This window comes from Dermacentor silvarum, chromosome 1, assembly GCF_013339745.2.
Source record: "Dermacentor silvarum isolate Dsil-2018 chromosome 1, BIME_Dsil_1.4, whole genome shotgun sequence".
NCBI classification, from domain to species: domain Eukaryota; kingdom Metazoa; phylum Arthropoda; class Arachnida; order Ixodida; family Ixodidae; genus Dermacentor; species Dermacentor silvarum.
In genome coordinates, this window is record NC_051154.1 from 383,333,906 (window position 1) to 383,405,994 (window position 72,089).

Sequence of the window (72,089 nt, forward strand, 5' to 3'; positions counted from 1 at the left end):
AAGTTTTCTTGAACTTGGTCTCAAGTTTGTCGTAGCACCAAGGTTGAGCGCGCCGGAACTTCTGAGCCTTGTTCGACGGATTTGAAAGTGCGCCGAAGAAGGTAAAGCGAACCGATGTGCCTCTGAAGGCGTCGATGTGATCTAGCGCAGCAAACCATTGTTTCACGTGTACCGGTTACACGCGCTATTTTGTTCTTGAAGCATAACCGACTGTGTGTTATGCCAGCAGACAAAAAAGGTGATTTTAACAAGAAATCCTGCTTTGCAATTGCCTCTGTCTTCAACCAGTGTCGTGTTGTAAATCTTGGGAAGATTAAGCTGGAAACAAAGCATGTTTGCTAGAAGGTAGGCCTTAGTCAGCTGCTTCGAGAAATTGGCAACGCGAAGTGGGGTTGCCTTCAAATCATGTTTAGTACGAACACGCACAAACCCGAGTTCCTGTTAAGGGTAATAGTTTCAAAAACCGGGTCGTGGAAAAAAATGTTCAGAAGAAATCGTGGATTTCCTGAATGAAAATTCTGACCCAATCTTATTAGCTTGCTCTTTTGACATAAAGAACTTGCATTACTCCTTGCCTCAAAATAAAGTAATAGCATGCGTCGAAGGCTGCATCGACGAGTATGGTGCGGTCGCATTTCAAAACTCAGGTGGATTATCCGTTCAAGCCTTTTTATATATGCTTCACGGTTATCTTCACTCGACCTATGCAGGATGGAATGAGGAGGAAGAAGATGCGGTCACTGACCAAGTCAAAGTAATACACAGAGACGTTTCGGGACCCGTACGGGTTCCTTGTTCACACTAAGCAGGCAAGAGCCGTAAGTCGCTTTTTATACTAAAATGTGACGTAATGAGCGGGTGTAGCTGGCAGGGAGATTGCCATCTCCCTGCCAGCTACACCAACGAAACGCTCGCAGAGCGCACACCTTTGGAGGTACAGGACTGTCTGCGAGCTGCTAGAATTTTGCCTAAGCAACACGTATTTCACCTACCGCAAGCAGTGTTATAAGCAGATCCACGGAACTGCCATGGGGGCTTCCATCTCCGCTACTACGGCCAATTTGGTCATGGAGCTAGTTGAACAGAAGGCCCTTGCCGACTTCGCTCCCGCGCCCAAGATATTCGTCCGCTACGTGGACGACTGCTTCTGCATCCTAAATAAGAATGATGCCCCATGGCTCCTGCGTGTTCTCAACTCGATAGAGGCAGCAATACAGTTTACCGCAGAATACGAGTGCGAGAGCAGCCTTCCCTTCCTCGACGTCCAGGTGGGCCGAACCGGAAATAAGCTCTCGTTTGCTGCGCACAGGAAAGCGACGCATACCGGACACTACCTAAATTTTAATTCGTGCCACCCAGCTTGTCACAAGCAATCCGTTGTTTCTTCTCTGGTGACGCGGGCAACACGCATCTGTTCAAGTGACGACGAAATCAGGAAAGAACTTCAGACAATCCATCGCGAATTAATGACGAACGGGTACCCAAAGAAATTTATTAAGACTAATGAAGATCGTGTCCTCCATCCCAGGCCATCCCAGGGCAAGTCGTTCCGAAGACGCGCCGGCGTTCCATATGTTCCTGGGGTCAGCGAAGCTCTAAGCCGTATCTTTTCAAGGTATGACCTTCGCGTTGCGCACATGCCCTCCAACAAACTGAGAAATCAGCTTGTTAACGTGAAAGATCGATTAGACAGCAAGAGCTACCCTGGTGTTGTCTACAAGATACCATGCGCAGACTGCAGCTGCAGTTACATCGGCGAAACTGGCAACTTCACCAGAAGATTAAAGGAACATCGGAGGGACGTCTGCAACAACAAGAAAGCGTCGAACGCACTGGCAGAGCACGCCGATAACCACGGTCACTGCATCAATTGGGATAACGCCACTATAATAGCCAAGGAGAAGAATCCGGCCACAAGACTACTATTAGAATCAGTGTTTATTCAGACCACGGAGGACACTATCAACAGGACAGATGGCAATCTCCCTGCCAGCTACACCCGCTCATTACGTCACATTTTAGTATAAAAAGCGACTTACGGCTCTTGCCTGCTTAGTGTGAACAAGGAACCCGTACGGGTCCCTGAAACGTCTCTGTGTATTACTTTGACTTGGTCAGTGACCGCATCTTCTTCCTCATCATGTTACCTGACCAGACGAACTTTCGTCGAATTCTTGACTACATATCATACAGAAATAACTACGGACAAGACGTCGTAACGAAGATTCGCCAGTTTGTGTCGCTTACGTCGAGAATAGCCGCCTTCAAGTGCCATTTGTCCTTCAACCGGACCTGCAAAGTGGAAGGCCTTGTTCCAAAAAGTCTACGCTTGAAGACACCGGTAGCGTCAGCGTGGGGCCACAAGATAATCCGACAAGCCGAGAAGAAATTAGTGTCAGCACGCACTCAAGAATGCCGACAGAAAATCAAGAAATTGGAAACCGAGACTTTTTTCGCAAGGCGTCAGCTCGAACACGTCATTGCTACGGACTTCCCCGACGTACAGCTTCACGCCAATTTCATGGCGACGCTAAGGGAACGCAATTGCAGACAGTCGCAAGAAAGCAAATTGGACGCACTCAGGACCGCAGCAGCCCGCCCAAACTAAAGCTGCCGTTCTCAACTTGTCCTCGTACAAGCTTACTGCTTCTGAAGCTGCCGTTCTACGCAAGGGATTGAACTTCAATTCTGGTGCCTCACCCAACCCGACGAGAATGGTCTGCGCCGTGGAGCGAGCCGTCGCACAGCTTCCTTCCGAAGTAAGAGACGAAGCTCGTACCCGCGCTATCGGTGTTCTGTCCAAGTGGCGGACACGCGACCCTCAAGCCCGGCCTTCACCGGCTGAGAAAGACGTCGTCAAGGGCCTCCGAAACAACCTCTCCATTGCCATACTTCCTGCGGACAAGGGAAATGCCGTCGTAATACTCAACAGAAGTGAGTACGATCAGAAGATGACGGATTTGCTTTTGGACGGGGATACGTACGTAACCATACAAAAAGATCCCACGGCAAGCCTTCAAACGAAACTGCAGAAGCTACTCTCCAATATTTTTAAGTTCGTGCCGCCACAGCACAAGCACCTTTACTATCGCCTCCTGTGTACCAATGGGTCTGCACCTGCAATTTACGGCCTGCCCAAAGTACACAAGCCAGGCGTTCCGCTACGGCCCATCGTCGACTTCACAAGGTCGCCGCTGCACCGACTTTCGGGTTACCTACACCAAGTGTTGGGCCCACTCGCCGGAAAAACAGCAACGCACATTGCCAATTCGTCAGCTTTCGTGGAAAAAGTGCGCGACATTTCCCTGGATGAAGAAGACGTGATGGTATCCTTCGACGTCAGAGCGCTCTTCACTTCCGTGCCTGTCGACTTGGCCGTAGCGGCGTGCACGAAGGTCCTGCTGGCGGACGAAACGCTCGCAGAGGGCACACCTTTGGAGGTACAGGACGTCTGCGAGCTGCTAGAATTTTGCCTAAGCAACACGTATTTCACCTACCGCAAGCAGTGTTATAAGCAGATCCACGGAACTGCCATAGGGGCTTCCATCTCCGTTACTACGGCCAATTTGGTCATGGAGCTAGTTGAACAGAAGGCCCTTGCCGACTTCGCTCCCGCGCCCAAGATATTCGTCCGCTACGTGGACGCCTGCTTCTGCATCCTAAATAAGAATGATGCCCCACGGCTCCTGGGTGTTCTCAACTCGATAGAGGCAGCAATACAGTTTACCGCAGAATACGAGTGCGAGAGCAGCCTTCCCTTCCTCGACGTCCAGGTGGGCCGAACCGGAAATAAGCTCTCGTTTGCTGTGCACAGGAAAGCGACGCATACCGGACACTACCTAAATTTTAATTCGTGCCACCCAGCTTGTCACAAGCAATCCGTTGTTTCTTCTCTGGTGACGCGGGCAACACGCATCTGTTCAAGTGACGACGAAATCAGGAAAGAACTTCAGACAATCCATCGCGAATTAATGACGAACGGGTACCCAAAGAAATTTATTAAGACTAATGAAGATCGTGTCCTCCATCCCAGGCCATCCCAGGGCAAGTCGTTCCGAAGACGTGCCGGCGTTCCATATGTTCCTGGGGTCAGCGAAGCTCTAAGCCGTATCTTTTCAAGGTATGACCTTCGCGTTGCGCACATGCCCTCCAAAAACTGAGAAATCAGCTTGTTAACGTGAAAGATCGATTAGACAGCCAAGAACTACCCTGGTGTTGTCTACAAGATACCATGCGCAGACTGCAGCTGCAGTTACATCGGCGAAACTGGCAACTTCACCAGAAGATTAAAGGAACATCGGAGGGACGTCTGCAACAACAAGAAAGCGTCGAACGCACTGGCAGAGCACGCCGATAACCACGGTCACTGCATCAATTGGGATAACGCCACTATAATAGCCAAGGAGAAGAATCCGGCCACAAGACTACTATTAGAATCAGTGTTTATTCAGACCACGGAGGACACTATCAACAGGACAGATGGCAATCTCCCTGCCAGCTACACCCGCTCATTACGTCACATTTTAGTATAAAAAGCGACTTACGGCTCTTGCCTGCTTAGTGTTAACAAGGAACCCGTACGGGTCCCGAAACGTCTCTGTGTATTACTTTGACTTGGTCAGTGACCGCATCTTCTTCCTCATCATGTTACCTGACCAGACGAACTTTCGTCGAATTCTTGACTACAGGATGGAATGAGGAAATATGCATTCAAAAGCAGGGTGTCTGCATCGGTTCATGTTTGGCGCCTATAATAAGTGACATTTTTGTAACCCACCATAACAAAAACCTGTCGCGTGCCTTATTGGAGCAGAGAGTGGTTAAAGTTGTCAGGTACGTTGATGACTATGTAGTCCTTTTCGAACCAGACGCACATTCAACAGTATAGATAAGCTCTTGAAAGTTTTTTTCTGCAGGCCTTAGCCCACTTACTCTCAGGCTTGAAAAGAAGCCGTCTGGTAACGTGCGGCGCATCTTAGATATTCAGCTCGAGTTCACTGAACGGCACACGTGTTCGGAGTATAAACCCAAGTAATAAGCCCCTGTTGCCGTATAAGTCCGCTCACTCGAAACTCGTCAAGAGGAGCATTGCCAGCTTGTCTTTTGGAAATGCATTAAAGAAACCCGGCCGCCATAACATCTTAGCAGTCTTATGAATTAATTGGGAAGGTTATCAACAGCAGGGCTTCCGGAGTCAGTGCAGGGTTTGGTCGTAGAGGGGCTGCTAAAGAGATGCCGTTTAGACAGTAAAACTGGGGACGTGGCCAATCAGCGGATGGAAAACAGGAGGAAAGTAGCGGTAGTGCCCTACCTGCATAAAACGATAGACATGCAGATAGTGGTCTTTTCAGCACCAGAAAAACTCAGGAAAATATGTCGGTTGACGGACCCGCACCGTAAACAAGCTGTCGGATCCTCTAAGAATCATCGCAACACTCCTGTGGGTTTCGTAGAAAGAGTGGTATACGAGCTTCCGCTGTCCTGTGGGAAGAGATTCCCGGAAGGGCAATCTGTTCGCTGTAGATTAGCTTCAAGCAGCTTTGGCAGCATGCAAGCGTTCTTCATCACCTGGACCTGTTAGTGTCACCTACATGGCCCTGTGTAACCTCGGTCAAACAGCTTGTTGTGCCCTTCTAACCGTATACGACTCGTGGTGTAACGGATTGGTTCCTCCTTCGTGGAAGTCCAGCCACCCCGTTCCTCTGTTCAAATCAGGTAAATCTCCCCTGGACCTGGCCTCCTATCGCCCCATCGCACTTGCTAGCTGTTTTGGAAAGGTTATGGACAGGATGGTACTTTCTCGCCGAGAGTGGTACCTGGAGCATTCCGAGATATACCCTGATGTTACGACCGGCTTTCGGCGTGGATGGTTCTCTATACATAACCTGATTGACTTGGTATCATCGGTACAGCAACAAAAAAGCCTAAGGATATTATCTGCGGCGATGTTCTTGGACGTGAAAGGCGCAGACGACAATGTATCGCATGAAGCTATTTTGATGCCTTTGGAAACATTGAATTTGGAGGCCGTGTCTACCAATATGTTTACAATTATTTGATGAGCAGAACCATCTTTCTACAGACAGAAGATAGTACAACAATGCACCATTGTACTTGTATCGGTGTGCCTGAAGGTGGAGTACTGAGCCCCACTCTCTTTAACCTTTAGCTCATCGGCCTTGTTGATGTACATCCGCTGTCCGTGCATCTGTCAATATACGGAGACGACATCTGCATCTGGGCATCAGGGGTGACGAGTCTACACGTATGTGCCAGGATTCAGAGAGCGGCTACACTGACGTCAAACTACCTTCAAGGACGGGGACTAGAGCTGTCATCTGAGAAGTGCTCGCAGGTTGTATTCACACGCAAGGCGTTGTCATAAAATACGTCAATAAAATCAAATAACAAGTTATTATTTTAGATAAGACCCACCGCTTTGTGGGAGTAATAATAGATCGCCACCTGTCCTGGAGCCCTCATATTGGCTGCATGAAAAAGAAACTCACCATGATCACCTACGTGGTAAGATTTCTTGCGGGAAAATCGTGGGGTGCATGTGTACGAGCGATGCTTCAACTTTATACTGCACTTTTCCTCGGGTTCATGCTCTACAGCCTATCTGTGCTGGGCAGGACCCGAAGAACAAACGTACTCGTACACGTCCTCCAGTCGATTTAAGCTCAAGCACTGAAAGTATGCCTTGGCCTTAAGAAATGTGCATCTTCAGCTGCGAATGTCGTCATCGCGCGTGATCACCCAATCACAACCTATATTCGCGTCGATTCCTTAAGAATGCAGATCAGGCATTTCGCCAGGATTTCATCGCACCACCTCGTCTCACTTCCTACTTCTAGGTCACACTCTGCGTTCAGCGATATTATTGCTTTGCATGCAGTGCTTCCCTCGAACTTCACGCCTGCAGCAAGACCACCATTACCGTTGTGGCGCCTACATCTCCTCGAAGCCCTCGTAACCATTCCTGGAATCCAAGAGAATACACCAATAGTCGCATTTAGCCCTACAACAAGCCACACTACTTTTCCTGCATGAGAAACACACCGGACGCCTTTACATTTACACAGATGGTTGTTTCTTCTGCAAGCTCAACAGGAGCACTGGTTCCCGCGAAGTCCGTCACCATAAAATTCAAGATTTCCGCATTTAATATATAGTTGCAGAAATGTATTAAATTTTGAAACCAGCTGATAACGAGCAAGACTTCGAAATGCGACTTGCGTGTTCCATGACTATGCAATGAAACTCGAAGGTGAGAAAACAAAGAACACCTCTCGCACTCCATACTTCACGTTGAGATTTTAGCTCGCGGCGTAACCGCGCCCTTAATGCACTCTAGCCCCAGAACTGCGATTACTAAGTGAAACGTACCAGTATCGTTTTTTTATTATATGGTTTAGCGTACCTGAACTGAGCAGTGGGTTAGAGGGAGCCGCAGTGGGGGACCCCGGAATAATTTTGATCACCTGGGGTTCTTTGATGCCCACCCACAGCACAATACATGACTGCTCTTGCCTTCCGCCCCCATCGGAATGCAGGCGCCTCGGTGAGGAATCGAACCAGTGACCTCGTCACCAGTGTCTTGTATAGTGGGAAATGTGGGTAGGAACAGTGCGGTTCAGTTGACGCAGAAAGCTACAATAATTCGTTGATTGACTTGTGTGTCAAATTATTCACGCTAAAGACGGACACGGAGCACACTGGACATCTAGTGGTTCATACATAATAGGAAGTGCTCAATATAGAGCGGGAACAGCGCTGGGAGCAACAATGACACCAATCCCAACTACTCATGGGGCATGCTGATCGCATATCCTTGGATGAGGTAGTCAATTTGATTTTTTAATAGGCAGAGAAAGTGGTGGTTGATTAATAAGCTGCCTTTTAAGTACGGGTTTGGCGCGCTGCCTACAGTCGTTTTGTCGCATCTTACTTGGGCACTAGTCACATAGAACAAAGCTGCCGCGCATATATCAGTACCATTTGAAACGACTGTAAACACCCGAAAGCAGAGCCGAGGGAAGGCTATAAAGAGAGTCAGAGGCAAAAGAAAGCAAAAAAAAGTATTCAGAGAAAGCAGCAGGAGACAGATAGAGCTGCGGAGTTTACGGATATACATGGATAGAACAGGCCTTCATAAATATTTCGGCCGACGAACATGGAATGATACGCAACGATACGAATAATTGCGCAATGCTGCGCAATGACAGCCGCTCAGGTGTCGCATGAGAAGCTGTGACTTTCTTGTATAGCATTTTTTTTTCAGCTCTAGAGCCACTGTCGAGATGAAAGAATGCGTAACATAAATGAATTTCAAGGTAACGTCACATCCATAATGTGTAGTGCGCATTTTTATACTAAATAAAACTGGTTAGTAAGATCAACTTTTGTTAAAAAATGGACGGGACTGGAGAGCAACGATATTAATCGGCATAAAGTGTAAGCCAGAAAAAATGTTGATGGAATAGTAAAATTTTGCATCTAGGCACAAAAAAATACTCGTGTCATAGTGAGAACTGATGTTGCCCGATGAGTGCCACACAATTCATGTTGCAAGCCGGAAATTGAGCTTGAAATCTGGTAAGTATTATGAGCGCTTGTGGGTTTATTTCACTTGACATTAAACATTTAATTCCAAACATTTCTTTATTTGGCCCGAAAAATTGCACGACGGCATTGCAACCACACGGGCGTCCTGAAATGAAGAGAGCAAGCACCATCCGTGCAGAAAAGTTTATCGGCAATTGGGCAGCACTGCCTCATGCTGCCAGAATATGCACCTGTGCGATGAACCATGAGGCTATTACTGAGGTTACTGAGGCTTCAAGACTTATATAGCCTAAACCATGTGGCCTTTTTTTATTTATGAAGTTAATGGCTCGAACTTGCATAGTTACTTTTCTAATCCCTACATCGAGTCCATTTAATATGTAGGCCTCCTTGATAGAAGCAGTTCTAAGGCAGTCAATTAATCACTGTATACTCCTCATTTTTGAGGAGCATCGAACACGATTTCTGAAACACCCTGTATGACATAACAGCTGGGCGTAAATCAAGGTGATTGCCAGGGTCTTCCTTTGCCTGTGTTCAGCGCTGTAGTTATCTCAGAAATCTCCCCATAAAAACAGGGAAACACAAGCAAGGGCAGAATGAGCGTGAGTTCTTGATTGGTGTTCAGCCTTTTGAATCTGTGAAGGAGTACTCAAGGCACAGTTGTGTATGCATGTATATATATATATATATATATATATATATATATATATACAGGGTGTCCCACGTGACTTTAGCCAAACTTTAAAAATATGCAAACAGCATTGCCTTGGTTCTTTCCAGTAGCTGGGCGAACCAAGGTAATGCTGTTTGCTGTCGCTTGGAGATACTCAGATTATTTTTTGCATTCCACATAATTACATAATAAGTCTTAATCAACTTCTCAATTATTATAATTAGATGAAAAGTGTCAATGAGAAAATTGTAGAGCACTATTGAAAACTCCCGATACAGCTTTCTGTTGCTCAATGCGTGCAACATAAAAGTGTTTTTCCGAGGGTGAAAGAAGCCCGTGAATGCACGCAAAATTGCCGGGCGACTGGCCGCTCGAATCACTTTGCGTGTATTCGCGGGCTTCCCCTTATTTTCAGATAATCTGAAAATAAAGGGGAAGCGGAATGCAGCAATAATGAAACACAGAGCACTGTGGGGCCACAATAAGTATGAGGCGGTGCGTGGAATCTAGAAAGGAGTAATGGTGCCAGCGCTAACAATCGGAAATGCCATTATATGCTTAAAATCGGATATCTTGTCGGTTTGGAAGTTAACCAAAGATCAGTAGGCCGGTTGGCTTTGGGAGCCCACGGTAATACCACAAATGAGGCAGTGCAGGGTGACATGGGTTGGGCCTCTTTTGAAGTCAGAGGACCACAGAGCAAAATTAGTTTTGAAGAAAGGCTCAGGAACATGGATGAAAATAAATGGGCGGCTAAAGTGCACAAGTATCTCTACATGAAAAGCGTGGACACAGAATGGAGGAAGAGGTCAAGGAAGTTGGCAACCAAGTACAGGATAATCGAAACTGTAAATAGACAACCAGGAGTCATCAGAAAGAGAAATAGAGACCGTGAATTGGATGCAAAGAATGGAAACAAAAAGGACAATGGAGATTTACACAGAATGAGAAGAAAGAAATTGGAAGGGAAAATCTGTGCCATAACCTTGCTATTTGAGGCTCGAGCCGGTTGCATAAGGACCAAAACAAACCGGATCAAATATTCGGAACTAGATGAGGCTTCTGTATGCTGCAGTAAAGATCCAGAGACCACTCAGCACATCCTAATGGAATTCGAAGGGATCCACCCATCGAGAACCGTAGGTAACGTGCAACTCCCAGAAGCGCTTGGGTTTAAAGTGGAAGGAAACATCAACAGATCAGCCGTAGAGATCAGCAAGAGACGATTAGAGCACTGGTGGGAAAAAAATCAGGGAAAAGATGGATACGACCTGATCTCCTAAAATCGTAGGTAGCGGTACAAGGTAAATTTTTGAAAAATAAAAATAATGAGAGGTATACAAAAATGGTAGATAAAGGACATGTATAGTATACCTGATTAAATCAAGCAGGCTAGGTGACTTTTTGTCGCCGCCCCGTTTCAAAGGGGATGCCAATAAATCATAATCATCATCATCAGGCATCTTTCACGCTCGGAAAAACAGTTTTATGTTGCAGGCATTGAGCAACAGAAAGCTGTATCGGGAGTTTTTCATAGTGCTCTACAATTTTCTCATTGACACTTATTATCTAATTATAATAATTGAGAAGTTGATTAATTAATTATGACTAATTATCTAATGAGACGGATGCAAAAAATAATCTGAGTATCTCTAAGCGACCGCAAACAGCATTACCTTGGTTCTGTTGAGCTAGGTGGCATTTGCATATGTTTAAAGGTTGGCTAAAGTTACGTTGCACACCCTGTATATATATATATAGTATTAACTGGATTTTTCAATGGGCCAAGCGTATTTGGGAAAATCAGAAGCACAACTTCGCGGTTATATATATATATATATATATATATATATATAATGAAGTGTTAAAATAACTAGCCAGGAAAATATTCCATGCATAGATACATGCTTTTTTGTGAGCCTTTGATTCACTGCATAATCGTGGCTCATTGATTTTGTCGATTTATTTGCAGAACATATGAATTCATGAAACAATATATCTTACACTGCATAATTGTTTGAAATGGGCTGAAATGAAATCGACGCTGTGGAGCAAGTGGCGTTTCCAAAACAATTCCTTGTCATTGCCAGAACTTTAGATACGTAGTAGCTGCATTAATAGTTACCACTTACCGGGATTGCTGAGAAATGCAGTCAAGATAAGGGTTAGAATTGCACACCAGTTCAATACGCCGACTATTTTCAAGGCCTGTTTCTTGAAGGAGGAGCAAGTCACGAGGTCGCTAGAGAATGGATGTGTTCTGTGTACTAGATGACGTTGTCGTGTATTTTTGTCACTGATCTCGGGGGCGTGTGGGTGTTAAAAGAGATGAGGTTGGAAAACGCATGGCAACACAGCAAGCAGATTTTAATTTCACACAAACTAAAAGCTCACTCAAACTAGCACACACTCAACAAATAAATGTTAACTAATATATAACCTAATCGTTAACAAACAATGAACACGATCTTAAACCCTCCTGCGGTAGTTCTTGGCGTTTCTCGCACGAAAATCAGGCAACTCTGGCCTACGATTATCGCGCCGCTTACGTGGAATGTCCTCACGTTTCTTGACGATGACTCATGGGGCTGTCTTCGTCCCAGTCGCGTCGCGTCTCTTTCGGAGTCGTTGCTCCCGGCGATGTTGACGATTTTGTCGCCTCGGGGGACGCCTATAACCCGATCGCTAATGCTGACGTGGCAGAGAGGCCTGACGGACTAGGCCTAACTACGTTCTCGGCCGTTGCTTCCGTCCAGCTCCTTTCTCAAATGCCGACGTGGCGTTCCGGGGATCATTGAACGCGCTGGTCTGCCAGTGAAGGGGGATCCTCTCTGGAGTGCCCGGCCTGCCGTGTGATGCTGCGGCTGATCCAAGGAGCCTCGCTCGAACATCTCCGAGGTCGACGGCTGCACCTCAGACTGCCCGCGTCATGGACTCGGCCAGACCTCCAAGTCTCCCGTCACCGTGCGTAGCTGACGATGCGACCTTCTCAGCCCAGAGCCACGTCGATAATGCTCGAACAGTGCCGTTTCTCCCTCGATTACGGCTAGGTTCACGCGCCTCGAGGTCTCGTGCCGTTCGGAACGCTCGCTTCACTTCGTTCTTCTCTTCGTTTCTTTCGCCGCAGGGCTCTTACTCATGACAGACGTCAATTTTTCATTACAACATTGTTGCTTCCAAGCCTAATTAGCGAAAATTATTTAATTACGTGCTTGATCAATGGAACTCTTCGCACACGTAATGCCCACCCGAGAGCATACAACAAGAAGCCATCGCATAACTTACATAGACATGTTTATGTCCGTGGCGTGCTTTCCATCACTGATTAATGTACATAATCGAACGGTTACATCGTGAGCCGTTAACGTCGCCTATTCGATAGAGAAGCAATAATGTTGAGACACCCGTATATCATTCACGTTTATTCGGAATCACAGCCGAGTTTCCAGCCAAGCTGGTTCTTTCAAGCAGCTGCATTACGAATTTCAGTTTCTTGTAATTAAAGCACACACTTTCAAATGTTGCCCACATATGGCTTGCCCATTTACACTGTTTCCAATCTATAACGCTTTCAGCACTCAATTGCGTTTAGTTTCTTCCCTTTGCGTTGCGTTCGTCTATAGACCTGTTTCATTATGTGACTGCCCCAACTCGTCCAACTGCTTTTTTTTTTGGCTTGAGGAATATTTTGCCAAGGCTGTACTTCAGCCAAGCCCTTCAAATTTTCCTTGCACATCAGCCATAATGTTCCCACATTTTTACCAAATTTGATCTATGCGGCTTGTCGTTGTCCCATGACAGTGTAACAAATTGTACGCTGTAATTGAAGGACTCTCAAATTCCCAACACAAAATCCATAACGTACTAACGTACATAACGTACATAACGTACTCATTCTATCTCTACAGAATATAAACGAAGTCACTAGTTTAGATCATCCAGGACACCACAGCCGTCTCACATTACACATCAAAATAGGAAGCAAACGACGGTTCTGTGGTTATTTGCCAATTTCGTTATTAATACAGAAACGTTAACGTTTCGTAACACGTTGCCCATAACACGACCCCAATTTTCACCAAATCTAAACATAGGGTGAAGTACAGTTCTCTCCGGACATTGAGAAACTTAGCGCATTTAACACGCAAATAAAATGCATTTGAGCAGTTGATGAATAATTTTTGTTTCGCAACGGCAGCAATTTATGCATACACATTTAACTCCGTATGCCAATTGACTATAATGTCTATTCCCCCTCCCCTTTCAGCAAATTTTGTTTTGGTGGCAGTTATAACTCTACCCGGACGACGGATTAAATTCTTTGCCCTTTATAAATCACTTATAACGCTCTGAAGCGCTTGCATACGTATTTAACTAAAAAGGCCGCCACTCTGAACCTAGCCTACACAGTACGCATACTTTCACTCTTAGTTTCGCCAAATACAGAACACGTTCCTCGCTCAGTTCTTCGTGGACATCAAAAATCGTGCGTGCTTCGTGAAACACATGAAAATAAGCAGAATACAAGTATTTAAAATACGTTTTTTTTTCGAAATAAGATAAGCTTTTCATTGCGATACCAATTACATAGACGGTGGATGCACAAAAATGCGCTCGGCACCACCCTTGTCGTGCTGACCCGCTCAAAGGCGGCTGCACGGCTCGCGCGCCGAGGGGTGGGGGCTCCATAGACGCGTAGTGCGTTTGGCTGCATCAAAGACGAAGCGAAGTCGGCGCACGGTCAACGCTACACTCAGTACGCCTCGGTGGTGGAGCCACGGCCGCGTTCTACCTTCCGCTTCTGACACAAACACTGTACGCACGCCCCTGCGCACTAGCTTTTCTGCTGAGATTCTGCGTTTATGCACTGTCATTAGTGCCAGGATGGGTAAACGTCAAGCTAAAGTTATCTCGCATTTCACTTGGCACTCGCTAACGCCGACGGTTTCCCGCCGCCCTCATATCGTGCACCATCGAGGTGCGACATCTGTCACGCCACTGGCGAGGCTACTAATAGCCTGGTAATTGCGCAGGCACTGTTCCGTTTACGTTGCAGCAGTTTCCTTGGGTGCGGCGTGGTGCCAAGATGTAGCACTCGCGTATAGTTCTTCTTTCTGGGGTTTTACGTGCCAAAACCAGTTCTGATTATGAGGCACGCCGTAGTGGAGGGCTCCGGATTAATTTTGACCACCTGGGTATAGTTAGAACAGTGTCCCAGTAGTCCAAGCGCAAAGGTAGACCTTACTATCGCCGTCACAGCTTAGCCCTTAGGGAGAAACTGCTAAATTGTTTCATTCCTCATGCATAATATGACCCTCGTTTTCACTCAATGTCAACTTGGTGTCATGCGCAATTAGTGTAGGCCCCTGGCAAACAGCGAGTAACGGCCTGATGCGAGCTTTCAAGCACATGCCAAGGTAACGTTTAAAGAGGCTATAATTTAACAACGCATTCAAAGTCGCACGCTGGTTGACCATAACGCCCCCCCCCCCCTCCATTTCCACTAAACTGGATATTGGCCGCAATAAAGTTCTCTCAGGACAGCGAGTGCCATTCGTAAAACACATATTTAACGCTTTGGAGCGCTTGGATACATAATTTACAGCAAATTATATAGTTATTCCAAACACTCCACCACATTCCCCATCACAAACATAAACAAGGTACCTCGTTTAAGTTGACTGAACGCATTGCGAAACTGCCTACGAATGTCGTCCCACATGAAAATAAGGAGAAATTGAGGGCTCGGTCATTATTTCCCAACTAAACGCTAAAGTATTGCCACAAAATACACTTAACATGCCCCTATTTTCACCACATGTAAACTCGGTGTGAAGTATAGTTCTCTCGGGACAATGAGAAACGCAGCTGATAACGGCATATCAAACTTTCGAACACTTTCTTAATTAATGTTTAGCAATATCTGTAATAACTGACGGTCTTGAACTTTGCCCACTCATCATGCATAAGGTTCCCCGTATCTCCTTAAAATGTCCACTTTGTGGTACTCTTTCACTAAATTGGGCAACCTTCCTGCACGGTTCGCAAAACACTCTTGTACAGCTTTCGGTACACGTCACCTATAACGTGGCCCCGATTATAGGGAAATATAGAACTGCTACCATCTTTGGTTCTGTAAGGACCGCGGAGAAACAACGTGAGCATTTTTAACGTCTCTAAACAGCCAGAGAAGAAGGTTTAGGAATTGTCATTCAGCCGCTAAATAACCGACACTTCAATTTCTTTCTGTGCGTCACACATAAGGTTCTTCACATTCCCTCTAAACATAACTGAGTTATAAGCAGTGCACTTGAAGAAACATAGACACACACAAAAGAAGAGTGTTAGAAAATTCACCGCTTCGTGCGAGTCCCTTGTTTTTTTCTGAGTCCTTGTTTATTTTATTTTTTTCGAGTGCGCTGTTTATAAATAGTTCATAAATGATCAACTAGCCAATCAGTAGGCTTTAAGCTCTAATTATAAGATGCGTGAATTATATAGTTCTCCCAGGGCACAGTCAAAACACGCATAAACGTCTTCGAGCGCTTCTAGGTTCCACTAACAGCTTCATTGTAAAAGCTTGCGAGGAATGGTGGAGGCAATGCGAACATTTAGGAACATATTTATTCTCTCTATAGTTAGAAGTTATTCATAGCATTAAAAATGAAAGCTTTATTTATAGTTAATTGGTTTTTCCCTTATTATCTGCATTTTCAGAAGTTGAGTCAGTCAAAGAACTTAAATAAAAGGTTGTGCGAGTTTGTGGGACGGGCAAGAGGTCACGCCTAGGTGACGGCCAGGCGTTAGGCGAAAGTATCATTTATTAAAAAGCGGAGCATGACCCCGAACCGTCAAATTTTAAACATTAGAAAAACTTAACGAATGAAAAGTTACTGGGAACCTAAAAGGATCTTTAACCACTTTTTGTCGAAATCGAGAAATGCAGTTGACGTTAAAACCGACTATTTCTGAAATTCTTTGTCGCAAAAAATTACTTCAATACGTTCAGCAAAAGCGGAGTTATGGCAAACAAAGATCGCCTTTGCTCCCCTTCGCGGTGCCACCCGCTCTATTTTCAATGCCTTGCACTGCTAAGGCTATGACGAAGCGGGGTGGTGCCCATAACGCACTGCCTACTGAACGTCACCGTGGTGCGCAGTGAAGTTTGATTTTGGATGTTCACATAGACGCCACCCCTTCAGATTTTGGTGCCTACGACGCGCCAAACCCAGGTACTTTGCCTGAGCTTACGGTTCAGTTAACGATGTCTCATCCCGTTGCTGTGCTATAGTGTACTACATAGGTATGCGGATCTATTTTCGCACCAAGTCACATGGTAGCACATTTGCTTTCACATGTATCTCTACAACAATCACACAATTTCTGAGGGTCCGAAGAAACATCATCTTCATGTTCGCTCCTGCGAGTATGTCGGCAGCGGGCACATCAGTTAACCGATGGATACCGCACTCCGGACACACGTTCAAAGGATTCCTAATGTAACGAACTTCGACCATGATGGCGAAATACCTCGAGGGTATGCAACTAAGCAAAGCTCGGGCCTTGAGTCACGTCACCCTAAGGTACCAATCAGAGAACTCTGTTGTCCTCCGCGAGCCGCAGCGAGTTTAGCGAGCGCGCTTGTCGCGGCGCCTCGCGGCGGCCGCGGTATCTATGCTACGCGGTAGCCTCGGCTACATGGCTACATTCATTTGTAGTAGCTAACTATGTGCGCGAGAGGGCTGGAGTTCCCGCTGCGCTCATTTGCTCCAGTCTGGGCGGGCTTTGTGGTGCGGACCAGCTTTGTCCTGCACCACCTTGAGCAATGATTAGTAGCCACATCTAAATTACGCATGTTGCGCAATAGCTCAATACGAAGCGAAGTCCGCCAAGGGGTCTAGCCAGGAGCGGCCATCAGTGAGCGCTTGTTGGCAAGCGTACGCTTGGTCTAAGCTTAGTTTCAAGCGGTTTTCAAGCGGTTCGATGCTAGTTGATTGTTCAAAATTGATAGGAATTACCGAGACCCAACGACTACGACAGTGATAAGCCGGCGGACAAAGTTTCATTCCAACGCTGGCGGGGGCGGCTGAGTGTTAGAAGGCAATAGTACGATAGTCGTACTTTCGGAATGTACGTAATTTCTACCGAAATTCAACACGCAGATTTTCGCTTTTTTAGCCTATTTATTAAACTGCTGTCGATAAATATACACACTAATAGTAGGAAGAAGCACACTAATCCAAACGCACTTCTTGATTGAAGTCGGCTATTTACCAATAGCAGCCGCGTATGGGAATCTGCTATATGACGAAATATGGCAGCCCGAAAGGAGTGAGGAGAAAGGTTCTGTTGAAAAGGGAGTGCCTAAGAAAAAGTTGACTTCGCGCTCCGCTTGCGAGCTCCGCGCGCAGCGCGCGACTGCGAAATTCTGGCTGAGATGTTCACAGTACTATGTTATTCCGCGGACTTTGGTTTGTTCACCAAGCCAGAGGCACGTTCGGGACTCCTTTAAAAGAAACCTCGCAATTTAGCGGTAGAAGCCTGGCAATGACAAATTTCTGGGTCTGGGGTGGTTCGGCATCACGCATCGCGTAGTCGGCGCCTATGGTTGAAATGGTGAGAATGAAGTCGACAGGACATGTAGTGCGTAGAGCAGATAACCAGTGGAAAATCAGTGGGACTGAAGGCATGTAAACGGTTGGGAAGCAATCCAGCCTTAGGAAGATTAGGTGTTAAGTTGACCATAGAAAATTAGTAGGCATATACGATAGGGTCGGCTCACGCAAGACAGGTAATTTAAGATCGTTGAACGAGGTCTGCGCCCCTATGCGAATGTGCAATATAATGATGATAATATGCCACTCGTGCACCTTCTACTTTTTTGCTTGTTCTGTGGCGTTGATGTTCATTTTCCGGCGCGATAGTACACGATGAAATGCGAACGGCGCGCAAGCTCTAGAAAAAATGGAATACGATGAAGTGGAACTCTCTACAAGCACTTTTGGCCAGATGACAGGGACAGATAAAAGAACCTATCAGGCCTCTTTATTGCACACAGAGCAAAGTTTTCCGAAGACGGGTGAGATAAACGGGCACATGGGTAACAGTCACACAGTTAAAGGCACCCTTGAGATAAGGAACCTAGCCGAGGAAAGCAATAATCAGGGCTTCACGCATAGCCACTGACAGCAAAAAAGAAAAAAAAAAAAAAAAAACATGCACGGGATTGTGGCAAAGATTTTCTTGAGAAAAAAAATTATTTGAAATTGACAAGTACAGGCCTCCCGCATTTTTAGTTATATCGCGCGAGAACACTATAATATGGCCGTACGTCGTCCTGAAGGGAACATCGCAATAGACGACTCTTACACAGGAGGGCGCTTAGTGTCCTTGAGAGCACCTCTGCCAGTCTCGCGGATTATCGTCGCTTCTGGCGCTAAAATGACGCATGATGGACGCTCGCGCGATATAGCAAAAAATGCGGGAGGCTGTACAAAGCAATCTGCTGAGTGAGGCCTTATGTCGCGATTGGATACTGAGCCAGATTGCCGGACGTTGTAGCAAATTTCTTTTGTAGCGTTTCTCAATTGCTTAAGCTCTGGGTACCACAAGCTGGGCACATGCCTATCTGCCTGCAAATTAGACTGAAGTGTGACAATGTAAAATGATTTATTGATTAAATCATGCGGTTTAAAATCACAAAACTACCCTGGGGCTATAAGACAGTGGGCATAGCGGAGGGCTGTGGAATAAATTTGGCCACTTGAGGTTCTCTAAACCGCACCTAAATGTACGAGCACGAGCGTTTTTGGACTTCACCTTATCAAAATGCGGTCGAATGTGAAGCTAGGGCGCAGCTATTCAAAGGGGGGGGGGGGGGTTGAGCTTGCGAAATGCCACGCATGCCTCTAAGGTTCTCAGATAACGGAGCAACCAGCTGCGAGAACACTGCACACAAACACACACACACACACACACACACACACACACACACACACACACACACACACACGCGCGCGCGCGCGCACACACACACACACAGACACACACACACACACACACACACTCACACAGGTGCGCCCACGCACACACACAAAACAGAAACAACATAACTTTTTGCTAACGTTGTGAAGCTGCATGGTACGCGCACGGCCGGCACACACTTCTACAGCTTTGTAAGGTTAGGCTCGCTGGCTTTATATTTTGAATAAATACAAGCAAACATGGTCAATCGTGCAAAAGACGGAGTGAACTTGCACCTACTCGATGAAACGTTGCCTAAGCTAACAAGGATGCGGCCATTTAAGAGTTCTGGTCATGTTCTTCGTTTGGCCACTTTGTGTGCTGTCCAAGCAAACAGGTAGAATGGTGCGACTATTGAAATTTCCGATCCGAATCGACTATGGAAAATTTTCCGACTTTTACACAATGTTAAGCAGAAAGATTGCGTGGAGTCCTTCAGTAAGATGACTGTTTGGAAGATAATTTCATGTAATGCCGCTCACAACTCGACGTCCGATCAACTGATGAGGTCGTCATCAACAAATGACTTATTTCAGTACTCTGGCGCAGCATAACGGTAGTAGAACGTGATGACATGCGCGTGAATTGTTGTGTTTGTTGAGGAACCAAGTACAACTCTCCAGCCCCGCACGTCGGTTTAAATAATTGCAACCGGGAGGAGATTGGTGAAATAAAAAACGAATTTGCCTAAACCGAAACAACCACCTAAAGGCGAGATATTCCTTTTGAAGATTTTGAAGCTAATGTAGAGATGTTACCTGCTCTGTGGGCTTGCTGAGAAAGTCGAGCCTCTTTGCAACATTCGCAGCAGTCCTGCAGCAGTATCAATTGGAACAGTCCCTTGCTTGCATGTCTTTCTTCCACAAGACTCTAAAAGGCGTTATCCATTATCTTGGAACAAAAAGCAGCGTTCAACAAATGCGAGCAGTGAATTCTCGAGTGAAATAGTAGGAACTATTCTATTCGTATTCAAAATATGAAATATACGCACAACCCTAAGCATAGGTCGTAATATAGTTCTCCTAATTATAGAGCTACTCGGAGCAATCTTAATATTAGCTTATCAGTTTCCCCTCAAGCTTTGTATAATTAGTAATTAATAGTTCTTCTGTCTGCACCTAAATGCTACAAATCGAAATCACACGTAATTTTCATGACCATGTCATCTGCTGTTCATCATGCATCCTTGCTTTTACTTACCTTTAATTGCTTTTTTAGACACCGCTTCCGAATGCATTGTAATCATGTTATGTACATAAACTGCTGAAGTCCCAAATTTGACCCGTCATTGAAAAGTACTGCATGAGAAAACTATCCAAATCAATATCTACGCGTAACAGAAAATAAGAGTCTCACCTAATGCATCGCCGCTGTACTACAATGCGGGTGATCGCAAGCTATCATTCTCGAAATATATTGTCGTTTCGTTGTGGCCCAAGTGTAGACCATGGTCATAATCATCCAGACTGTGATTCGACTGGCCGCACGCGTAGACATGGAACCAAACGAAAAAAAATTGCCTCCTGAACTAAATTGAAAACAACAAAGTACTAATCGCTCTCAAATATTCAAATTAACCATAAGAATCTACAGATGTGACAAGGCCTCCGCGGAGTTGTAGCACTCAATTAAGCGGAAACGCCCGTAGAGTTTCACAGACGCGCACCGATGTTTTTAAGAATGCACGATGCGAGTTGAAAGTTTATCCAAATGTAGCCAAGAACAGGTCCTCTGCATTCGCGCTGGCATCGTTAGGTCTGAGCCAGCCGTTAAATGCAGGTTGTTGCCCTGTCTTTCAACGGCTGACGTTGTTGTTATAGCATTTATTCATGCTCGATGATAATCAGGTTGCGACAATAATGCCTCTGTCACGCTTAAGATATCTTGACGTTCTCAGGGGAGGCGTCACCAGAAGAATTCAACGAATAACCAAGCCCAATGAAGTACTGCTCGCAGAAGACCTGCTATGGATGTTACATATGTCGCACCAGGTAGTAGTCTCCGTTTACGTATTCATTTTGTAGCATTACTGATCACCCTCTGTGCTAAAAGATCCGTGGCGCGGGAAATAATAAAGAGCAAGAGCGTACGGCATTACTTTTTAAAGCGGAGTAAACGAATTTGGTTTAGTAGAGAAGCGTATTCCAAAAAGACGAAAAAAAAAAAACGCAGCGTACAGCACTGATCTCTACTATGTCTTGCCCGCTTGAGTAAGAGATCAGTGGTGTACAGGGTGAGCGCTGTGTCCTTTTCTTCGCTATGAACTATTTGAAATTTCAGTTTCTGACGCTTTCGTTGCCTAGCGTGCAGCGCAGACCTGTTGAAGGACGCGTGTGCCATAACATAACAAAATTATCCCATTTTAACTTCGGGATTGCTCCATCTTCCACGAGCAAAATTGCCTAAGGTACTTCTGCTGCATCTGGTATTTATATTTCGCAGTTAATTCATGATATGGAAGGCACACAGTGGCAGCAAGCGTACCGTGTGCCCAGAAGGAGCTCGTGATAGTTCTAGACAAGTAATTTTGGTCATAGGGCGCAATATATACTTCGCGAATGCTCGACGCACTCACGCCGAGCAGACACGAGGCAAAAAGCGGTAATGAGTCCATTAGTCATAGACAAGGAAAGAATGGTTGCAATTCAGTACCAATATTCACAAACAAATTTCTACGCAAGCAATGCTCTAAAAACAAGCAGTAAATAACCAAGATAGCGAAACTAATATTAGCAAAGCTGACTGGCTGATGCGAAACAGTTGTTATGAAGGTAAATTTTATCTTGAATAAAGCACGTATTTCAGATGCACACAACTTTCTCCATTCGGTTCCTAATTTACACAGTTAGGTAAGCTATCCACGTATTCACTCCGAAAGCGACGGCTTTAGGGTAGAGTATGACATCGTAATTCGCCCCGTGCTTTTGTCACGACCACCATCGGATGCCGCTGGCTCCACACAAAACACACGGCCACTGTCCTTTCACACGCTTTCACGTCCCTTCATCTCCTTGGGCCAGAGGATCTCGGCGCCCGAACCAGTCATTTTGCGTGCGAACTTGCTCTCCAGCCTTTCGTTTTGATCCTGCGTGAGGTAGTTGCGCCAGTCTCCCACGCGACCGCGGCGGATGAAACCCGGCATGTTTTCTGGTCTGGTGCTGGCCCACTGTTCGGGACGTTGCGCCTTCATTGCGTCGAAGCTCGCAGCGGCCACCAGAGACCCCAAGTCGGGAGATTTCCAGTCGGCAGGGAAGCACGGCCTGACGTGTTCGACGAGCCTACCGACCTGTTGCAGAGTTCGTTCCATTAGGTCTTCGTAAGTCAGTAAAAGCACGTTCTCCTTGCCCCGATGGCGCCAAAGTGACAGCAGGTGGTCGTGGTAGTCGGCGGAGTCCACTTCTCCTTCCAGGAAAGCTTCGAAGAAATCGTCGAAGCTACCATCCGTGAAGTGATAGTATTTCTCGAAGCCCCGTACGTGGTGGTACAGAGATACGCAAACGTCCTTTGGATTCCGCAGCACACAGACGTAGCGGGGCTCGGCATGCCACGGCATCACGTCGAAGGACAGATGCGTCTTGATGGGCCTAGGCGACTTTTCAAGGGTGCTGATGAGGTTGAGGCCCCCCTTCTCGAGGAAGGGAGCGAAGCTGTCCAGTCGGCTTCCGGGAGGCAGGGGTTTCATGTCGTGGACGAGCAGGTACAGCATGTACTGGACCCAAGTGGTGCCCGACTTCGGGTAGGTCATCAGGATTATGTCGTCGGAGCGTGGTTGGTAGCTGCAGGCGCCTTCGAACTCTGACCACTCGAAGCCGTCCCGGGGAAAGACCCAGCCCGTAGCTTCGTGACGCTTGTAGGTCGGTCGGCGAGTCTCCATTATATCCAGCTTAGAAGAGAGCGTCCTTGCCTTGGTCGGCGACTTTTTCTTCAAGAAAACGCTACGCACCACCTCTTCGCCACGCGCCTAATATAGCCGCCGCTTCTCGCCGCCGCTTCCCGTTCTGTCGACACGGCCTTGCGACAAGCCAGACAGGCGGATCAGTGCGGACGCCGTCTCTAATTGCGGCAATGAAGATACTTCCCGCTGGAGGCACAGTTCGCTGAAACCGGAGAGAGCGCGGAGCGTTGCTAGCCGCCCCCGCGAGCGCCGAAACACTCGAACAGGCGTTGTGCGATACACAGCGCCAAGCGCCACCTAGTAGCTTTAGGAGAAAGTCGCCGGCGCATTCGTTGTCTGCTCGTCGCTAGGGGCCGCCACGCATTGTCTGCTCAATGCAAGGAGGTTATATAGCGTAAAAACCGGAATATAGGTCGAGCTTTCGTTAAAAAAAAAAACGCGGCAAAAAGTCAACCTCCGTCTTATATACCGGTCATTTTTTACCGGTTTATACCGGCTTTTCTAAATTTTTGAGAATAAATGCTTGGGTGTCCGACCTATATTCCGATCCGACATATATTCTGGTTTTTACGGTATTGGACTTCTGGAGAGGCGGTGGCTCTCCAAAAGTGAAGCCAATCGCCGCAATCATGCTAGAGACAACAAGCCCGAACCTCCGCAGTGGCCGTTGCAGAGCGCAGAGTATGTTCGTCATGCTTATAGGTTGTGCGCTCTTGCAACAGTGTTTAACCGATTGTGGCATGCTCTGTGAGAGCTTTAGAAGACCTCAGTAGGTGATAGCTGCACCAGTCGCGTAAGGATAACAGCGGGTGTAGCGTTTCACTTGTAACATGAGCTCTCGTCGTCTGCTCAGGATTGTCGTACGACGTACGTACGTTTGCTTCAGTTGGAAACGGTTGAGAAGGTGCTCGTAAGCACACGTACGTCAGTAATGAATTTACGTCCTATATATACTCGTTGGCACGTCACTGCGTGTGGTTGTTATGCCGGCAACCGTCTCGGCGCTGGCCACCGCCATCTCTAAACGACATATCTTTCCAGCGGATATCGCGCGCACTTCCGGGCCTTCGCACAAATGGAAACTTTTCGGCAAAGTCTTCCTATTTCCGTCCGCATGTAAATAAATAGAAGACACAAGCGAAGGTCGTCGAACAGACGGGAAGTTTATTTAGTCTTTATGCAAGGTGTCTCATAAATTTTTACGTCAGTTCGCGGGTAAACAGTGGTGAATGTTCCTTGAGCAATCACGTAAGACAAGCTTAGTTTGTATGGAAAGGTCAGTCATAATTTAACCGACGAGGAAGACTCACAGCACACATATAATACACATATACACATCAAGAATTATGCCTTAACGGCAAATCTTTATCGCAATAAAAAAAAAAAGAAAGTGCGCTTGGCGAACCGCCCCGCCGATAGCTTTTCTCAAAGCCTGTGGCCACAAATCGACACAGGAGTATTTTTTTTTTCGACAACAACACACAATCGCGGACTGACATATTTCTGAAACGGGTATTATTTTTATGTTTCATTGCGGTACCACAAACGCGGGGAGCGCTGCGCGTATACCGCGGCCGCCTATGCTGGAGCCGCTCTCTTGTTCCTCTAGCAATATGGCCGCCGGCGGCTTCACTCGCTGCCGTAGGAGGCGGCTGGGACTGTCATTCCAAAATTTTAATTTAAACCTATTCGGCTGAACACTGCGCATCATACGGCATGCTGCCCGCGAGCAGATGTTCAGCGGCCCCCCGGCTGTATACAGACTGCTGTGCACATGATCTGCTCGCGTTGCAATTAAAATTAAAAAAAGATTTGACGCTAAACACGGTACACGCCATGAGCCGTCGGCTGGCGACAAGCACATAAAGAGAAAGATGTGACAGTCTGGTATCTTTTTTTTAGAAAGAGATAAGAAAGGCGCGCTATCACCAAAAGTTGTCTTCAAGCCGCCAATGCAATACCCGCATTATTGGAGTACCGTTCAATTATCCAAACATTGATTGGACTAACCCTGAAATAACTACCGGTAGCACTGAATCCAAAGAGTTCGTTAATGTCTGTCTGAATTATAACCTTTCACAATTGGTAACTGAACCAACGCGTGTCACACATGATAATGCCAACATTCTAGATCTAGTATTGTCTTCAAATCCTGAAACACTATCGTCTCTTACTTACTGTAACGAAATAAGTGACCACAAAGTCATTCATGCTACATTCACCTTATTCCCGTCACAGTGCCATACTCATAAAAAAACAATCCGCCTTTACGATAAAGGCAATTATCCAGCAATAAATAATGAATTAGAAGAATTTTACGAGGAATTTCAAACGGCATTTCAACAGCGATCTGTTCAAGAAAACTGGTCTCTTTTTCAGGAAAAAGTGGCACTTCTAACTGCAAAATACATACCAACATTATCGATTCATGCTAACCGCCATAAACCATGGTTCACAAAAAATCTGAAAAAACTCGAGAATAAGAAAAAGCGCCTTTTTCGACAAGCTAAGCAAAACCCGAACGATCACTCGTGGAACAAGTACTACGAAGCAGAACGCACTTATCTATCAGCAATCCGCTCACGCAAATACACTTTCTTTCATTTCGACCTGGCTAACATGATAAGCGAAAACCCAAGAAATTTTGGCAAATCATTAACCCGCTGCCATCACGCACTATCTCCTTCCCGAATAAGCAGGGCGAAATTTTATCAGACTCTGACATTGCTAACACTTTTAATGCAGCCTTTTCTTCAGTGTTCACTAAAGAACCCGACACTCCCTTACCTACATTTCTTGCGCCGTCTCTACCTACAATGCCGGCTATCACTTTCTCGATACATGGAATTTCAAATATAATAGATAATATTAAACTTTCGTCATCCGCACGTCTCGACGAAATCACATCGAAATTTTTTAAAACACCAAGTTCATCTCTGCGGCATGCCTAACATTGTTGTTTTCACAGTCACTGTCTTCTGGAAACCTTCCGAAAGAGTGGAACATGAGCAAGGTTGTTCCAGTCTACAAATCGGGCAATAAAAATGTGCCTTTGAATTACCGCCCCATTTCCATCACATCGGTGCCCTGTAAGATCATGGAACATGTCATATACACCCATATAATTAACTTCCTTGATACTAACAATTTATTTGACCAATCCCAGCACGGATTCCGCAAGGGACTAACTTGCGAAACACAATTGGCTATTTTTCTTCACGATCTACACTCAAATCTCGATATTAACATACAAACTGACGCAATTTTCCTTGACTTCGCAAAAGCATTCGACAAAGTAGCTCACCAACGACTGCTCCTAAAACTTTCTCGGTTAAATCTACATCCTAGTTTTAACATGGATCGAACAATTCATTACTAATCGCATGCAGTCGGTGTACATCAATAACAATACTTCTGAGCCCCTACCCGTAACGTCAGGCGTCCCCCAGGGCTCTGTATTAGGCCCCCTCCTATTTTTAATATACATTAATGATCTACCATTACACGTGTCGTGCAAAATCTGCATGTACGCTGATGATTGTGTCATTTACCGCTCAGTTACTAATAATAATGATCAAATTGCCCTTCAGGAAGACTTAAACAACATTCAAAGTTGGTGTCAACGTTGGTTAATGGTCCTAAACCCTACCAAATGTAAAGCAATGTCGTTTTCTCGCCGTTCTAACCCTTTGGTATTTCAATACGAAATCACTAACGAACAAATTGAGTTTGTAAAGAATTATAAGTACCTGGGTGTTACCGTCTCAAATGATCTGGACTGGTGTCTGCATGTGACTAACGTTATCTCTTCAGCTAACAAATCACTTGGGTTCCTACGACGTCACTTAAAAAACGCACCGCAGCATGTTAAATTATTAGCTTATAAGACACTAATACGACCCAAACTGGAGTACGCATCAGCCATTTGGAGCCCTCGCCAGACTTTCCTCATTACCGCTCTTGAGGCACTTCAGAATCGGGCCATCCGGTTCATTCACTCCGCCTTTTCATACGATGAAAGTGTAACTTCGTTAAAAGCGGAATCAGGCATGCAAACCCTTTCCCACCGCCGTCTAATTGCTAGCTTATCATTATTTCACAAATTCTACCACAGCGTACTCAATCGTGCACCATATATCTTGCCACCGTCACGCATATACCATCGCATAGGACATTCCTTAAACGTAGCTCGTCCACGTGCGCGTACTATCACTTTTGCATCTTCTTTTTTTCCTCGAACAGCCAAAGACTGTAACGGCCTTGCGCACAACATAGTTTCTATACCCTGCTCATCTGCCTTCATAGAAGAAATTGCCTCGCATTATGCCTTGTAACATTTTTTTTATTCTTTGTATCTTATATTTTGTAACCCACCCCTTATGTAATACCCCGAACAGGGGTCTTTAAGGAAATAAAGTGAAAGTTCATAATTCAATCGAACGCCCACTTCGCAAGTATGTTTTATTGAATGGCCGCAGGTGGCAGCGCCTGTGAACCAATGCTTTTGTTGATATGCTAGCCTTAGTTTGAAACTTTCACAAATATTTTTCTAATGGCGGCGCATCGGTATTAATTTTGAATTATGTGTATTTGGATGCAGCAATTAATATTCGCGGAAGCCATGCCGTTCGAGGCTCATACAAATACTCAAGCAGCTCTTTTATGACGCATTTTAATGATCTCGTAATGCAGTGAACAACGCTGCCTTTCGCCGAGATGATATAGTACAACTCGTAATATCGGATTTGAATAACAGTTCTAATAGTGAAACGCGGAACCATTTTTGTCCTTATCATGTTGGAAAACTTTGATGAGAATTGCGTTTTTTTTTGATGGATTTCAATAATTTTAGCATCAGAAAAGGTATCTGAAATTAAAGATAGACATTCCTAAAAGTGCAGGTCGACAACTTTTCGGTACGGCTCCAGTAGCGTGCCAAATCATTCGAACATGAAAAATAGTGTGATAATCTATTTCGCGACCCTTTCTCTGCTACAACAAGAGAATGCGACTGCAGAGCAGCTGGAGCTAATCGAGCAGCTGTGTTCATCGCAGCTAAAAGGCTCGAAGCAGTCCCTCGTTCAGTTTTCAAAAAGTGAGACCTTGAAACTCTTTTTGGGAACACCTATGTGTTTGAGCAGACGTTCGTTTTGATGTGACAGAACAAGAGCCACGTCCTGCATGCAGTGATCGAATTGATATTACAATACATGCAAGAAATGACACATAAATTGGACTGTCGTTCCGGAAGCAAAACATACAACGCTTCTCAGGACCCGCCCAAGGAGCCGCTTCTTGGGGCTCACCTTCTGTGAGAGCCGCACGGGCAGCTGCCACAGAAGTCGCTTTTGGCTCTCGCTAGTTTCATTTGTACTGCCATCGTTTACTAGAATCACGCGGCTCGCATACTATGCTCGCATGTTAAGCATGGCGCACAAGAAAACGGCTGTGAAGAACGGAAATACGCAGTAAGGGTTGTCCTCGGCCTTGCACGATCGCCACATTTTGTCTGCTTTTTTCGAGCCAAACCAGGAAGTCTGACAATACCAAATAAAAACACCAAACACGCCAAAAGCGAACACAAAACACGCGCATGCACGCAGCCCCCTTCCACGCTCCCCGACTTCTACACGTCACATAAAGAAGTAGCTCATGAAAATGATATAACTTAAAAAAACGTAATTGATTTCACTGGCCAATTGCTGACCCCACGAAGGAAGGAAGGAAGGAAAATAAGAGGCGAAAGGCAGAGATGTTAACCAGGTTAAGTGTCCGGTTGGCTACTCTGCACAGGGGGACGGGGTAAGGGCAGAAAAGATTAGAAAACAAGTGAAGATTAAACGAAGAAAAAAAACACATCAGTCCGCACAATTCTATAGTTTTTTACCAAGTCCTGTTTCTTTTAAAAAGCGTACTAGCGCTTTTAAAGCAGTTCGTTCCGACGTCGGCTGGGACCAGGGACCAAGAATTATGGCTTCCGTAAGGGGACGGTTGTCTATCTTGTCGAGCGTGCTTCTGAGGACTTTCCTTTGTGCACTAAAACGACGACAATTACACAGAGGATGTGCGATCGTCTCTTTGCACCCGCAAGTTTCACAATCTGGACTTGTGGCCATTCCGATAAGGTAGGAGTACGCGTTGGTAAAAGCTACTCCAAGTCTTAGGCGACAAATGAGAGTTACCTCCCGTCGTTACGCCTTACGTTAGCCCACTGGAATTTAACGGACTTTAAAAACCAGCGTCTCTGTTCCTTGGATCCTAATCTGAAGCTTCGCCTTCCACATGGCTGACCCCACGAAAGTAATTTAGCAACTACTCCGGAATAACCAATTACAGTTACATCACTTTTCTCCCCACTCTTATTAACATTGCTCAAATACAGTAAATAGAACCAGGTGGCTTGGCTATTTCAGTGCGTCCTTGGCAGCCTTTCGTACTTTTTTTCACCTTCAATACCATTTCTTCTTCAAAATTTCCTTCGGTCATATTCCCTCGTTTTGTGGCGAATATATCTGCAAAGAAACTGCAAACTCGCTCGACGTGCGTGGTGGAGAGAAAGTCGGTGTTGTAAAGTACACCTTGCGCACAAGAAAGTGGTTACTCAATGCAGCGATGCTCGTGTCTGGGTCCTCTTTGAAGCGCAGTACTTCATGCGGTCGGGGATCGCAGAAAGTGCTCCAGGCAGGCCCAATGAATGGCTGCAAAAATCGTTCGTAGATGGTTTTCTCGCATCAACATCCCAAGAGGCCCTGGCTATCGAGCCGTAGCAGCGCCGGTTGAATTCGACAGCCACCATATGGTGGTACCCTAAGATGAGAAAACCAATACGGAGCACGCGGGTTAGACTGCCGGAACACGCGATTCCACGATCCTGCTGCGTGGCCCGGCCACGGGCGTTATACTGTTCGCGCCAAATAAAAGTGCTCAAAGCTGTGTCGCTTGTTACAGCCTAATTCGTCAATAAAGTGTAACTGGTTACATGTAATTGGTTATTGAAAACATAACCGAATTACAGTGATATCTATCTATCCAAAACTTATTTGATCAATTACAAAAACACGAAGAACTGTAATTGATCACAAGTAATAAATTACACGTAATTCGCTGCGTAGAAATCGGCTCCGTCACTCACCGCACCCCTTTAAGCACACACGCAGGATCGCGCTGGTAATGGCGAGGAAACAGCAAGACATAGTAAGAAAGGCAGAAAACGTAATGTAAACAGATAACTAAATAGGATAACGAAGCTCGCTGCAAAATTACGTCAATACTTAGGCACTCTCTCCCAATTTCTAAGGAACGCTGCCAAAGCCTTCGTAGCAATATGCTGAGCTAATGCATTATTATTCCATGGCCCAAGAACTTTTTGCACAGGACGTTTTCTTTCAGGCTATAAAAATTTCTTATTAGAGGAAAACTATGAGCGCTACGAATGTGGCGTTTTTGTAGCGCAGTTCTTAAAGCGAGGTAGACTACTGAGCCTCTAGAATGTAAGTTTTTAAAGACTAATTAACCCTTTCCGTAGCTTGAAAAAGGATAAAAATTGTACCAAATTTCTTTAGGTGTTTTCGCCTCAGTTTGTACAGCTTCCTTTCTGACCAAAACGGTACCATCTTTTTTTTTTCAATTCAGTAAGACTGCTTTATTTCCCAAATTGTGTAGACTAAAATTTTCGGGAAGGCTTCTCCACATAGACAGTACTTAAGTTTTGAGGCACAGCACCTTGCGAAGCTCGATGCACTATAAATAAAAAGAATGTAAAAAAACTAATCTAATTGATGCAAAGCACATGTACATGAATAGTGGCCAATTTCCCTCAGCTCCATAGGCACAATTAGTAGGTAATCGTCGTATGGTAGGTTTAGAAGAAAGGAACGGCACAGAGGCCAACTATGACTGTTCGCATCAGTACTGCGTTACCTTCCTCTTCATCTGTGAAGCATCTGTGTTGCCAGACTGGTAGCACACTATGCATCTCCTCGTGGGTGTTGCTTTCTTCTCTGTTGGGATAATTCTGCTGTGGTAACGCGACGGTGCTGTAGGCGGATTCGATGCCTTGATTGGAAAAACCACTCGCAGGCAGTGGCGAGAACCTCCGGTCCATCCACAAAATCTTCGTGGTCAGAGTCCTCAGAGAAGAACACAACGCTTTCTGTTTCCAAGCAAAGCTCTACAGAGCTGTCATCTGAAGAGGAAGCGTCAAAATACTTCCCTTTTGCACGCGGTTTCATTCCCGTTTGGCAGGCAGGCAAGCCATGTTTCCCGCGCAGGCGCCAGGGGGACAGATGAGGCAGCAATAAATAGAAAGGCGAGACACAATCACACAACCTAGACAATTCTGGTTATCAAGCGTCAAAAATTGCAACTACATGCAATTTCACGCCTATCGCGACTCCAAGTAATGGTTCGCCACCTAGTGGCCGTGCTGAGAAAGAGCCGATCCAGGTTCAGGCTTGAAGCAAAAGAGGGTCTCCTATGACGCCACGCGCTGAATGCCTCGAAATTCTCAAATTGTCGCGATGCCGCCATGCACAAGCCCGAAAGAAAAAAAAAAGAGCGACGTAGAAAGGCGTTTGTTGCATACCATTATGCGTGTCATCGCGGTGGAAAGAGAGCAATGTATGATTTCATCGTTTCACAAAAAAAGCAGACGACGCGCATCGAAGACCGACATTGATAATAACCTTACGCATTCGGAAAACGTCATTGATACCAATACTATGCTTGTTTGTTCGAAACACTTCTCTTGGAACGACATCTATATTCCCGGCTAGTAGACCATTGCTTTCTTGAGATATATTTTAAATATGTCCCTGGCGTTTAAAACCGTAGAGTTTACTTTGTTCAGGTAGGCGGTTTAATTAATTAGTGATATACGCTTAAGCTTCATTTGGTTTTGATAGTTTAGTTTTCTTCCCCAGCATTAGTGTTACTAATGCCTGAAGCAGCACGAATATTCTTGCTAATGTACTTTTGTCCACAGGCGCCAGTAGCAGGGACCATAACTAGCTCGGATGGTCTGAAGTTCATCACGACACGTGTTATGCAACGAAGCGACATATCGTTGTGATAGCATGCTTTAGTTTAGTGGTGTAAGCAGAGGATGCTCTTTGCTCAATCAGCGCGGGGAGTTGTCACTTTATTTGCACGCAAGAAAATTAGAAGCAACTACAACTAGCGCTCGTTCCAGATTTGGAGCATTCGGCCTGGCCACAGCGCCACTAGTTTGCTTTCCAACACCGTGCACGCACCGAAATTCCATTACAACAGGTCACGCGTTTGCACTAATGCAAGCAACACTGGTCAAAAGCAAACCCTCGCTAAATTTCGGACACCTATCGGAAGAAACGCAACTTGGCCCGATTGGTTATTTACTTCTTACGTTTCACCCAGGTTTGAGAATTCCTACGCGCGGCGGGTGCCTGCCGTGTTGCGAAGCCTGGAGCCTACCTCGAACACTGCGTTGTGCGAGCACGAACAAGCTCCCGTCATCAGACACAGGCTACCTTACCACATATATCAGCTAACGCTAAAGCGAAAGGCACACACCGACTCCCAAATGGTACTATCTTTGCTTTTAATCCCAAGACACACTGACCAGGTAAGTTAGGTTTTTAGCTTCGTTCTATTAGTGCACAATATCCGTGCTTCGCTTATGAAGGACAACGCTCGTTACTGCCTATATAATGTGGGCTGCTATGTGATATAGTGCAACACGAGTCACAGTGCGGAGTTGCCTGTGAAGGCCGAAAACCGTCAAGTGGAGCAACGCAGCGAACAATTGTTTGCACCTTTGGGAGGCCCGCTACACTAGGCAGGCTCGACGTTTGCTCGCACAATGCAACGATTTCTGCGGTTTCGCCGTTGAAATTCTTGAGACCGATCAAAATAAGGTAACAAGCAGCAAGGACCCTTCAGGGTCCTACAAAACACCTTGATTCTACGTCACAAACGTGAAACTTGCGCACAGCACCAAGCAAGAGAGCCGCCATGAACCTTTGATGTCGTAGCCGTCTTTGTTTATTTGGGCAATGTTGCCAGCAGAAGTAATAAATTCTGGAGTGCCAATAATCCTCATTCGTTCGCTCTGTGAGGCATTTTTCTTAATGACGACTTTACTCGTGAGCGGTAGAAAAAGCGCGCTAACATTTGTGAATTATCTTTTTCATCACTTCCTTGGAGGCACTTGATTAATGACAAATTTGGAAGCAGTAAGATTTTATTGCCTCCCCATTTTCAAACATCGTAAAAATTGCACCTAATTCGAGTTATTCGTCATCGAATTTCAGCGCTAAATCTAGGAAATATCAAAACCGAGCGCGCCAAGAACGCAGAAAAGGCAGTCCCTCTATCATATCATCCGGAAAGGCCCCGTAAAGCAAAGCGCGACGAAATTTGAAACTGGATGTCGAGGCCAGTCGCGACAGATGCTGATACGGTGTTGTGCCTGTCAAGCATGTGCAGCGACGAGCCATATCAGTTTCTGCCGCCATATGCCATCATTTGAACTTCATCAAAAACTTTATGGGGCGCCACCGTCTGACGTAGCAGCGGTGTGCATGCACTCGGCTTCAAGGTTACCTAGATTGAGCGTTGAAATTCAAGTCAAATCAAACCATTTTATTTCCATCTATTTCTTACAGGTGGACATAATTTGATGAACAATATCTCGAATTAGCTGCGAGTAGTCTGTCTCGTACAGTTTATTTGCTATTTACGCAGACTCGGTCGTCCCAATCCGCTTCAAGTATGCGTCGCAGAGTTCTCGGCGGAGAGCCTTTCCCGTCTCCGTCGTGGGCAGCTTGTCAAGAAACTCAAAGCCGCCGTGAAGCTGCTTGTGATAAGCAACCAAATCTGAAAGGAAGAAACTATAATCACCACAGATATTGAACTCACATGAAGGCCTCCATAAGTTTCAGTAGCCATATTATTACACACCCTCGCTTGCAAAGGTGATAAGCAGGACCGCTTAAATGCAAGCAGCTACCCAGCTGTGATTCTCCACGACTTGTGAAACTTGTGAACTGAATCTACGGTGACATAGAAAAAAAACCAAACGTCTCTTCGAATTTTAGCGGGGCGTTACAAGGTAAGCCTCAAGAACTAGAGGTGACTGTTGCAGCGACATGTTTTGCGCTGTGCAATCTGTTAGCCATAGTACTGCTACTCGACTTTTCAAGCACTTACGCAAAAAAGGCGAAACTAAAGCAAAAAATCCAGAGAACCCAAAGCGCCCGAGCATTTTTGATTAAGGTGTCACAATTCGTCGCGATGCATCAAAAAAGAGCCAAATACAAAATTTGGTGTCAAATTCTACCTAACCGCTTGAGATAGATTTATTTTACAAGTCAAACGTTGCTGCAAATGAGTTCAGAAATAAATGTTTGACCATTGACGTTTAGATGCTTCACTGTGACATATCCGCATTTTCTCTGTTTAACTTCTGATGCGCATTTGGCTCACTTTGAAAAAAAAACACCCCCCACTTTTTCCTTTGAGCCTACAAAATTCACTCGGATTATTTCACTGCAGGTGAATTATCAACGCAGGCAGATATCGTTTACATATAAAATCAAAGCCATGCATTTATTATTCAAACTGTTTAAATTAATTAATTTCCTAGCTACAAGCTTTAGCGCCCACGTTTATATAAAAAGCTGGAGGTAAACGTCACAAAAGCCTAGTTACGTGTTTCTACATTTTAAAATGATAATGTGAAATGTGGACCGTAATGCCTTGCGTCAAATGATTCATTCCATTTGCCTGGTTATGCACGCGGCACCATGAAGCATGGCTCTCCGTCCAACCTCTCGGTGATGTAAAAGTGTGGAGTAAATTATAGCTGCCGTTGCAATTCCATATCTCCACAAGCGGATTCTAATTAGCGCTTTGCGCAACTCCCCGTTGGAGCGCATACTCACTTAAGCAGCCGGGGCGAGTAAGACCGCTTTATCGCGTGGTAAGGTGAAGCTGCATTTTACGCCACCATCGCACCACATCGGAGTAGCACCCCGAGTCGAGCTAAGCGATGCAGCGTGTGTAATCAGGTAAACTGGAGATATAATTTGACGCCTGTTGTTTTGGTCTGCATGGCCATTTGGAAATGTAGAAGCACGTAACTAGACTTTTATGATGATTTCCTTCTACTTTCCATTATAAACAAGTGGCCTAAAGTTTACAACTAAGTTAATTAATTGTTGTGACGTCATCCGTCATGCGATAAGCCACTCGCGTGTCATAATTGTGGGCTCGCAAACTACTGCGGGCTGCTCATGCGCCGAGATATCCAGTGCTTATATAGGCGCTCGAGTATCGTTGTGTCTTCTCTTCTTGTTGTTGAGTTGAGGCCACCAGCGTGCGCCTCGATAATAAAGTACGTTCTAACCAGATCCTGGTGTCAAGCTACAACTGGCAACGAGGATGGGATTCGCGCTAGGTTTCTAGGATGGCCACGACATGCTTCCAAACGGAAGCATGGCGACCACTGTTAGGAAGCTACCATAGTTCCATCCGGATGACGGAACTTTTAGGTGTACCTGGAGTGGTTCGAAGTATTTGCCGCTGCTAAGGACATAGCCGAAGGTAAGAAGCTACCAGTCTTCTGAACGGCAATTGGTGAGAATGCGTACGTCACGCTACGGAGCTTGCTGCTGCCTAAAACACTAGCTAAGGCGTCATCCACGGAAGTCGTGGACGTTCTGAAGAAGCATTACGCTCCTAAGCGCTCCTTGATTACGGAACGGTATCGGTTTCACCAGCGAAAGCAACAACCGCATGCAACCGTCGCAGATTTCATAGTCGAATTGAAGAAACTCGGTTCCACCTGCGAATTCAGCACATTTTTGACGGAAGCTCTGCGGGACCGGCTCGTTGCTGGGCTACGTACCTAGGTAGTACTGTGCAGGCTATTGGCAATGTCAGATGACGGAGTGACATGGGAATGCGCATGCAGCGTAGCCATAGCCACGGAAGCAGCGACGCAAGACACGAAGGAAATGCTGCAACCCAATGCCAAAGGTTCGCCTTCAGAAACGGAAGACATCCACTGGCAACAGAAAGCCGCGCAACAAAGCAAAGCCCCAACGAAAGAAGCGCCGGCCAAGTCCAGCTTCGCAAAAGCAAAGTGGTTAGCGAAAGTAGAAACAAAAAGAATCTGTGATCGATGCGGAGGACAGCAGTCACCCGCGAGTTGCCGATTTATGAACAATACGTACCTGTTATAAGTGTACGAAAAAGAGTCATGTTGCCAAAATATGCGAATTCAAGCTTGTCCACAGTGTAGAAAACGAAGAGTGCGACAACGAACTACTCACTTTATGTCACACGAACCAAAAGGAAGGTACGCCCGCTATTTTACTCGAGGTTCTGATAAATGATAAAGTGACACCCATGGAACTTGACAGGGGCTTAGCAGTGTCAATAATGTCAGAAGTAGAGTGTGCGAAATGCCTCTTGCAGACAAGCAAATATCAAATTAGCCACATACAATGACACGGCAGTCCCTACTGTAGGTGTCATGGATGTAAAGGTGCAATACGAAGACCAATGCTTCGAACTGCCACTGGTCATAGCGAAAGAAGCGAAGTGGGCAAGAATGCCCACTTGTTTGGCCGAGATTGGCTTTCTAAAATCAAAATAAATTGGCCTGAAGAATTGTCTGTAAGTGTTTTGGAGAAGGAGACATCGCTTGTTGAGAAATTTCCCGAAGCGTTTGACGGGAGTTTTGGTACCATTAAGGGGCTCGAATGCAGCATTGAATTGACGGATAACGTGCGCCTTGTATTCAAGTAAGCGCGATCAGTGCCATATGCTTTGCGCGAGCGAGTCCAGCAAGAATTGGTGAAATTAGAAACAGCTGGTGTCATATTTGTGGTCAGGCACAGTACATGGGCAACGCCCCTTGTGATTCTCCCAAAAAGGAACACGCGGGATTTGCGATTATGTGGCGACTACCACGTCACGGTAAATCCAGCAATCAAGGTCGATCAATATCCCTTGCCGCTGCCTGAATATATACTGGCAAACCTGCAGGGTAGAACCGTATTTTCTATCATAGATCTCTCGAAAGCGTACTTGCAGCTTGAACTAAACAAACAAGCTCAAGAACTGCTCACAATAAACATCTTAGGGCTCTCTAGGTTCCGCCGCTTGCCTTATGGCGTAGCGTGCGCACCGGCCATTTTCCAGGCTGTCATGGACCAGATACTGCACATTATGCCGGGAACCACCTGCTACTTAGAGGATGTAGTCATCGCAGGTGAGAATTACAAGCAGTGCTACGAACGAGTGGAGCAAGTACTGCGACGCCTAAGTGAAAACGGCATAAAAGTGAACGCTCAGAAATGCAGCTTGTTTCAGCAGCGCGTCACATACTTAGGGCATGAGATCGACAAGGATGGCTTGCACCGAACAGCGGAAAAAGTAGAAGCCATTAGAAAAGCACCAAGGCCCACTAGCGTGGCCCAGCTGAAGGCCTTTTTGGGTTTGATAAGCTACTATAGGAAATTTTTGCCAAATTTGGCCTCGGTCTTGGAGCTATTGCACGACTTGCTGCTGCGTGGCACTGGTCACGTGAATGTGATGAGGCATTCGCAAGATGCAAAGAAATGTTCGCTGATAAAAGTCTGCTGGCAGCTCTATGAGGTAAAAAAAGAAATTTGGATCACATGTGATGCATCTGATTATGGGTTAGGTGCAGTGATATCGCACGTGTTAAGCGGTGGGGTAAAAGCCAGTTGCTTTTGCTTCACGGTCGTTGTCTACGTCCGAACGTATACCTACGGACAAATTGAAAACGAAGCACTTAGTATTGTGTTTGCTGTAAAAAAAATTTCACAAGTACCTCTACGGGCGACCCTTTGGTATAATAGCCGATCACCAGTCCTTGACAATTTTGTTTGATCCTAAACGGCAGGGAAGTGCAGTGGCCACTGCAAGAGTGCATCGCTGGTGGACATTTTTGGCCGACTACAGCCTTGGAGTCAAACTTAAGCCAGGAATAGCCATCCAGCATGCAGACGAATTGTCTCGTTTACCGGTACCCGACACAGGTAGCAACTGTGAGGAAATCTTTACTTTTAGGCCCTAAATGGGACTTTGCGATTAACATCAAATGAAGTCAGCCGGGAAAGGGGACGCGATGGAGTGCTGAGGGCTGTGCGTGACATGATTTGGCAAGGATGGCCCAAAGCAGTGTCTGAAGCGCGATAGCCATTCTGGATACGCCGGTTGGACCTCAGTGTAGACGACGGGTGCATTATATGGACAAACAGTGTCATTGCAAAATGGTCCTTTGCAATTGCTGCATGAACAGCACTTGGGAATAACCCGAATGAAAGCATTAGCGAGGTCAATAGAATGGTGGTCGGGAATGGACAAGGCCCTCGAAAACATTGTGCACAAATGTGAAATATGGCAGACTGTTCTCCCTGCAGCGTCACCAGTACCTTTGTCGTCATGGCAAGTATGTCAAAATCCATGGGAACGAGTGCATTTAGATTTCGCCGAAGAAAAAAGGGAAGACATTTCTTGTCGCTATCGACACCTATTCTAAATGGTTGGAAATTAAGATCATGAATGTAACAACCACCTCGAAGACGGTTGAGGTCGTGCGTTCTTGGTTCGCGGCGCATGGCCTTCCTCGGGAGGTAGTGATCGGACAAAGGGCCACTGAGTTCAAAGACTTTCTTCAAGCATATGGTGTGAGGCACACACTGACGTCGCCGTACCACCCGCAGTCTAACGGTGCGGCGGAGCACGCAGTTGATACAACTAAAAAAGCACTTCTCAATCAGGTAGTAGAAGACACAGAAAATGGCACTAATATAACCGCTTCAACACAGAATAGATAACTTCGTATTGGAAGAACACCGGCTGAATTATTTGTACGAAGGAAGGTGCGGACCCGATTGCCGCTGCTGCGCCCAGACGTAAAAGATGAAATGAGCGCTAACACCGCGAAAAATAAAAACATCTGCTGATATGCGCAGAGGTCTGTCGCGAGTGTTTGCTGTGGGTGATCGTGTACTGGAGCGTTCTGTGCATGGAGAAGTGGTGAACTGGTGGCCTGGGGCGGTATTCTGTAAGAGTCTACCTAGTGGACTGTCCATTTCGGTGACCGTTGATTCGCTGCTGCTTGACGTGCAGGAAGAGACTGGCTGGCACCTTCCTGCACGTCAAGCTGCAGCGAATCAACGGTCGCAGAAATGGCGAAATGGACAGTCCACTAGGTAGACTCTTACAGACATAGAGTTTCTCACCTATAACACCTAGAGGGTAAACTGGCGCCACCGTCTATGCGAGTTTCTTAAAGGGCTGCCGTGCCCTCATGGGAATGACGGGATATGTGTCTGCGAGGCTTGTGTTGGCTGGTGTTGTACGAGGCTTCGTCTAAAACGTGGCTATGGCTACACAAATAACGCGTTCTTAAAATAAAATCTACATAAAAGGCTTTCATTCACCCATATTACATCTCTCAATAAAGTTTACTCACCTACAATGCAGCATCACGCGAAGAAAAGCAAGAACAGACGACAAGTTGTTCCAAAGCGAGCGAGAATCTTGTAGTCTGCCCTCCAACTTTAGCGGCCAGCTGATACTTTTTACGTTTCATAGAATTGTGCATCTAATAGTATGTCCTCAAAATTAAAGAAAACATGTTTTTGTGTAATAATAAAGCTAAAGCAGTTCTTTACGTGCTGTTTTAGTAGGAAATGAATCATTGTGAAAGACGGAACGGTGCTAGCCACGCGCGTCTTCAAGGCGTTCTGGCTCTCCAAGAACGATGCCAATCCGAATCCACAATATACCGGCATTCCCATGCATACCACAGCGCAGCAGCGCCACATTTTCTTCTAGGTTTTATAGTGTGAAACTCTATGCTTACAGAATACCGCCCCTGGAGAAGTGACGCGTGTAATCTTCAACAAATCTAGTGTACGTGGGAAACACAGTGCGGTTCATCCACGCGGACCACCTGCGACCATCGAACATCGAGCGAAAGGTACGACTTGACCCAGTGGCTGAAGTGGAACTGCCGCATGCATCGTAAGGTCACCGATACTACACCGACGACAGACCAAAGCCCGGAGTCGTCGTCACCAGCAACGACTGCACTGCGTCCAGACAATCACGAGCAGCCGTTACCCTTACGAAGGAGCACAAGGGAGCGGCGGCCACCTGATCGCCTAACTTATGATAATTTCTGAAATTCTGCGTGAAGGAACTGTTTTGACGTCATCCTTCATGCGATAAGCCATTCGTGTGTCATAATTGTGGGCTCGCAAACTAGTGATGGCTGCGCATGCGCCGAGAGATAGCCTGTGCTTACATACGCGCTCGTGTATTGTTGTGTTTTCTCTTCTTATTGTTCAAGCTGCCAGAGTGCGCCTCGATAATAAAGTACGATGTAACCCGACCCTGGTGTCAAGCTACAACATTAATCAACTAAGTTAAAAAAATTTTTATGTTTCAGTCTATGATTTAATAGCGGCCATTTTTTAGCATTCCAAAAATATATAACACTTAAGTATTTGTGACTTCCAACAACAAAAAAATTGTTAGTTTTTTCACATCCACGTCGACATAAAAAGTGGGCGAGTCGCCACGAGGTTTCATCATTTCGTATGGGGCCTTGTTCCTTAGAACTGTTAGTCTGGACCGTTGGTTTCGAGTCCCGTTGTGAATTTTTTCTATTTTTTAAATGCAAATAGTGGCTACTTTTTAAGGCTGCTACTAAAGCGCATTGAATGTAGAATGCGATTGTTCAGTAAAAAGGTCAAAACGAACAAAGCTGAGTGTTGGTTTCCTCTTGGAGGGAAAGGGAGACTTAAGGATAGTAAGTTGATTTTCTACAATATTACTGCGGCAAGGCAATCTGTGAGAACACCAAAGGTGTTCAAGCAATCAAGAGGACAGTTTGGGCAGCTGCCATCTGTCACAAAATAGTCACAGATGACAGCCCAAAACATGGTCTCTGCTGCAATGATGAAGACAGTTGGGGTGGCTGCAAACGCAGCCATGTGGCCGGGGATGATTATGAACACATGAATGCTCTGCCGAAGGCTGTGACTGACGCAGTCAAGCGCATGTGCTTTGACCTTGCCGACCCTGTACTCCTACCAAGGACGCAGAACGTCAACAACGCACTGAAAAAAATCAAATTATGGGGTTTTACGTGCTAAAACCACGATCTGATTATGAGGCACGCCGTAGTGGGGCACTCCGGAAATTTGGACCACCTGGGGTTCATTAACGTGAACTTAAATCTAAGTATACGGGTGTTTTCGCATTTCGCCCCCATCGAAATGCGGCCGCCGTGGCCGGGATTCCATCCCGCGACCTCGTGCTCAGCAGCCCAACACCATAGCCACTGAGCAACCACGGCGGGTAACAACGCACTGAACCAGATGATCTAAGCCAGGTGCCCAAAAACAGCCTTTGCAAGCCTCAACACCTTTGACACGGCTGTTGACGATGCTACTGCATGTTCTAATGACGGGAATATGGCAAGAGCGCGAGTTCTCAAGTGTTTTGGTGTCACCCGAGACCTCTGAATGCGTCGACGCTGGCATAAATTGACTCTCGACGAATAAAAAACTCATTTTAAACAAAAAAGTTGTCGCAGTTTCACCCGAAAGGCGAAGCATCAATTGCGATAGCAAATTAGTAGAGAGCTATACGGAGTAAGGATAGTAGTTTTATCAGCTATATAAACTTGGACATGCAGCAGCACCAGCAACGCGCAGAACTGTGGTCGACGCCGTCGGCGTTTTGCCCGCGTTCGCATCGAACGCGCGCGGCCTTGCTGACTGCTGCCGGTGCCTCTGGGGGCTGCTCGGGGGTTTTCGACAACATCAGAATGGGACACACGTCGAGCAGCGTCGGAAATCTTACCCACCTTCTCGCCTCGCAACGTTTTATATAAATACGCATTTGGTGCCGCAGCTAAACGTCGCCTCCCCTCACTCCCTCCCGTCCCCCCACGGCCTTTTGTGCGACGGAAGAAGTCGCGTTTGCTATTTATATATGGTGATTGTAAAGGCGGAAAGACACGCTTAATTCTGTAGCCCTTCAAGGAGCACGGCGCCGAACGCGCGTTTGCTTTCCGACGTGCGTTCGCTCCCCGTGAATGATGATGATGATTTATTGGCATCCCCTTTGAAACGGGGCGGCGACAAATAGTCACCTAGCCTGCTTGATTTAATCAGGTATGCTATACATGTTCTTTATCTAGCATGTTTGTATACCTCTCATTATTATTATTCTTTTTCAAAAATGTACCTTGTGCCGCTGCCTATGATTTTAAGAGATCGGGTCGTATCCATCTTTTCCCTGCTTTTTTTCCACCAGTACTCCAATCACCTCTTGCTGATCTCTAGGGCTGATCTGTTTATGTTTCCTTCCACTTTGAAACCAAGCGCTTCTGGGAGTTGCACGTTACCTACGGTTCTCGCTGAGTGGATCCCGTCGCATTCCATCAGGATGTGCTGAGTGGTTTCTGGATCTTTACTGCAGCATGCACATGTCTCATCTAGTTCCGAATATTTGTTCCGATATGTTTTCGTCCTTAGGCAACCGCCTCGAGCCTCAAATAGCAAGGCACTGCCCTTTGTATTATCGTACAGATTTTCCCTTCTAATTTCTTTCTTCTGATTCTTGTAAATCTCTATTGTCCTTTTTGTTTCCATTCTTTGCATCCAATTCACGGTCTCTATTTCTCTCACTTTCTTTCTGATGACTCCTGGTTGTCTATTTGCAGTTTCGATTATCTTGTACTTGGTTGCCAACTTCCTTGACCTCTTCCTCCATTCTGTGTCCACGCTTTTCATGTAGAGATACTTGTGCACCTTAGCCGCCCATTTATTTTCATCCATGTTCCTGAGCCTTTCTTCAAAACTAATTTTGCTCTGTGCTTCTCTGACTTCAAAAGAGGCCCAACCCATGTCACCCTGCACTGCCTCATTTGTGGTATTACCGTGGGCTCCCAAAGCCAATCGGCCTACTGATCTTTGGTTAACTTCCAAACCCGACAAGATATCCGATTTTAAGCATATAATGGCATTTGCGAATGTTAGCGCTGGCACCATTACTCCTTTCCAGATTCCACGCACCACCGCATACTTATTGTGGCCCCACAGTGCTCTGTGTTTCATTATTGCTGCATTCCGCTTCCCCTTTATTTTCAGATTATCTTGGTGGTTGTTTGAGTAATTCTTTCTTTCGTTTATGTGTACGCCGAGGTACTTGTATTGCTTCACTATGGGTATTACTTGCTGTTGAATTGACACCACGAAGTTACTCGTGTGTTCATTAAAGATCATAATTCCTGATTTCTCTGTGCTAAACTTAAGACCTAGATTTGTCGCTGCATTCCCACAGATATTCGCAAGTATCTGTAAATCTTTTTTCTTGTCCGCTAGTAGCACAATGTCGTCTGCGTACATCAGTCCTGGGACATTCTGTTGCACCATTTGTCCATGACGCATGTAGGATAAATCAAAACCTAATTCGCTGTTTTCCAGTCGTCTTTCTATACCCTTGACGTAAAGCGTGAACAGCAATGGTGACAGAGGGCATCCTTGCTTCAATCCTTGGTGAATTCCCACCATTTCATTTCCTTTTCTACCTTCCCATACCACTTGTACTTGATTGTCTCTATATATCTCCCTCAGCAGCTCCACCAAATCATCATCTATGCCTTCGTATTGAAGAATATCCCACAACAATTTCCTGTCTACATTGTCATAAGCTCCTTTAATATCTAGAAATGCTATCCATAAAGGTCTTTCCTGAGCTACTGAAATCTCTATGCACTGAGTTAGTACAAATATATTGTCTTCTAAGCGTCTGCCTGGCCTGAACCCATTCTGTAGTTCCCCCAGTACATCGTTTTTCTCCACCCACTTCGACAGTTCTAAGTTTATGGCTTGCATTGCCATTCTATATATCACCGACGTTACTGTGACTGGCCTGTACGAGCTCGTCTTATCCTTATCTCCTTTGCCTTTGTAGATGAGATTCATCTTGCTTTCACGCCATCCAACGGGAATTTTCTTTGTTCTAATCACTTGCTCTATGGCATTAGTCAGCAGTGCCTTGCTTTTTGGACCGAGGTTTTTAATTAGCTGTATTGGGATTTCATCGGGTCCTGCTGCCGTGTTGCTAGGGACATTTTCTGCTGCCTCTTTCCAATAAAAGCTTTCTATGCTAAATTTTGATCTCTCTGGCCTCTGCTGTTGCTGGATCTGTTCTCTGAACTACGCTTTTTCTCGTGCCGAAGTTATCCCTAATAACGTCTGTGATGTACCGCACGCATCATCTCCTTCGTAGATGTTACCGTCTTCATCCCTTATAGCCGTTTGCGAGTTTTTAGTTGGAGCTCCGAGTGCTTTTATATGGTTCCAGAATCTTTTTGGAGCGCCTTTGTCTCTTTTGTGAATGTTATGCACCCGACGTTCTCTTGCGCATTTAATTTTCTCTTGCACGAGCTCACTCGCAACCCTTTTCTTTTCTCTGTATGTATTCCATCTAAGGAGCACCTCTTCTTCTTGTAATCCCAACTTTTTGGCTTCTCGATGGGCCCTAGATGCCTCTTTACGCTCTTCTATAGCTTGTTTTATTTCCTTGTTCCACCACTTACGTGGTTTCCTCTTGCCAATCCAGCAATTGTATTGCCGTGTCCGCCTTATTTCATGCTGCATAACGTCCACCAGTTCCTTATATTCCCAGAATGCTGTAGGAAAATCCTCAATTTTCTTCTCTATGTTGTTTGCGATCTCTGTTAGTTGCTCGTCATTCATTTTTAAAAACTCTGAGGCTATGGGTTCATGTTCTGTGCTAGTATCTCGCCCAAACTTTAATGCTAAACGTCTATGATCGCTTCCCAGGCTATTTTTTCCATTTTCGTCTATTATCATTTGGTCTAGTTGTTCATAGACCATTTCCAAGACTAAGGCGTAGTCGATACATGACTGCCTGTTTTCGCATTGCCACGTTACCTGTCCATGACACTTATTCTCCCTGTTAACTACTATAAGGTTCTGTTCATCACACAGATCCAGCACTAGAGAGCCGTTGTAATCAGTATATGAGCCTCTGGAAACACTGCCAGTCAAAATTACGACTAGAGAAGGACACCCCATTTCGAGGGTGAACTCCATCAAAATTTTAGGACTTTTAATAAACGCCAAAGGATGTAATGCAGACGCTCTAAAGAAGCTCGGCGCACAGGCGCACAATATACTCAGGCTACTTGCTAGAGTTACAAGTAGAAAGGGGGGACTCAAGGAGGACAGCCTACTCAGAGTCTTTCAGGCCTTCTTTATCAGTCACGTTAACTACACGGCGCCTTTCCTCAATTGGAGTAAAGCCGAAAAGAGGAAGCTCGACACGCTCATTAGGTCCGGTATCAAAAGACTACTCGGCATCCCACAATGTGCTAGCACGGAGAAACTATTGGAGCTTGGTGTTCACAATACTATCGACGAATTAATCGAGGCACATCGAACTGCACAGATCACCAGGCTTTCGTTAACTAAGCCGGGTAACAAAATCCTAAACGAAGCAGGCATATCATCCATACAACCGCCGCTCGACAGATACCCCCTGTCCAAAGAAGCCAAGGAAGCTATAACGGTCGATTCCGTACCGAGAAACATTCATCCGATATATAACGAGGGCCGAAGAATCGCACGGGCTAAAGCCATCCTTCAAAGAGTTAATCCGTACGGGGCAGATGCACTCTTCGTTGACGCGGCCAAATACGGCAGCGAAAATAAGTTTGCTATCTCGGTCGTAGACGCGCGCGGAACGCTGATTAGCGCTGCATCCGTTTGCACTAAGCACGCAAACGAGGCGGAGGAAACCGCGATAGCCTTGGCGCTTAACGCTGCCAAAGGCCCAACGACTGTTTTCTCCGACTCACGCACTGCCGTCAGGGCCTTCTCGTCAGCCCTAGTGTCTAAGCACACGGCTAGCCTAGTCAAAAAAACTCTTGAAAACACTGCGGATAACGAGACAGGAGGTCACCACATCGTCTGGTTCCCGGCCCACGTTAAAGGCGTAGTTAATCAAGCGGGATGCAACCCCAACGAGCAGGCCCACTGCCTAGCGCGTGAATTCACGAACCGCGCCCGGGCTAGCGGTCCAGCTCTCTCACAGGATTGCTCCCCTAAAGACCCTCTTATCACCTTTAACGAGATCACATCCCACTACAGACTGAGCAGAAGGAAATTCCCTCCCCCTCACCCAAAATTAAACAGGGCTCAGTGTGTCACGTTCAGGCTCTTACAGACGAGATCGTACCTCACCCCCAGAGCGCTCAATCGGATAGATTCTAACTTCCCGCAATCGTGCTCCAAATGTGGGCACGACTTCTGCTCTTTCGATCATATGCTCTGGCTGTGCCCGTCCAACGCGGGCTCTGATCTTCACGACAAGTCCAAGTGGGACGCCCTACTGCAAAGCGCGGACTTTACGCATCAACGACAGGCCGTCCAGAGGGCCCGCGACGTCGCCGAGAGTCACCAGCTCCCGGTTCCGTCATGGGCGGAGCCACCAACTTGATTGGGGTGCCTTCGGCTCCCCCAATCTTTTTCCTCAGGACCTTTTAATAAAGTTCTTGTCAACTGTCAACTGTCAATCCGTCTAAATCGTCCATATGTGCGTTCATATCTCCCACTAATATCACCTGGCCCGACTTACTGAACCCATTAATATCGATTCTAATGCAATCAACCAATTCCTTATTTTTTTCTCTGCTATCACTACCTGTCCACAGGTAAGCTACTCCCAGCCATGTCTTTTTACCTTGCCATGTGCCACTAATCCATAAATGCTCTTTACATGTCTCGTTTACCCTTTGCCACTTCAGACCTCGCCTAATTTGGGACTTCAGACCTCGCCTACGCCTCCGGCTTTCCTTGACCCGGTCATTCTGTTGAACCCTTCCCATACAAAATTGTGAATAACAGGTGGCTGCTCCAAATCTCTTAGATGCGTTCGGTCAAGGCGTACACGCTAATCGCTTCATCATTCAGCTGCGCTTGAATTTCCAGCCATTTTTCTTGCTTGCGACCACCCTGGATGTTAATGTAGCAAATTTTTACCTTATCTATTCTTATCCTTTCTGCCTCTTTTCCTGACTCCTGGTCGTCTAATTCTGCCCTTTACTGGTGTTTCGCTACCTTCAATTATTCATCCTGCTTCCTGATTGCCTGGGGCCCGCCTAAAGAAACTACAGCTTCTTAGCGCGCGTCCCTCGCGCCCTGTCACTCGCACATACAGCGTCCGGAGCGCGGCGAAGATTTCATCGCCGTTGACGGCATACGGAACCTCACGGCGACGACGACGGCGACACCGACGGCAGAAATCCGCTTTGGAGTATCCATATAATTGCTATCGCAATAAAAGTAGGCGCATAACAAAAGAAGAAACAAAGAAACAATGAGAACGGGTACAGTAAGGAGGGCAATGCAAAAAATACCATGCAGGGATGTTTTGACGAGGAGAACTGTTTTCGCCAACTTTGTTTCCATTTCTCTGAAAACGTAATTTTTTCTTACTCATGAATATTTTCCGAAAAAGCCACTTCGCGTATATAAACCAAATTTCGCACACATATCAGTCCGTGTCTTTGACACAAGGTCAATTGGAACCACAAGCTAGTCCTTGTAATTTTTTTCAGTCACTAAAACACATTGCCGATTGGCAGTATTCTCGCTCCAAAAAAAACTATTAAAACTAATTTTTTGACGGACATCATTGTCCTAGTTTCAGTTGTGCGAGGCAACAGTGTCTACTTTCCGCCAAAAGTTTAACTGTATGCGGCAAGCATACTTCTAGAAAAAGATACTTTATTGAATAAAAAGATCATTTTATTAGCATTGCACAGATATAGTAAATAGAACAAGCACGCCTGGTACGCTCAATACCTCCTCTGCAGCCCTTCACAGATTGTTTATATGCGCTAACGATTGCTATTCCAAATTTTCTGCCGTCATCTTCCCTTGTTTTCTTGTGAAGTCATCTGGCCGACGCACTGAACAGCTTGCACACAAAGTGTAGTCACTCAATGTTACGATGCTTCAGTCAACAGAAGGTCCCTGGACTGATGTGTGCGGACGACATAGTGCTACTAGCGGACAATACAAGAGATTTACAGACACTTGCGAATATCTGTGGCAACGCAGCGACAAATCTAGGCCTTAAGTTCAGCACAGAAAAATCAGGAATCATGAGCTTTTATGAAGAGACCAGTAATTGCGTGGTGTCATTTAAACAGCAAGTCATACCCATGGTCAAGCAATATAACTAGCTCACCGTATATATAAACGAAGGAAAGGCTTACTCAAACACCCACCAAGATAATCTGAAAATAAAGCGGAAGCGGAATGCACCAATAATGAAACACAGATTACTGTAGGGCCACAAGTATTAGGTAGTGCGTGGAATCTGGAAGGGGGTATTTGTGCGAGCGCTAACGTCAGCAAATGCCATTCTATACTTAAAATCGGATATGTTGTCGGGGGTGGAAGTTAACCAAAGGTTGGTAGGCCCGTTGGCTTTGGGAGCCCAGGGCAAAACCACAAATGAGGCAGTGGGCCTCTATTGAAGTCGGAGAAGCACAGAGCAAAATTAGTTTTTTTTAAAAAGACTAAGTAACGTGGATGGATATAAATGGGCGGCTAAAGTTCACAAGTATCTGTACCGGAAAAGTGTGGACACAGAATGGAGGAAGAGGTCAATAAAGATGGCAACCAAGAACAGGATAATTGAAACTGTAAATAGACAACCAGGAGTCAGAAAGAAAGTGAGATAAAAAGAGATAGTGAATTGGATACAAATAATGGAAACAAAAAGGACCACGGAGATTTACAAGAATAAGAAGAAAGAAATTAGAAGGGAAAATCTGTACGATAACACAAAGGGCAGTGCCTTGCTATTTGAGGCCCGAGGTGGTTGCCTAGGGACAAAACCATACCGGAGCAAATATTCGGAAATAGATGAGGCATGTGTATGCTGCAGCAAAGATCCGGAAACCACTCAGTACATCCTAATGGAATGAGATGGGATTCACCCAACGAGAACCGTAGGTAACGTACAAATTCCAGAAGCGCTTGGGTTTAAAGTGTACGGAAGCATCAACCGGTCTGTAGTCCTAACAAGCAAAACACGTTTACAGTATTGGTGGAAGCAAAGCAGGGAAGCGAGTGATACAACCTGACCTCTTACAGTCATAGGTAGCGGTACAAGGTATATTTTGAGGGGAAAGAAGATTATTGAGATGTAACCGAAAATGCTAGATAAAAAAAAAACATGTATAGCATATCTGATTAAGTCAATAAGGCTAGGGACTATTTTTCACCACCCCGTTTCAAAGGAGATGCCACTAAATCATCATCATCATCATCGATAGGTGCTGCTCGGCATTCGCTATCAGTTTCCCAACCGATTTCCCCGGGAGCGCGCGCATCTGAACTCGTTCGCCGGCAGCTACCATCTTATTATCACCGGTTCTACACTACGCGTGTTTGCATTCACTACGAAGAGAACGCGACGCGTTTCCTCCAGGAGTTTATCCAGAATTACGACTTTTGGGGTGTTACCAGAACGCGGTTCGGGGGCGGGGGGGTAAGAGGTTCTAGGGGCTAGCGTTCTTTTTACCAGGTTGTTCTATTTAATTAAGGGTTAACGCCTTTTTTCACCAAATGGTGACGGAAAAGCTGTTATTAGCAGAAGTACACTAATTACGCTTTTAAGCAAGCATATAAATCTTACAAGGGAGTTCGTCCTTGTTGGCGCATGTAGAGCTGATGTTGTTGCGCAAACAATACTACAACGAAGGTGGAGACAGGCAGGCACGAACGAGCACTCTATAGAAGGCCGAAATGCGCACCTAGTTTTTCGGGATTATAATTTAAGTACTATATTTAAACACTCATGGCATTCTGTCACCACGTTTGAAAATTGCAAGAACATAAGGGACAGCATTTAGAGTTTTAATTTGAGTGCACGAAGTTTATTCTTTTTTTTATGCAGAACAAAGTAAAGCAAGTTATTAATCTACGAGTTTTATTGAAATAACAAAGTGCACACATTTTCAAAACTAAGTAAAATATCACTTTGCACGAGAAAAAAAATGTCAAGCACAATAGGCACGGAGAAGCCATATACCTTAAACAATACAATCAAAATATAACAAGTAAGAACAAAAAAAGCCGCCAGATCCCATGCCCTATGGAAATCGATGTCATGCAAAGCAGTGTACGGGGAGCCTACCAAGTTAACGAAACGACCATGGCAGCACCAATACGTTGGCGGTTGTTTCATGACCTACATGACACGCATGCCATGACGTATCATTTATGTTCATCATACACTCTCTGGTCATACTATGCCAATTTTGATACATAACAAGTTAACGAAACGACCATGAGAGCACCAAGACGTAGGAGGATAGATGAGGTGCTATGCCGGATGCCCCGAGTTTCTCGTTCGCACGAGTTTTACCCGAGTTTGCTCGATGGCAGTCAGTGAACGAAGATAGCAAGGAACGTGCAATAACAGCAGGCAAAAAGAAATGTCGAGATAAAGCCGCGTATGACAAACATGAGCGCACCCTGCGCGGCACAGTGCTTCAGCGCTTCAAGCACAGAAGACTGTGCAACAAAACGCGCCAGCGCCGCGTATTGTTATCAAAGTATTATCCCAATTTAGCAATACCATCACTGTCCCGCTGTCTATCTGCACACTTGCCGTGACCCCTTTGCCACGCCTTTCTCGGGCGCATCAAGGGCGTGCCTCCTCGTTCGGGCATTATCTGTCTATCCTCCTTCGAATGCGAACGGGGCACATGCGGTGCATTCTTGCACCTACACTTTCCCTCAATCGAATACTTTAAAATACAACAAATAAAATAACGAACCTTTTATTTCTTAAAGTATCAGTTTTTCGTTTTGAATGCTATAATTTTGTGAAGACAAACGGAGATCGAGCGAATTATTAAATCTTGCACTTTTTTGCCGCGAGGGGCGACAGTGAGGTGAAAGCTTACAAGCGGATACATTCTAGAGGGTCGCCCGCAGGAGGGAGTGCATACGGTGAGCAGTCGCCAGGGGCGCTGCAGCGCTATGTTCGATTGTTCGAGCTGAGCTAACAGCGATCGCAGATGGATATCGCAACGACAGCGCAGCAGTCGCATTTTCGCGGGTGAGGGCTCTTGTGTGGAGTTAGGAAATTAGACTTCGAACGCAGGAAGGTGTTGCAACTGTTTAGTGTGCCGTGCTTGGTTGGTAGTGGTTTGGTAGTGGTTCGAGTCCCGGAGCAGGACGAATTTTTCTTCAACTGTGAGGCCTTTCTTTCGAGGAAACCGTATGAGTTTGTTTTGCAGCAATTGCTGCGATTGGGTGGCTGTCTCATTGTATGCAAAGAATGGAAATGAAAAGGACAATGGAGATTTACAAGAATGAGAAGAAAGAAATTAGAAGGGAAAATCTGTACGATAACACAAAGGGCAGTGCCTTGCTATTTGAGGCTCGAGCCGGTTGCCTAAGGACGAAAACATATCGGAACAAATATTCGGAACTAGATGAGACATGTGTATGCTGCAGTAAAGATCCAGAGACCACTCAGCACATCCTAATGGAATGCGACGGGATCCACCCAGCGAGAACCGTAGGTAACGTGCAACTCCCAGAAGCGCTTGGGTTTAAAGTGGAAGGAAACATAAACAGATCAGCCGTAGAGATCAGCAAGAGACGATTAGAGTACTGGTGGAAAAAAAGCAGGGAAAAGATGGATACGACCTGATCTCTTAAAATCATAGGCAGCGGTACAAGCTAAATTTTTGAAAAAGAAAGATAATGAGAGGTATACAAAAATGCTAGATAAAGAACATGTGTAGTATACCTGATTAAATCAAGCAGGCTAGGTGACTATTTGTCGCCACCCCGTTTCAAAGGGGATGCCAATAAATCATCATCATCATCATCATCATCATCGATTAAGTCAGTCATGACAATGATCTGTCCATTCCCTGTCTATTAGGGGAATGGCAACGTAGCGCTGCGGCATCACTGTTCACCGCAGGTGCTTCACTGAGGCGGCTCTTAAGGCCGCCGCTTTACCAACTGAAACGACACTCTAGAGACGGCAGCAACGGCTGTAGCCTGTCGCTGCAAAATGGCTGTGCAGTATTCTAGGGTCCGTAGTGACGCAGCATGGTGAAAATGCGCCAGTTTATCTGCGTGCGCGAAGCCTCCGCGATGCATTGCGATGAAGAGAGGGCTGCCCAGCGACACAATACATTGCTTGTTATCGCTTTCCCAGGTGCCTCCGTGTGCATGTACGCAGAATTTGAGCGTTTTGTTCACTCCAATGTGCTTGCCGATTGCCTCTGCTGCTGAGCTAACAGCGATCGCAGATGGATATCGCAACGACAGCGCAGCAGTCGCATTTTCGCGGGTGAGGGCTCTTGTGTGGAGTTAGGAAATTAGACTTCGAACGCAGGAAGGTGTTGCAACTGTTTAGTGTGCCGTGCTTGGTTGGTAGTGGTTTGGTAGTGGTTCGAGTCCCGGAGCAGGACGAATTTTTCTTCAACTGTGAGGCCTTTCTTTCGAGGAAACCGTATGAGTTTGTTTTGCAGCAATTGCTGCGATTGGGTGGCTGTCTCATTGTCCATTTAGTTAAGAGTTAGTAACCAAGCTTCAAGACGGCGCTGGAATTCTCCCACTAATTGGCACGCAATATGTGTGACTTGGTCATGACTATTCCTTTTGTCTGTCATGTTTTATTCGTGTGTGGTACGAAATTAGAGTTCTGAACAAGAGAAGTTGCCTCGCGAAAACGCTGGCGCCTGATTCAGATTCATTTTGTTTGCGCTCTGTTACAAAGCTTGTTGATATTGCCCAACATTGAAGAATTATACCTAGTAGGGTTGAATTCTAAGCCACCCTGACGAAAGCTTCAACTATTTGTTCTTTCTTGTGCAAATACTTCATCATATCTTAGCTGCTCAATATATTACGCAATGCAAAATATTTATATCTAAAAAATTAGAATTAAATTATGGGGTTTTACGTGCCAAAACCAGTTCTGATTATGAGGCACGCCGTAGTGGGGGACTCCGGAAATTTGGACCACATGGCGTTCTTTAACGTGCACCTAAATCTAAGTACACGGGTGTTTTCTGATTTCGCCTCCATCGAAATGCGGCCGCCGTGGCCGGGATTCGATCCCGCGACCTCGTGCTCAGTAGCCCAACACCATAGCCACTGAGCAACCACGGCGGGTATTTGTATCTAAAAAGTTGTTTCGAGTGTTTATAACTGCCCCTAGCATTCGTACATTTTTTTTCAAATGAACAATCACACCCTTACGAGTATACTGATTGTTGTTAGTGCAGTCACACTCTCGAGTCAAAAGGCGTTTCGAATAGCATAATTTTCTTTCTTTCAGTGGCGACGAAACCGAGACACGAGCACTCAAATGCCTTTACGCAAAGGATCATCTACTGGAAACGCATTGATGCAGATTACCACAGGAAAAAGGAGCATGTGCTTTTTGGGAAGGGCGCATTGCGGAAAGGGGGCTATCCGAACTCACGGGCCTGAAGGGTGCAACTATTCCACAACCGAAAACTTAACAAGACACAATGGTGTCTTCTTAATAATTTTTGTGCTAGCATGAATGATTTCATGCGTAGTAGTTGTAAAATTTGTCTGGCAATGAATTTTTATTGCAGCTGTACACTGAAACCGTCGTTGCCGTTGCCGTAATTATTCCCGTCGTCGCGCCATATTGGTCTTTGGCAGCTTCGTCACTCCATGGCTTCTTTTGCATCAGGCCAATACAGGGCTATGATGATTCTTCGCTTGTAAGTGTTCGGAATCAACCTGTAGCTATTTAGCCCGAAGTGTTGAAGTCCGTTAAAAGCAGCCTATCCGAAAAGCTTGGACACAGGTGACCAGCGGGAACGCTAGCGCGTGATCGCTCAAAGCTCATTCCGGTACACGAAAGCAGAACCAGCTGAGCCGAATGCCGTCCTCGCTCCTCTGCCGTACTGATAACAGTCATTGCAGCCAAACAGCCTGCGCGCAGTCAGTGTCTGAGAGACGCCCGTTTCTAGAAATGAGAAATCAATGGTATTTCCTCCGCAGTGCCTGAGCAAACAAAATGTTAGCAGAGCGAACCGTAAGCAGCGCTGTAGTTAGAACTGTCTGATGATGTGACAACACTAAAATCGGTTCACCCTTTTTTCTTTTCAATCCTCCTTGACCATATGCACCACTTTTTAAAGTGTGTGAGCTAAATTTCAAATAATCCGTGGCCACGCTTTTTGCGATGTCGCTCACTAAAAAGCTATAAAAGCGACCGCGCCGTGCCGTAAGTAAGCGGCGAAATTTATTTTGGTAAGTCTCCTACAGCGTAAAAGAAAGAGATTTGCTTAAACAGGCGTAATGGTGTCTTTTCGCCACTTTAAGAGCTATATGGAGGTAAGCTACACTGTTAAATTATGCTTCTGTAATAGCAATACTGACACTCTTACCATCGGCTAAGGCTTGGTAATTCAGAAAACAAGCACAAAGGAAAGACAGATGATTACATCGCCTCGAAATTCTCTAACCAGCTTGCCGTGACATCGTGATTTCTGGCCGCTCTCACGCAGGTCCTGTTAAAGGTGTATAGAAGAAGGAGGAGTACATTGCATTATAATGTGATCAACGACTCAATGTAGGACTTCATGATGACTGCTGCTACACCGAAACGTCTAAATATGAGAAAGTACTTTGAAATCCATGAAGCCAGCACTGTGTTTCGGCGCGTAATTCAAGATGTCAAAACTTGTCCTGTATTCTTCCTGTAATGGCCACATGCTGCCAAACTATAGAATAAGGTGTTTTCAAGCAATTCTTTATTGGTTTGAACTAAAGAATTGTTGCTCTTTAGTATTCCGTTGACCAGCGTCGACAATGCAAGAGTCATTTCAACAGTGTCCTTTGTAGGATGTTGGTGTAAAGGGTGCTTTGTAGAGCTTAAAGGAACCATGCACAAAGCTGCCACGCATGTATTGCGGCAAGCAGCATTGTTTGTAGTGCAGCATCTTTGAGAGTGACCACAATAAAGTTAGCAATGTTATTTGCATTGGGTAAGCATGCTCGTGTACTTATTCCTACCGACAGCACAAAACGACAATTTGCATACCAGCGTACAGAAAGCTAACATGCAAATCCAACCAATTCTCTCGGGAATTCTGCCTTGTCGTCAGCAATAAGCTTGCTTGCCACACACTTCGCTTTCGACATCACTAAATAAAACATCCAGTACAAAGGAAACCTTCTATGTAGCATTCGCATCAATAAAGACAAATATTTACTAGTGTCATGAGTGAGTAGACAGCGTCAACGCACTGCGTAGGAGCGTCTGCTCCAATTAAACACCATCGAGTCGCCGACAAAGACGACGATGTTGGCGGGCGGTGGCACGAGCGACCAGACGAGGGAGAAAGAGAATCGACCAATCAGGGGTCGACACGAAACCACAGGCTGTGGTACGAGGAACGAGGAAGAAGAAGAATAGACTGGGACGCTCGAAGAGAGATCGCTCGGAGACGGGGTGCAAGGATCGCTGGTGTCGAGGTCGGTGTCGTCGGGGTCCAGACCCGAACCCGAGAGCCTCAACAGAACCAGCATGGCCCCGGTTGTCCCTGGAGGGATCCACCGAGCGTAAGGCCCGGTTATTCCTGCGGAAGCTGCTGCTGCCGGCGTTCGTGTTCCTGCTGGCGTTCCTGCTCCTCTTGCTGTTCTTGCTGGCGTGCCTGTTCCGGTTGGCGTTCCTGTTGCTGTTCCTGCTGGCGTGCCTGTTCCGGTTGGCGTTCCTGTTGCTGGTCCTGAGCTGCCGTGCGGAGAGCAGAGGTCACCTGGGGGTGACCAGAGGCCTGGAACGACGCTGACGAGAGGCGCCAGGGCGAAGCCGCGAACCAGGGAACCGGTACGGGCGCCGCTCAGCTACAGCGGTCGGACTTGGTCGGTCTTCGACTCCGACAACCTTGGACTCGGACGTCCGGGTTGGCTCTACCGTGCGTCCGCGTCCCTCGCATGCCACTGCCCGCCACGTCACTACTGCCGTCAACGCAAGTGCTAGTGCACGCCGTCAACGCAAGTGCCCGAGTAACTAAGACTCGATGATTTTTGTTTCTTTGTTTTGATTGAGACTCTTCTCGCGTGGACTAACGGGGTTAATTGTACTTTTGGTTTTTATGTACTTTCTGTGTTCTGTTTAGTGTTCTTTTCTTTTCCTCCCTTTCCTTGCGTTGAATATTAAGTTTGTTTTGAAAAAGAAAATGGCTTTGTCTTTCCTGAACGGAGGCTCTGCCTCAGTGTAACAATTCACTCCCGAAGAACCTGACATCACACTAGGCAGCCATCATGGAAGTGCTGCCTTTTTACTTTGTTTACACTTGCGAGCTGCTCTGTCTAGCAAACGACAAAGTTAATCTGGGCATTCGATGATTGGCCCAGAATAAGCAAGGCATGGTGCTCAGGGTTTGTCTGCAGGCTGCATGAAGACATTACATCGAATGAAAAATGAGAGCTCTGATATATATGCAACTGGAGTATCGCATGCAATGTCAGTCTCCGCCACCATTGAAACTAGCAACATGTTTCTGAAGCGACAAAGCTGCGGTGACCTTTGCAACGTTCAGTTTAAATTACCCGCATTGTTTGTACCTTTAATGAGAGAATTATATATGGACCTCCTAATTTTACTGATGTTTCTCATCATTTTCGTCAGCAACAAGGATCACTTCCTGCAGGCTCATACAAAATCAAAATCGCAGCAGACAAGAATCCTTTGCTAGGCTGGCCTCAATGCCCTAAATATGTTAAACATATTAACGTGATGGTCACTCCTTGACCTGCAAGTAAATAATTCTGACATGAATTTAAACAGGCACGGTATCTTTCTCGTAGGCATCTAAAGTAACTTGAGCCAACTTTGCGCCAATCTGCTTTAAAAAAAATTACATACGCACATAAATGTACTCATGGTTTAGTGAAGTAAATGTTGACGCAAAGTGCATTCGCACTGCTTTTGAAAAACTGTCTATGAAGGAAATGTCATTTAAATAAATGCACTTGTTCTTAAAAAAACGTTTAATGTGTTCCATTGTGTTATCTACTTGAGTAGCTAGCTAAAGAATGCCCCCAAAACAGATTGTATGAGGTTGTGCTACAGTTGACAGCGCATTCGGACTCCTTGCAGGCCAGGTAAGATAAAATGACTGCAAAAAATTTCATTCAGTATTATGTGGAACTATAACCAACTTACCATATGCGCTAACATTTGTGAAGGTGCTGCTGCGCCGATGACGAAGACGATGACGCGCACGCGAAGCGAGCAATGAGTGAATAAAACCATTATTCGGCGCACGGATAGCTGCATGGCCTGGATTGAGCATGGTAGTAGTTCGCTGAGGTTATAGAGGCAGTACACTAAATCGAACAATAATTAAATTCTTGCATGGCGTTTCACGAGCAACATCGTTTTTTCCCCATTGGTGACATGGAATGGTGTGCCACTAAGTTCCCCGCGGAAATTGCTGGCCTGACCATACCCAAAGGCAAGCTTTGGACGCTTACGCATTCTGCCTGTCGCCTTTCGACGTTCAAAACCCTGATCTCCAGTTCGTGTAGGCTGAGGGCAACTACGATGTAGACCCTTTCACGTCGCAGGAAGCCTGGTTCAACCATTTCCAGTCATTTATGCCCCCCCCCCCCCAATATAGCCGCAGATGATCCAGGTATACTCGCCAACCTCCCCCCTCCCCCCCCCCCCACCCTCCTTCCAGCTACTATCCGGTACGATGCCCTCAAGAGTGCCTTCGAAGATGCTGGCCCTGCTTGACGATTAAGAAGCCAGTTTTGATAAGCAAAAGGACCTTGTCGTGCGACGGCTGCTAGCGTCGGTGCAAATGCCTTTTGCCACCAGCTCCAACATCCCGTTGTCGACTTTTCCCGAGCACACTGACACCATATGTAGGTGATGAGTCTACTTGCACCTGCCGCATCCTATTGTATCCTCCGTCCGATTGATTGATTCTGCTCCAGATGAACTGACCTATTCGCAATTCCCTATGTCAAATTCAAGCAAGGTGCCTTACCTTTGTCGTGGCCTAGATAGTCTTCACGAACTTGTTGCGCCCGCGTTGCATACCGGCGTGCAACCCAGTCAGGGCTGTTTCCAGCATAATCCTCTTCATGAGTTTCGAAAATGCCCGCCACTCTCGTCCACCGTGACATTTCCATCCGGCCAGCCTCCAGAATTTCGCCCAGTATGCTGGCTTGCTTGCCGTTTTGGGACCTCCACGGAACGCTGCACCAAGCCATATAGGTGGCCGGGAAATGAGACAAGCCATCGCTAGCAGAGAAGCGTGGTACTGGAGGCAGTGACAGTCGCATTTTCAACATGACTGACCCTACCAGCGGCCTCCGGTTCTTCACCGACACAAGAGCCGAGGTAAGCGTTCTGCCTGCTAATTCTGTCGACCGTCACTGCACGCCTGTGCGTCACCTCCAGGCTGCTAACCACTCCAACATACCCGACTATCAGAAGTCTTTGTTGGTCAACTGACGACTGTAGCCCTTGTTTCGCTGGATTTTCTTCGCAGGTATCAGTCACGCTAAGAGCGGACTTCTTTTCGAAGTTCTGCATACCGGTCGTCATGGCCCACAAGATAGTCCTCGACACCACCATAGACCCTTTCGTCACCAGCAATCTCTCCACTAAGTTTTCGGTGGCTGTCGTGCTGTCTTGCAACTCCTTTCACCGTATGCAGTTTCACCGTGGGAGATGCCGCTCATTACCATACCTTAAGTTAGTACAAAGCCTGTTAAATACGACGTCTCATCACCACTCGCGCACAACCAGCCCATGCGACATCGTGTAGAGTGGCTCTTGAGAAGCTCCACATTGTCCGGCAAGAGCATGTGGTGGAAATCGGCACCGCAAGGCCAGACTCGAGCAAGCAGGTTCTCACCTCTACGAACGGTCCCGCAAGAAAACCAGTGACTGGCGGCCCTGTGGAGATTTAAGAGTGCTAAGTCTACTAACTACTCATGATTGGTACCCGCATACAAAAGTATTCACTATTAGCATGCGCGTTCCACCATCTTTTCCCAACTCGATCTCCAGAAGGCAATTTATGGAATTCCTTCGTTCCGGAGAACGTCCACAATATCCTACTGTCATGCCATTTGTTATTTGTGAATTTACTCGTATGCCTTTTTACCTGCGTAATTCTGCGCAAAGTTTCCAGCGCTTGATTGATGTGGTCTTTTGTGGCCTCGCTTTTGTTTTGCTTACGTGGATAACTTTCTTGTCGTTCGGTCTTCTTAAACTGACCACATCCAACACCTACGTCTCGGCTTCGAGCACTTCGCCGAGCATGGGACCGTCGTGAACTCTGCATGAGAAGTATGCATAAGAAATGCTTCCCGTGGAGTTCTTGGGCTGCAGTGACATCCGCTATTTGCCCAAAAAGCCGAAAACACTAGAGCACTTTGCTCGCGCAGAAAGGTGCACCGTCTTTTACGCTTTGCTCAACTACTACCGTCGGTTCCTAGTCTGTTGCGCCGCTTTTGTGGAACTTTTGTAAGAATTTCTCTGCTCCACACGAGCCAATGCACCCTCCCTTGACTAGACGGACGAAGCCGATGCTTCTTTCATGGTCATTAACATTTTATAGACCAGTGTGGCCTGCAAACAAAAAAAAACCTAAACAATTTTCTGCCCCCAGGGAGAAGACTACAGAGAAACAGGCTTCTGCAGGTGACACTGTTCTGCGCGATGTATTTGACATGCTACGATACATATGCAAGAAATGCTTGGTGCCTTTCACTCTCTACCACATGGTATGGGAGTGCGCGCACATGACACTTCCCCCCACCCCTACCCCGGAGAAGTGGGAGTGCCTTCTGACCAGCTCGTGTTTTGACGACCAGCTTCGACTGGTGCACAGGGCGATGGGTGGCGAGGGACAACGGCGTTCAGGACTGAGTGCGCTGCCCACCTGGGGACGACCATCTTGGTCGGCTCTGTAAAAAGCTGTTTATTCCTCCTCCTTCTCAGTGCAGAGTTTTCATTTTGAATACACAGTTCCTGGTTAAATGGATTCGACCAACATCTAAGCATAAGCAGCAAGCGTTATTTTTTGGAGTAGAGCCAAAACAGAGGACGAGGAAGACTTTTCGCGCATGATTGGCTGTATTGTGAAAGCAGTCAGAGAAAAAAAATGCTGCACAATCCATCATGTCACTATGAATGTCAACCTTAGTGCGATATCATTGCAGGAATGCATCGACGCACCGTACCGCAACCCGTCAAGTATGAGGCGTTTATGAAGCCGGGCTCCGCTCTCGCCTCCCCCCCCCCTCCCCCCCGCCTCGGACGAGCTGGGCCGACTAGCGCCACCCCCACCTTTTGTTAAGGAAAGACTGCCCCCTCCCCCTCCCATTGGCAGGTCAACTGTAGCAATGTGGCACTCATTTGACAAGTGCTGGCGGTGATTTCATAACCAGTAGTGCCTAAATCCCCTATACCTTCAGAAAAGTACCGCCATCCTTTGCACAACACTGCTTCTCTCTTTCCTGCATCTCTGATAGGACGATGATAGCGCGCGCTTTCACTTTATCTATTTTTTTTCGCCTCAGAGCCATGTCTAAAGTCCCTCTGGGCAGCCGCCGTCGCGGCCGACCTGAAGGCTTCAACGGGAGCTTTCGAGGGGCGCTCCCGTCGACTTGCTTTCGCAAGCAAAAAGTAAAGCGAAAAAACAAGCGTTTTCGGAGAGGAGACGGCGGAGGAGAGAGTAGATGGCGGTAGATTTAGTATTTCCTTATGGCGGCGCAATTACAACTCTCAAGTTTTTCGCTTAATGATTGCATCGCCATTAATCGGTTGCTGTGGCATGAGTAAGTAGAGGAAAGTAGGTGTTGAGGGGGGGGGGGGGGGGCTTATTGCTGCATTGATTTCCCGAGGCATTCCACATGACGCTCACTACCCTTGCTCGACTAAGACATTCTAGACCCAGGATACTGTTTCATGAGCCACCTGATCGCGTAGCTACCTGCTCGTGAATTAGTGAAGGTTCACATTCGTTACCTTAAGTTGCCAGTTAATTTTCATTCGTTTATATGTGCGTTATGAGCGCTATGTTATACCAAAGACACATGCATTCTGTCCACCTTTGTAGGTAAGTAGGTGTTAAACCGTAAAATATATTATTGTAGCACCTGAGCTTTTCAATGAAGCAGAGCAACTAGTGTTCTATGTTGTAGCTAGACTTATTTGCTGTGAGTTCACGTATCTTTTACCCATTACCTACCGAGTTATTTCTGAAAAAAACGTTTCCAAAATGCCAAATCTTTCTAAGTGCTTGATTGAATTGGCACATTAAATAAATGTCTGAGATATACTCAAAATATTATATTTATTTTGAGAAAACCATGAACATTTGTTTAATTCCAGAGAAAGTAGGCTTCACTAAGCTGCTTGTAGTCGGCTTTTTCAGCGCCAATACAGGAACCTAAAAGTGAACGTCCCAGAAACACCTGTGGCCGATACCGCTGATTAAACTACTATCGTTACTTAAGCTGTTTAGTAATTTTGCTATAAGGCGAAACTGCCATTGCTTCCCTACGTGCTTTTTGTCGTTTTTACCACCTCTACTGCCGCAATCCTTTGATCCTGTGCTTCCCTTTATGTATATAAATCGACAGCCGTCACCGTAGCACAATTGGTAGTGTAACACTCGCGTAAGGCGGAGGTTGTAGGTTCGGATCCCACCGGCGGCATGTTACAAATATTTTCGTCCAAATACGTTTCCCGGGCTTTGCTTCTTTCTAGATTTAAATTGGAACCACAGCAGCTGACTCATCTATGCTTTGCTTGGCTTCATTGTCGGCTTTTGATGGTCGTGATTAACAAGAATAGAGTCCCTAGGTACGCCTTCTTCTCGTGCATTTATATATATATACTGTATATATATGAAGACAAACGTACGAAAGATAACTAAGATAACTAACGTTGCGGCAGGTGGTCCTGCCTTCTAAAATGTAATCACTCTGACAAAGGTAGGACCAGCATAGATATGCAGGGTGTCCTAACTATAATGCACGAAGATTTACAAATATGCAAATCCCACGTAGCCGGAGAGAAGCAAGCTAATGTTGTTTTCTGCCGCTTGGAGATACGTCTTTATTAATTAATGAACTGCTCAAGTATTATAATTAAATTAAAAGAGTCATTGAGATAATTGTAGAGCAACATTTGAAAAACTCCCGATACAGCTTTCTGTGGCTCAGTACTTGCTACAAAAAGTGTGGTTCTGAGTGTGAAAGAAGCCCGCGAATACATACAAACTTGGTGTGCGACTGGCCACTAGAGGCACTGCATATATATATATATATATATATATATATATATATATGTCCGAAGCAAATCGCTCTTAAGTTGAAAAAGTCCAAGGAAAAGCCAAACCAAACATTTGTGTTAGACGTGTCGATCGGCGTCGAGCCTTTATCAACATAGTTACTTATATAGTTATTCATTTTTGACGCGAACGCGTCAAATGGCCCATTGAGCGAAAAAAGCCTGCGTCTGTTGTCTGTAGCAGTGGAACGGCACCTAAACTCGCATGACCATTGGATGAGAAGCGACGTCAAGAGCTGCGCCACGACGTAGCACAGGGGGCGAGAGGGGACACCTGCTGCCGCGATGGCGCGCCAGATGTTCTGGGAGGGGAGAGGGCATAGCCGCGACGCCACGTCATCCTCGCTCTCGGCCCCAGCGCTCCTCGACAAAGCAGAGCCTTCGCCTCCTAGATAGCAGGCCTGTGCCTGTTTTATGACGTCATGCTACTTGGACCTAAACTTTCAGTGTCAAGCCTGGCGGGATGAAAGTGGTGATGACAAAATCACCACGGCTTACTCGGGAGCACCCCTATTAGATTCTATGGCAGTAAGGCAATCTAGCAAGACGTCATGGATAGAATGGCATTGCCTTACGCTATCTAGGACGCGTTGGCAGAGCGCGCCAGGTGTTTCGCGAGGAGAGATCGCAACGCCGCGACGCGTCGCCCGATAGGCATCGCCGCATCGGTGGGATGCGGCGTTAGCACCGCAGGCTGCTGCTGCTGCTTGCTTACTCGGGCAGCAAGTACTGCCATGGTGCATTAGTCGCAACGCAAAATTCGAAGGACCGCTCAGCGCCATTCAATTGGAAATTTATGATTTCGCATTCACAACTCATAACAAACGCTCAGGTACCTTTGGAATTTTTATTTTTAAGTACTTTACAGAGCCCTCTTGGAGCATTCATTAAGAGGGGAATTGCAGTAAATAGGTACATGAAGATAAAAATACATTAACACCTTAACAAAGTAAAACAGATTAGTGCAGAAAGATGCGAATGAACCCAAAAACTTAACAAACACTATAAAAGCAAAAGAGTAATAATAAAATCAAAATTGAAAAGACTAAAACAAGACCGCAACAACGAACAAAGAATCAATTTTAACTGAACGGCAACAGTGCTACGGAGAATAAGACCAGTTGAGAAAGGATCCTATTCGCTTACAAAACACAGAAAAAAATATGGACATATCGGCAACAGTACTATAGTCAAGGGCAATAGTGAAAGTGGCAAATGCGAAACATAAGAGTTTGGCAGTTGGTCAGAACGGAACGAAAACCAAAACTAAAAACGAAACAAAACCATATTTTTGACCGAAACGAAAAGATTAAGAGATGCACTGTATGAGCTTGACAGATTTGAATGGCGCTACTAATACTACTGAGCAACCTAGCTAAAAAGTAATGACGAGAATCGGGAGGGCGGTAACATCTGCCGATCAATACTTTTGTGGAATGAAATATGCAAACTACCCAGATAATTTCAATATTACAGTATGAAGTAAGGGCATATGATGACGTGATGGATGTTTTTATGGCAAGAACATCACCACCCCGTCTGTCAATGTGATGACATCGACACACACACACACACACACACAGCATATATATATATATATATATATATATATATATATATATATATATACATGGCGAGCTAGGCGAGGCGGGGCGTGTACCGAACCTCGGGTATACGTAAATTAAATCCCGGTGATCAAATACATTCCAGCGTACTGCAATCCCGTGTCTCTCAGCGCCCTTGTTTATTTTGGACTATTGTCATGTGATAATGACGGTCAATAACACCATAGCAAAACTGTGAATGACGACACCAACTCTTTTGTTGGCGAACCTGTGCCCTTAAAACGGGCTGCAATCAAAGCACAACGATAACAGCGAATACAGTTGAGCGAACGGCGAAAAATCTGACCTGCGAGCTAAGCGCGTCGGCTTTGTACATAAGTCATCGAAGGATCCAAAGTAATCGCTGGTGCTGGCGTGTCTTCCAGAGAGTACTACGCAATTCGCGTCGCGCATACAATCAGGTTATACACAAGGTGCGGTGACAACCCACAACGCATAGAACCATCGACAACATTCGAGAAACTTCCGATGCATGCAAGTGCGTCCTGCGCTGAGCGATAGCGGTAAACATTTGTTACCGGTGCAAAGCGGTCACTAGAGAAGAAAAAAAAGTACATATGTACAAGTGGCACTATGAACCAGATCACTGAATCCAGAAAAACAGTGTGTGAACAAGGTATAAAATTTTTTTTCGAGGGATATCTACTCCCCAATCTTTATTTCAGTAATACGTAAGTGGTGATGGGGCTCTGTGCTCAAAAATTCTATTTTTGGAATGCTATCGTTGACTCCTTGAGGTATGTTTCACAGAGGTGTCGGCGCAAAGCCTTGCCTGTATCTGTCGCCGGCACTTTATCGAGGAATTCGACACCACCATGGAGCTGTTTGTGATGCGCAACCATATCTGCAAAATAGTAAGGTGAAAATGTGTACTTTATTTGCTTATGCCATTTGAATAGTAGTTAGCATTTATTCTGCCAAGCTAAACTTACGCTGAAATAGTTTTCCTTCATTTTATTGGTCTTTGACATAGAAGGAAGGCGCCCACCCGACCGCAAGGGTTTTAGGAACCCACGAAATGCGGAAAACGTCAATTTATTCACTGCCTAAGCGTATATATGCTGACGATTGCATTTTATATTGGGAAATTAGCTATCCTGAAGAGCATGAAACTTCAAATAAGGCATTACAACTAGTATCTAAATGATGTAGCATCTGGCAGGTGAGCCGGATGTAACCAGGCGTGAAATGGTTACATAATAAGAATAATCATCATCATTATTACAAATATTCAATCTGTACATATAATTTTGCTAGGTCTGCCGAAGCCTGCCGTGGGCTTGTATGGCAGAAACCTTGCAGTCAGGGCAATGCATTATGTAACCTTATTAGAGAAAAACTAAATGTGAAACTAAAAAAATAAACAAATAAACGTATCACAGGTTCCTCAGGTAAACATGCCAAGTAAACAACACTTAATGTTCAAATGAAAACACGTAGCTCACAACTAATAAAACTGAATAAACATGGCACAAGATGTAAACAAAGGTACCCCCTATCGAGAAAAAAAAATCATGAATACAGTGTGGATAACAGCCTTACATTCATTTTGGCAAAGATCACACTGCAACAAAATAGATTTTATAGATTTAAAAACTCCGATTCTATCATTGCCTTGACCTTTTTTAATCCCGACAAATTTGGCTGATCGAGTACTGCACTGGGAAGGTTATTAAACAAGTGGGGGATATAGTACCTTCTTTGTCCTTTTCCATAACGAGTTCCTGTCTGAAGAACTACATATCTGGGATGTCTACGCAAAGCAACCCTTTTATGGACAGGTGCTCGGAAATCATTGCTCCAGAAAAAACGCATCACAATTGTCGAACGAAACAAAGACTCAAAATCAAGCATTTCCAAATCTCAAAAGAAGTTATCCGCGGTTTGGTTGTACCTAACACTTTTTAGTATGCTTTTTAATAGGCTGTCAATTTTATGTTTCCAAATTCCGCTGCAATTAAAAAAAACAGCAAATGTCGCACCTTATATGCGAGTAACCTAAAGCATGCACCATCATTTAAAAAAAAATCTTGGTAGGTGCATAATTCCTTATACGGTAAAGGATACATGCAACTATACGTAATAGCGCACAAATTCGAGCAATTTGAATATTCCGATATAAGTCAGTCTCAAAGTAGACTCCAAGGTACTTTACACTATCCGCATATTGTACTGGGGCACAAACACAGTCTAAGCAATCATAACCGTGAAGGAAGACTTGTTGATTTGTTACAAGAGTCTTTAACGGATTTCTGAAACATACTAATCGAGTTTACCGAGCACAGACTTTTATACGTTTTTTTTCGAAACCAGTTCACACATTTTTTATGTCGCTTTGAAGTAAAGTGACAGCTGCTTCGTACTGCATGTGCTTAGAAACAAGCAACGTATCATGTGCATGCCTGAAAATCGTACATGAAGTAGTTACCTGTGCCAAGTCACAAGCGTACGAATTAAAAAGAAGGGGAGACAAAACGGAACCCCGTGGAATCCCTGCCTTAAGAAACCGCAAAGAACTCTTTTGGTCGCCAATACATACAATCTGGGACCGATTTACCAGGTAGTTTTGTATAAATGCATAGAAATGTCCCCGCAACCCGTAATTTTGTAGTTTAGCACATAAAATACTGTGGTTTACCGAACTGAAAGCCTTAAATATATCTAAAAAAAGGCCACAGGCTACCCCGTAAGTTCAATGTTTAGTATAGAAGATCCGACAGTTCTTCAAAACGCGCATGCGTCCTTCTGCTTAAATAATAATAATAATAATAATAATAATAATAATAATAATAATAATAATAATAATAATAATAATAATAATATTAATGATAATAATAATGGTTATTTTTCATCAATACAAAAAAGATGATGCAGGGGGCGGGAATAAAAGCGACAATTCGCTTAACGGTGTTCCCACTCCCAATACAAGAGGCAGCAGCAGTGGGGCATACAGTACAGAAACAATTGGTTGCACATACGTAGTAACGTTGGTTCTGCAGTTGAGCCAACGAAGAGATAAGAAAAAAATGAAGGAAGCACAAACGCGTTTGTTGATGCTGGCTTAAGAAAAACAATATGCCTATTGTTGTGCTGGACTACGTGCCTATCATCGAGGCGATGGGAGCTCCCACTTCTGCGCGACGAATCAAGAATTCGACGCGAGGGGGACTTCAAGATACACCCATCTTTGCCGCAACGAATCAATTAGACGCGGGTGATTTCAAGCAGCACCAGGTATTCCTCCGTGGAAAGAAGAATGCGACGCGGGTGACGTCAGGAACTGCCCTGCCTCGTTCCTGCCGACGAGGAGCCCAAAAAGGGATATAAAGCAGGACCGGCCTTTTGTGGACAGAGAGTCGCCACCGGTCGCCCCGTCGGTCTGGTGCGCTCTTACTGCCTTTACCAGCTATCACCAGCTAATGGCAGCTATTACCAGTTATTACCTGCTATATCTGTATATATTTGTACATATTGCATAAAGCTTTCGTCTCCTCATCGTCTGCTCCAAGACTGCGTCTCTCGTCGTCGACCCCGAGTCGCAACACTATACACATTTACATGCATGCATGAACGCCCATATATATTGATTTGACTTGACTTGCTGTTGATTTCTTTTAAACTACAGGGGAAGCCAAGGCAAAAAGCGGTAGGCCTGACTGGGCCTTGTCTCCCTTTATTGCACACACACACACAAAGACACACGCATTATATATATATATATATATATATATATATACTCATATATACGCAAACATACATACATATAAATACAGCCATGGTAACAAAGAACATGTCTTCGCTCTCAAAAAAACTAAGCAATAAAATATTACCTGCATTAGCAGAAAGTGGGTAAATGAGAGTGGTTATTGTTGATGATTCTTTTCACGAGAAATCTGCGTATGCTCTAATTATTGATGTCCGAAAAACGAACTTGCGCGTCGATTAATTCATTTAATATGAGAGGTAACTGTTAGTGCAGCATTTGCCGTCTGTAGCTAGTCCGTGTAGTCGGTAAAACCCAGTGAGTTTTGTGACGGTGTGGACACGGGGATTCAAATAAGGTTAACGACGCAAGACTAGAAAAACTGTCCTCGCGCTTTTTCAACTCCGCGTTGTACCTACGCTGTAGCCTGTCGTGGTATAAACTAAATATATTAAGAATATCAAACTTAACAAAGAGATCCCTTGTTGTGTGTCCATAAGGTTGTCCATAGATTATCCTAAGTAACCGTTTTTGTATGGTGGATATTTTCTCTAGGTTTGACTTTGTGGTGCTGGCCTACACAAGTGTGCAGTAGTTTATATATGAACAAGAAAGATAGCTATGCAAGATTACTTTTACTTTTTGAGGCAAAATGGTGATGTGATGCAGCAGAAGGCCTACTACTCAGGATGTTTTTAAGAGGATATTATTAATGTGGTCGTCCCATTGCATGTTTTCTGAAATGTATGCGCCAAGTGATTTAAAAGATGGTACTATCTCAATAGTACGTATTGAGATACAAGATTTGCAAAGACCGTAATAGGTTTATTTTATATGAAAATAATTGCTTTAGACTTCGATACATTGACAGAAAGAAAGTTAGTATCATACTATTTTTCTAGGTTTAGCAGTAAATTATTGAGTGAATACGTTATTATAGTTCTAGCTGAAAATAATATACTAGTGTCGTCTGCGTATATTATAAATCGGGCGATTATACGAATGGTTACGATGTCATTTATGTGGACATTAAAAAGTAGTGGCCCGAGGATACTGCCTTGAGGAACGCCGCAGACAAAACAAAGTAAAGATGACTTAAACTGATTAATTTGAACGTAGTCGCCCGTGATGGCAAGTAAAACTTAATGAGAAGCAAAGCATGACCTCTTATTCATTAAACCTGTCCTTGAATATGCTAATGTTTTCTGGTTCCCGTACACTAAGACATTAACCAACATACTAGAGGGAATTCAAAGAAAAGCAATAAAATTCATCTCTAACAAGTACCAGATTACTGATTCCTCATCAGAAATAATTAACTTAACAGGAATGCTTACGCTGCAAAACCATGCTAAACTCGCACAATGTGCCATGACCTACCAGCTATTGAAGAACTTAATATAGACAGCACTACGCACTTGCGTAAACCTGAAGCTAGACGCTCTCGATATAAACATCTTCAAACACTAAAATAGAATCACTTTAACATTAATGGTTTAGGTATTCTGTCTTTCCATTATCAATTAGATATTGGAATATATTACCTGCATAATTAAGTAGCACGTGGTTATTAGGTAACCTATTACGCTTGTAATAGGCGCATCTGCGCACATTGCAATAAAACTTATTTCTTTTGCGACGTGATATTGCGAATTACTTTCACTGTCTTGTTAGTTCTTGTAGCCTATCCTTATTTGTCTTTTGTATTTCTTCGCATATGTATTCTTTGTGTCGTAGCTATACTACATAACTTCAATGATATATGATTTGGTTGATTATACAGGGGGTCCCAGCTATCATGCAGCACGATTTTAAAAAAGAGTAGCCCCCAGTAATTTTTTCGTTACTGAGATTTAATCAGGTAATTGTTATTATTATCTAACTCGAGAAGTACTGTCCTAATTATCAAAGTGTCAACGAGAAAGTTGTAGAGAAACATGAAAAACTCCCGATACAGCGTTCTGTTACTCAATACGTGCTACATAAAAGTTTTACCGAGTGTGAAAGGAGCCTGCGAATACATGCAGAATTCCCGCGAGACAGGCCGCTCGAGGCACATTGCATGTATTCGCGGGCTTCTTTCACGCTCGGAAAAACACTTTTTTGTAGCACGTACTGAGCAACAGAAAGCTGTACCGGGAGTTTTTCATGTTGCTCTACAATTTTCTCATTGACACTTTGGTAATTAGGACAGTACTTCTCCAGTGAGACAAATAATTACAATTAGCTAAATAATTACAACTCAGCAACGAAAAAAATTACCGGCGGCTACTCCACTGTACTGGAAACAATACGGACAAGGTTTGCTTCGCTCAACACCGTCCCTTTTTTTAAAATCGTGCTGCGTGATAGCTGGGTTAAGACTTGGAGATTGACTCCAACCAAATAAGGAAATTTACTAGCCCGACGTTTCGGAACCAATTCGGCTCCTTCTTCAGGGGTCTTCGGAGGTGGCGGTGTGCCGCTTTTAAAAGGTCCATCGTAAGAAAGAAGAGGAAGGGGGAGAGCGTAAGGTGCGGAGACACTTGACAGGGCACCTGTTCTGGCAGACAAAAGAGGTGGTGGGGGTGGGTGGGGGGGGGGGGCTGTGGCGCCGCTAGTCGGCTGGGTTGACCGATGCTTGGCGCCCTTTAGTCGCCGGAATGCGTTGATGAGGGACAGGGGGGGGGGGGAGGGGGACGAGATGTTTTGGTGTTGCTGACCTAGAGCGGGGGGTCCTTTCTTCCCTTCGTCGCGTCTGCAAGGACATGAACATACAAAGAAGGAAGGATGCCCTTCAAGTGGTTCATATTACCCGCCGTGTTCTGAATGTGCCATGACTCCAGTAGTAGCCTTTTTCGCCATTTTGTCTCTGTTTGAAGGATTTGGGTTTCTTGGAAAGAAATCTTGTGGTCGGCGTCTTCGGAATGTTCGGCGACGGCGCTGCGTATTCGCTTGAATGTTCTGACGTCATTTTCATGTTGTCTGATTCTTTCTTTTAGATTTTTGGTTTCTCCGATGTACGACGCCGGACAGTCGGCACAGCTGATTTTATAGACGACGCCTTGAGCTTTTTCTTTTGGTGGACAGTCTTTTGGTTTAGGAATGAGGATATTCAAAGTGTTCATCGGTTTATGCGCGACATTGAGGCCTTCTTTTTTCAATATTCGGCTGAGAGCTTCGCTGGCACCTTTGACGTATGGGATGGACACTCGTTTCTGTGGTCGAGGGGAAGTCAACGGTTGGAGGTCTCGTAGTTTGTTTTTTCTTTTTTGTTGTGGGGTTGTTTTTCGAATGAATTCCGTTGTATAGCCGTTACTTTTCAGTTCGTTGAGAACCGTTCTCCTTTCTTTTGATCTAATTCCAATGTGCAATGAGTTTCGACTCTTTTCAATAAAGAATTTACGACCGATGCCTTGTGGTTTGCCGGATGGCTGGATGCGAAGTGTAGGTAGTGGCCTGTGTGGGTTGGTTTTCGGTAGACTGAGAATTTTAGATAGCCGTTGGTTCGTGTAACTTGTACATCTAGGAATGGTAACGATCCGTTTTGTTCGCGCTCCGACGTGAACTGTATATCCGGGTCTATGGAATTTAAATGGCTCTGCAGGTTTTCGACTTGCGACTCCTTCACGATACAGAAGCAATCATCCATGTACCTGAGGAAAACGTTTGGCTTCGGGGAAAAAGTACTCAGAGCTCTGTCTTCGATATTTTCCATAGTTAGGTTAGCCATGGTGACGGAAATTGAGACCCCCATGGAAGTTCCTTTCACCTGCTTGTAGTAGCTGCCTCGGAAGGTGAAGTAGGTATTTGACAGGCATAGCTCGAGAATTTGGGTGGTTTCGGAAAATTTCGACCAGCGTCCTATTCAGTACTGATTGGGTCCTTGTGGTGGGGTCCTTTTTTAATTTTTCGTAGTCTTGGCTGTTAAGGAGGGTGGGCGCCTTTTCCTCGTAGTGCTGCATGTTCAACACAATGGTTGAGTTGCCCTTGTCCGCTGGTAGAATTACAATGTCCTTATCTTCTTTCAGTAATCGCCGCGCTCTTATTTCGTCAGACGACAAGTTTCTTTCTCTTCGGCGGTTGTTATTGCACCTTATTATGTCTAACGCTTTTAATCTGAGCGGTTCCCGC

General features: G+C 45.5%; 2 protein-coding genes across 2 annotated transcripts; one reads left to right on the forward strand and one right to left on the reverse strand.

The window, feature by feature from the left end:
- Nucleotides 1-1,028: 1,028 nt before the first annotated feature.
- On the forward strand, nt 1,029-6,976 carry LOC119446019 (uncharacterized). Its single transcript, XM_037710331.1, has 3 exons — nt 1,029-1,268; nt 2,640-3,773; nt 6,899-6,976. Exons 1-3 carry the CDS (start codon nt 1,029-1,031, stop codon nt 6,974-6,976), a joined length of 1,452 nt encoding a protein of 483 aa, XP_037566259.1.
- Nucleotides 6,977-22,027: 15,051 nt separating this feature from the next.
- Nucleotides 22,028-23,416, reverse strand: LOC119437505 (sulfotransferase ssu-1). The gene has a single exon (XM_037704514.2). It carries the CDS (start codon nt 23,139-23,141, stop codon nt 22,251-22,253), a length of 891 nt encoding a protein of 296 aa, XP_037560442.1. The 5' UTR covers nt 23,142-23,416; the 3' UTR covers nt 22,028-22,250.
- Nucleotides 23,417-72,089: the final 48,673 nt, after the last annotated feature.

Excerpts from the sequence above, each read along its gene's own strand:
- LOC119437505 (XM_037704514.2), bottom strand. The coding sequence starts at position 23,141 with ATGGAGACTCGCCGACCGACCTACAAGCGTCACGAAGCTACGGGCTGG.
- LOC119446019 (XM_037710331.1), top strand. The coding sequence starts at position 1,029 with ATGGGGGCTTCCATCTCCGCTACTACGGCCAATTTGGTCATGGAGCTA. Across the intron at positions 1,269-2,639 it reads TTCCCTTCCTCGACGTCCAG|CTTACTGCTTCTGAAGCTGC; the intron begins GTGGGCCGAACC and ends TCCTCGTACAAG. Across the intron at positions 3,774-6,898 it reads TTCCCTTCCTCGACGTCCAG|TGCTTCCCTCGAACTTCACG; the intron begins GTGGGCCGAACC and ends CTTTGCATGCAG.